Raw genomic sequence first — 71,497 nt, 5'->3', positions numbered from 1 at the left:
CCAATACAACGGTATTGTGCCACGTGGGTGGGTTCCCGTTGTGTCCGCCACCACGGCGTTAAGTTTAAGGCGTGGGCCCGCCACTTAACGGTTCTAGACATATTTCCAAGTATGCCTAGGATGGAGGAACACGTATCGTGCTGGTGTAAGGCTAGATTCTAAGTAGTGTAAAGGCTTCGTTATGACCTCTAGATCACATTCAACATGAAGAGTGTGGTGGAGTCTTGCAAACTCAAAACAAACTAGAGAGTTCATATCATGTGGGTAAAGCTGTACAAACTCTGCAGAGTTCTTTAAACTAATCGATTAGCCGTGCTCACGGTCATGAGCGCTTTGGTGATGTGTCATGAGTATAGGCTTTATGATTTAAAATGTGAACATGTGACTTGATTTGAAATTGATAAAACGTGTTGAGTTGTGTGAGTGTGATGATATATTATGACTTGTTGTTCAAGGATGACAACAAGAGATTGATTATGATGGAATTATGATAAACTTAATGTTAAAACTTAAAACTTGTTTTGTTAATTGAAGCATCAACTTCTTTACAAAAGAATTGCGAAACAAAACTTGCTTTATGCTGAAATTGAGCTACATATTGTCTTCCTTTGAATATATGCTTTACATGTAGTATGGTAGGATTGACTTGTGCTTGCCAGTACATTAACTTGTTTAATGTACTGACTCTTGCTGTTTGATATAACCTTTTGTTTGCAGGTTTAGTCTTAGTCTTTGAGTGATGCGGGTTCCGATTGCTTCTTCTAGGATGAGAACTTAATGGGGTATACCCTTAGTCGGTGTGCTTGTGTTTGGGTAGTCAAGCTTCCGCTGTTCTCTAATAAGTCTATTTGGGCGGTCGGCCTATGTAATTATTAAGTTGTTGTAAGTCTTAAGTTTCTTTCATCTTAGTTGTGTTTGCTATGTGTAACCATGCTTAAGATGAAAGTGTGAATCTAGTGCACATCCTGGGAACTAGATTCACATGAGTATGAGTTAGGAATATTTGAGAGGTTGTAGATCTTTAGCCATTTTTGTCAAGTCTCCTGAATGTGTAACACATCTGGTCGCCGCCTTCGAGTGGTTTGACGGGCACATCTCAGGCTGAAGTTGACTGGCAGGCTAAGGGCCCAGCAATGTCTCCAATATTCCTCTCTCGAGGTGTCGGATGTTTCATTATGCTTGTTTGATGACTTGAATTATTCACTTCATCTCTCAAATATAATGGAAGGTCTGGAGAGCCTACGACAGCCTGCCCTCCGTTTCGCGCGGTGACTGCCGGAGGCGCGTTCCCGCCGTCGTCCAGTGGCGTTGCCGCCACTGTACTGCCTCCAGCCGCCCCTGCCGCGCCGCTCAGGTGTGGGCCGGCCGCGCCGTCTCCTCCCTCGGCGTCGCCGCGTCGACCTCCACCCCGGCCTGCCCTCTGATTCGTCCGGAGACCGCGTCGTCAAGCATTGCGCCGGCCTCTCCATCCTCGTCGTCGCCGGCGTCCCTTCGGCCGCCCCTTCCTCCTCCCCGGCTCGTCGGCTCGCTGCGCCACCACCACCTCCGGCATCATAGCGGCAAGGTCGCCCTCGGCCTCGCCTCCCCTCCACCCGAACACCGCCGGTGTTCGTCGTCGTCGTCATCATTCGTCCTCGCCGGCTCGTCGTCTCGCGGCGCCGCCTCCGTCGTCGGATTCGCAGCGGCGCGTTCCCCGTCGTCCCCGTCTCCATGCAGCTGCCGCCGGCTGCCCTCGTCGTCTCCTCGCCGGCCCCGGTCGTCGTCGTCGTCGTCCTCTCGTCGTCCTCATCGTCGTGGCGTTCGTCCCTCCGTCAAGCCGATCGCGTTCGCCGCCCGCGTTTCGTCAAGTGTGCAGCAGCCCCATCGTCGTCTTCGTCCTCGGCTCCGCGTCGTCAAGCCTCGTGCCGGCCGCGTCTCGCCTTTGTCCAAGGATCGCCACCGAAGTCGTCCCCTCGCCGTTCGTCTCCGTCGTTCCCGGCCGCCTCCGCCGCGCCCGTTCGTCGTTGTCGTTCCCTCGCCTCGTCGTGTGGTGGTAAGGATCCGTCCTCTCGCTGCCCCGTCCTTGTCCTTTCGTTGTCGCCCCGTACCCGTTGTGCGGTTGTCGACCCCGGTACCCGTGTACCGGTGTCGGTAGTCGTTCACGTGTGCGGGAAGTGACCGTGTAGTGTCCGTGTTAGTGTGCCCGCTCGGTAGCCACGTGGTTTCCACGTGTGCAGCCCGCGTGGTGTCTAGTGGAGTCCGTTTGTCGGCTACTCGCCTCAGTTGACACACGGGGTCCGCTTCCGTCGACCCGTGGACCGTCTCTGTGTACTCGGTCTACCGCGGTCCTTTAGGTTGACATGTGGGGTCCGCATGTCAACAGCGCAGCCTTCCTGTCTTTTCCAGGCTAGCGCTTTCACATGTTTTATAGTTGCAAAGCCTAATTATAATAATCCGCAAATCTCCATATAACAGCATTAAACTTCGGATGATCATATCTTGGTCATACGAACTCTGAATCGACCCGTTCAAGTCTCCTAATGTTTATTATAACCTAAAGAACCGTGTGCTTTCTTTTTATGTATTGTTATTGCTTCTTTATAGGCTTGTAGCTTTGCTTGTGTGCTTCGCGTAGCTTCTGTCGTTCCGGAGGTTCCCGAAGCGTGGTTCGCGATCGTCGCCGAAGGTTCGGAAGGCCGTTCTCTTTGAGCAAGGCAAGTCACATTATTCTTGAGCATATTGAATCCCAGTTTATAAAATTATTTTGATTTAAATTAATGCATTACCGCTTTATTTAAATTCCCGCGTTATCACTGTTTTATTTAGCCATGCCTATTTACCTTCGTTATGACATTATTATTGCTATTGTTATTATTACCTTGTTCACCCTAGAATAAACAAAACCCCAGCTAGTGGATACTCTATTCATGGTTCCACTAGTATGAATTTAGGTAGATGCTTCGCTGATTAACTAGGCAACATTAGGTGGTTTTATAACTCTAGACTTTGGGAATATTCATGTCACTTGGACACTATGGAATGGTTGGATTATTGTGGAATTGGATGCACACCTCTCCCTCTATTCAAAACCCTCAAAATGGTTTTAGGCTGGGCTCGGGGTGCATGGTTTTGTTAGCAGCACCTCGGTCTTCGGGCCTCTGTTGCAAAGCACTACCGTACTTCCACATGTCAAGTGGGTAAGGCTTAGTTTGTGGCTCAGTCTGGTTATAAACAAAAGTACACGGATGGAGATGGACAAAGTCGGGGGTCGATGGACATCTCTAGGACAAATGAAGGCTACACGGGCTGCGGCCCGGTAGTCGAGATGTCATGGCACAGGGCTGGTGTCCTGCTGCTAGGGGCTCAATTCTGCCTGCCTGTCCGGGGGTTCCGGCCGTAGGTGGGTTGGGTCGGTACTCTTGTCTATGGCTAGGATGGGTTGGAAACTATGTCATGTCTTCCGTCCATATGCCGTGGTGGTATGTGGCACGTGGTTGCACGTGAGGAAGACGTGTCTTGTGGGTAAAGATGTACACCTCTGATCAGAGTAAAACCTATTCGAATAGCCGCGCCCTCGGTTATGGGCAAGCCTAGCAATGTACCCAAGTTAGTGTTTTAAATTCTTAAAACCTGCTTAATAACTAAAATGTGGAATGATTGGCCTGGGTTGGCTTGGGACGAGCTGGGACCCAGGGTCGGGTTGCCAGTTCGGTCTGAATCATCGTAGGCCTTGGGTTAAGGCAGGTTCGTGTGGGTTCACGGCCTTGATTAATAATACTGTGTAGCTCTAGGATCGTCTTTATAAAATGGCTTTGGGCAACTAAATGACTTTTAAATGCTGTTTACTGCAAAACTTAACCCCTATATTATTATCCCCTTGTACCCCCTTGCATTAATTATGCATTTCCGGTGTGACTTGCTGAGTACTGTGGTTGTACTCATTCTTGCTCAATCTTTCCCCCTTCAGTAACAGAAGCTTTGGAGAAGAAGTCTTAGGTGGAGTCCTGGCTTATACCCCAGTTGAGCGCCTGTGAAGATGGAGCCGTAGGCCCGCTAGTCCGCTGCTGTTTATTTTTGTTTGTCATGCCTGAAGTGCCTTTGTAATAATGTAAATATTATCGATATAATAAAGATGTGCCTTTTGTTTCATGTTTGTGTGGTGTACCCCGGCTTTTCCTGGGACGGGGATTAATACACTAGCGTTCGGGAAAAGGTAATTTTCTCGGTCGCGACACCAGCCATGGCTGAGCTACTCGAGAAAAGGTTGTTAACGGATAATTCCTCGCGAACGTCGTCGGCTTGATCACCCGACATGATTGCGAACGGACATCCGGATATGCTATAAGTTGGGTATGTGAGTCATGCTGGCCACATGAGATGCACATGTAATAAACCAACTCTAGCGCCTCCATTGGTGCTCGAGAGGTAATTCTACTCGCTCGCTGGTTCTCGAACAAGTACGTAGCAATCTCTCGCACCGCAAACTTCCATTGGTGTTCGAGAGATAATTCTACTCGCTCGCTGGTTCTCGAACCTGTAAACCGTAGCAATCTCTCGCACCGCAGCTTCCATTGGTGCTCGAGAGATAATTCTACTCATGGTTCTCAAACCAGTAGGACGTAGCGATCTCTCGTGCCTTAAATCCTGATGGTCGAGGTACAACTATGGTAATAGCGTAACGGTCCTCGCACCACGACTTCAGATGACTTCGGATAGTTGAGGGACAGCTACGACTAGTCTTCGACCGGTAGCATAACGGCCCTCGTACCAACTCCAAATGGTCGAGAGACACCTACTCACTGGTTCTCAACCAGTTAATCGTAGCGATCTCTCGTACATTTACTTCTAGTGGTCGAGTTAAGACTACTACCTGGTTATCGACCAGAGGTGTAGCGATTCTCCCACTATTTCCACTTTTAAGTGGTCGAGTTACGACTACTACCTGGTCCTCGACCAGCGGTGTAGCGATTCTCCCACTACCTTTGTTTCAAGTGGTCGAGTTGGGGCTACAACTGGTTTTTGACCAACGGTGTAGCGATTCTCCCATTACCTCTACTCGAACAAAGTTGATATCAGATACACAATATTGCTAAGTGTTTTACCTAGAGATCCCTTACCATGACGACACCTAGCATTGAAACCTATCCTCATGTCCCTTTACGCCGTCTTGACAAGGCCTCCGAGGAACCTAAGGGAACTTTGGCTGGGGGCGCCTAGAGCCGATAAGGCCTTGTCGGATCCTGTAGAGACAAAAGACCACGTAAGATCTGGTCGTGTAAGAGTTCTCGCCGTGCGTATTAACCAAGCCGTGTAATCGGAAATTGGATTTTCCAACTTCACGACTGGGGGCTAGAATTAGTGCTTGTTCAACCAAGGCAGGTCAAGGGTCCAAGAGCCTTCTCCTCCGAGAACGATTCTCCGACGACAAGGCTGGGGGCTAGGGAGAGTGTATGACTCAACAAACTGACTGATCGAAGTCGGTAAGAGAGAAGGCGCTCATATACAAAACATTGGTCTGTAAATTTAACTCATTTTCAGTTTTCCATACATACTATAACATGTCACCCTTTGAGCGTTCGCCCGGGGGCTATTTCTATTTGATATTCTTTTCTGAGTATTGATTTCAGGAAAATTCTATTCGACGTTGTGGAAGACTCCATGTCTCTATGGTTCTACACCAAGATCGACTAAGGCGAGTACGACAAATGTTGACAAGGCTCCGTCGCAGATTCTACGCCTTCTCGATCGCTCGAGAACAGTTGGTGGATCTCGGCAAGGAATACGGATTGAAGAGATGGTGTACCCGCCGAGATAAAATTTCTTGACTTCAATCCAAATTCTCGATTACAGCAAGACGGGAGACTTAGTCGAATGTTCTGTACTTTCTTGGTTGACGTTGGAGATGGACTGAGACAAACCCTTTAGGTGCCCGCACGAGGCTGATAAAGGAAGTCTAACGTTATCTCTGAACTCACCGAGAATGGTCACTTGAGCTCGATAACAGTTACTCCATGGTCAGTGGTCGAGAATATGAATTCGTTCATTTGCATTGAAGTCAGGGGCTACTATCAGGGTTATGGATACCACATACCTAATAGTAGTCGACTACATCTCGGCAGGACCCACCACATACCATGTCTAATACGGAAACTGACTTCAGATATGGAGGGAGTTCTGGATAAGGAAAGACAACCAGAGTTCTACATGGAAACGACAAGGATTACTCGGACTATATCCATATTGGTTTCCCTAGTTCTACTAGGACAAGGAGACACCTATGGGTATAAATACAAGGCCCCCTAGGAGGAGAGGGGACACGGAACAACAGAAGCCACAACATACAAGCCAACATACGCCAAGACAAGACGTTGGATATCAACTTCAGGGATAAGCATGGCTAGTCCCCTACGGTGTCTCCGGATACTGTCGGGAGAGACGAAAGCGCTATCTCTGATCTCGCCGGGCACGGATTCGAGGAGGAAGATTACCCTGTTGTCGACTACGAGTCAGACCTTCAGACCGCCATGTCGACAACAATTAGATAGGCTACCCCACATATTATACTGGTGTGATTATGGTGAATAAGAGTAATACCGGCTTCGGCCAACAGGATGTAGGGTTGTTACCTGACAATTCAGGGGCCCGAACCTATATAAAAATCCTCGTCCCCATCTCTTTTACCTCAGTCTCGCGTATATCCTAGTACCAACGATCCCCATACTATGCAAATACCGGAATCGCGACATCAAACGTCGACAATGGCGGAGGAGGCGCGTGTTGGCCGCCTGACCGGCGTGGGGCACGGAGGTGGGTGAGGGAGTCCAGAGGGCGCGGTCGCATCTATCGGGCACGAAGGAAGGCGCGAGCGGAGGGAGAGCTGCAGCGTAGTGGACCCGGGGCACGCTCGCGGCCGAGGAGCTCAACCTGGCGCGCAGCATAGGGATGCAAGCGGGCCGGGCAAGCGGGCTTTTTTTTTTGTCCCGCTTATCCTACTTCTAGTTCATTTTTTCTTCTAAATTTCGTACTACCATACGAAAAATATACTAGCAAGCGGGTTTTTATACGGGTAGCGGGACTACCCACTTGCATCTCTGCGCAGCAGGCGGTAGCCGGCGGCAGAGTTGCGCACCGGCCAACTCATGTAAGTAATTAAGAAAGAAAGACGAGATATTGTATTATTTCTGAATCTAATCCATTCAAATGGCCGTATGTGAGCCAAGAGGAAAGGAACATGGCTAGCAGTATGTTGGCTTCTTGTCTTGATGTCAGAATCGATGAACCATCGACTAAAGAAAACGATAAGAACATTTGACTTGCTGACTTATATATGTTAGGAAATATACAAGAAAGGATTTATGGGTGGCTAGGATCATCACCCCTAGTGCTGTCGACTTATCAGGTTCAGCTTCACCATGGTCGATGCTGATCAGTTGCTCACCATTCACTGTAAAAATGATCAATTGTCACCATTGGACCATTTTCTGTCCTTTTGTCCAGGACTATTCTCTGAACCGAGTGGTTCTGCATTTCACAACTGTTCCATCTCTTCCGAGTGAAATAATATTACCATTCTCAACTTGTGCACTAATGCACAAATTGCACACAACATATTGCTGCACTTGAATTGCAGGCCGAATTGCAGCAGCAGCCACAGCTTGCTCGTCGATCGAGAGATGTTGAGAACTGCAGTTAAACGTATTACTCCCTCCGTTTCACAATATAAGGCATTCTATCATTTCCCACATTCATATCTATCTATCTTCTATCTATCTATCTATCTATCTATCTATCTATCTATCTATCTATTATCTATCTATCTTCTATTATATACTAAAAGTCCATTAAACTTTCTACAAACGCTCCTAAATCGACATGTGGCATCCTATAAACGCTCTCGAGTCGCCACATGTCACTCTATTAAAATAGAGAAATCTGACCGTCGATTTTCCTTTAAATTGATGGACCCATTAATTTTGATCGTTAGATTTAAGTCCATTAAACTTTCTACAAACGCTCCTAAATCGACATGTGGCATCCTATAAACGCTCTCGAGTCGCCACATGTCACTCTATTAAAATAGAGAAATCTGACCGTCGATTTTCCTTTAAATTGATGGACCCATTAATTTTGATCGTTAGATTTATCTTAAAAGGAAATCAAAATCTCGATCCATCCGTCCAACGCAAGTATGATCCCTCCGTAGCGTACGTACTATCCACGTATCCATCTGACCTCCGTTTCCCCTTTGTGTGTGTACGCTTTTCTTTCACTTCTCATGCCGGCGGAGAAGAAAAAAAAACCATAACACGTACACTATTTGACAAAAAGAAAATATGTACGTACCCAGTCACATACGAATACTATATAGAAAAAAACACACACACGTACGTACCCCCGGAAAAAGAAAAAAACATAACATGTACCCTCTCCGCTTCACAATGTAAAACTTTCTAGCATTGCCTATATACATATAGATGTTAATAAATCTAAACACATATATGTCTAGATTCATTAACATCTAAATGAATGTGAGCAATGCTAGAAAGTCTTACAAGGTTATACGGAGGAAGTACACTATTAGACCTGCGTTTTGAAAATGAAAAAACCCAGTTATAAATAGCACCCTCAAAAATTACTCATTCCATACTGTAAAAAAAACTAATATATTAAAATGAGGTTAGTAAATTTATTATGTACTGTTTTTTCTTTATTTATATATTATTAGAAATTAAATATCAAATATATTATTTTTACATCGTGTCGTTGTCCTTTATCTCCTACTTTAAACTTCGTTAGATCAAGCTTATTGGGTGAGTTTATGTAGGCACTTGGAATAATGCAAGTCATTAGCACATGTTTAATTTTGTATTAAATATTAAAAAGCAAAAATAAATTTAGTTGATCTTTCTAAAAAAAAACTTTTATATAAAAAGTATTTGCAAAACATGCACCATATAATATATTGTTTAGCAATTTCAGGAAACATGTTTAGCAATTTCGGGAAACATGTTCAATATAAATAAGAGAGTAGCCAATCTGATAAGCACTTTAGAACACAATCTTAAATTTGTTACTTAGGGTACTAAACATATGTAGTATACAATATTCTTGGTTAATCATAACCTAAAATATCGAACATATGTCCTCACTTATCTCCATATATAATTCTATATACAAGCCATTGTCCACAAATCGCTAAATAATATTACTTACGAGATATCCATGCACAATGCACCAAACGATAGCTGATATCTAATGAGCACGTGTGTCATCCAACACCGAAGATAAAGGGTGATACTAAGTGCGCAACCATCAACAAATTATAGGTAAATAGAATATAAAAACAATATACTACAAACAATAGTGGACTACAAGTACATTACACCTATGAGTAATACTATTCCTACACTTCTACAAATACTCCTAAGATGCCACGTGATGCTCTAATAAATTAGAGAGAATCTATGAAAAATTATATAAAAAAGTAAAATATTTATCCATCAGTTTACAATTAAATCAATGATCCATTATTTTCAACCATTAAATTAGATATACTAAACTAATCCCTATGTGCTAAAAACCGTATAGTTCTGTGCATACGTACGTACACAACTCCTACGTAAGTATGTAGATAAGAGATATAAAAAGAAAAAAAAGAGTGTGTATATTATCCGTCCCATCTGGTAGTTTTCTCTTTCTTTCCAGCTCTAAGATTTTCCCAAATTGAGGGTATATAAATGTAGCAACTACTCCTACTGAGGTGGTAAAACAAGCCATGCCATATGCAACTGCCTTACGCCACCCTTTGCTCCACTCTCTTCCCATTGATTTTCTCGAAAGTATTCTTTTTACTAATAATTTAAAAGACAATCATATGAACTCATATAAATATGTGCAGAAGCACACTGGGAGTACACATGCGTACACCCTATCCCTACATTAGAAAAAATTTTGTCCAAAAAAAAGAAAAACAAACGTATGTACGAGAGACTACTGTCCCCCCCCCCCCAAAAAAAAAACATACACGTAACTACATTATATCTATTTTTTGTTGGTCTCATCCAAATAGTGTTAACAAATTAGCACAAATTCCAACGCATATTAAACCCTACTTACATGCATAGGTGAATTAGATGTATAATACAAGTAAAAAAAATATCAAAACCATATGTTAGCAAATGATCATCGTGAGAGCATATATTTTTTATGTGATCCTCGCCACTGAAGATATTAGATAGTCGAATGATCCATACTAATCTTTTTTAAACAATATGTCTTTACTACTAAAATTTAGTACCATTGATTAACATCATAAACACATTATGTCTACTCTATACATTAAATCAACTCAAGACACAAAAAAACCTTTTTTTTCATTACCTCCATCTTTTTTCACTCATTCCCTAAAGGGTGCCAAGCATGAATCTCAATTGGCTACGTTGTAGTAAACTATGCAGGAGTATGCATTATTCGGTTGAGGTGGTCCGATTTTACAGGTTACCATTGAAAATAGAGCTTAACTGGCCTACTTGAGGAGCACGACTATATCAATACGAGACCATGAATTAAGGCATTAAAGAAAAACCTTAACGGCTATAGTCGGCTTCACCCGATCGTTAGAGAGGCATTCTTATATAAGTTAAACGGTTTTATCCTATTAATTGGTAGAAGCAGTACTTTTAAATATTTATATATAGATTTGGACACATGTGAGACATAGGCACTTGGGTATGATGTGGAGATTTAACTTTTTCTGGCATTAATGGTGTATTGGGTTTACTTTTAGGTATAACTACAATTCTATCTATTAAAAAGATACTCATATTTCCAAGACAATAATAATAAGTAGGGGTGATAGGCGAATTTACATATAACCGGAACAAAGTGATTTTTTGTTTGGATATGATACACATTCTTATCATTTAGTACTATCAAAATCTATGATCTATTTCTTACAGTGAATATAGTGTGATAGGGCTTCTTTTAATATTCTTTTTATAGACAATAAATAAATTGCCCGCGCATATGCGCGGGCTTCCTTCCTAGTTGATGTTAATGAATCTAGACATATATATCTATCTAGATTCATTAAAACTAATATGAATATGAAAAATACTATAATGACTTACATTGTAAAACGGAGGAAGTAACAGATTGAATGTGAATATTTGCCTAACACGAATTTGGTCATGAGTTGAATTTGATCGAACATTCTCCCAAACAGATACAGGTTTGATGGATACTACGAATTAAACAGTAAACACAATAAACAGCAGTACAGCATCTCTTTCAATTCATGGTGTTGATGACATGATTATCTGAACTAGTGAACTCTACAGACCAAAGAACAAACAAGAACTCTACTTCTATCGACCAAAATCTCTTCCTACCAGTTTGGAGATTGAGATTCCTCTGCAAATTTCGGTGCGCCCTGCTGGATAAACAAGAACTGAACAGCGCCCCTGATCTGAACGAGGATAGGAGTCCAAGTCTCCAAGAACCAACGGGACACGAACCGCCTCCGGATACGGGCGCCGAGATTTGGGGTTTCCGGCAGGAGCTCCGGCGAGCGGCTGCTGGTTAGTTCTCAAGCAGGAGAGACACGCGTCATTGTTGCGTTCTTGCCCTCAAGTGGGCCCCACGAGTCAGGGAGACATTATATGTTTGCATTGCCGTTGATGCGACGACGGCAAGCGAACGAGCTCTCTGACGAGGTAAATCCCCGCCGAGCCCCACGTCGTCGGCGCCGGAGATAGGTGGCGGAGCGCGAAGCTGTTCGACGAGGCTCGGCCGGATCTTGGGGCGAACCTCTCGTTTTCCTCCCCTTTTCTCTTCTCATCGCTGGATGCGCTCTAGATGTGCTTTGCTTTGTAGATGAACACAGAACGATTCAGATGAAAATTGGAACTGAATAGCTCAAGTGTGTACAGGAATGAACACAAACCTCGATTCTAATTTCAGAGTTCATGAGAGGGTTGCAAATTTGGGGGAGTGAGCTCTACAGCATCAGTAGTGAGCAACTGAGCATCTCTGAACATAACGATCAAATGCCATCAGGTGAAATTCTGCCATGTATCTGAAACTGGAGGTAGGAATTACAACTTCTGACAAGCCTTACCACAATCCATACATACAAAAGCCCTATACACCTCCATCAGCAACTAACTAAATGTGCTTCTAATCACATTTGGCATTTGAACTTTACAAGTTCACCCAAATTGTGTGCACAGGAACCCAAATTAAGATAAACTGGATGCGATTCAGCATTGCTTTGCTTTGCTGCATTAGTCATTCAGGGGAAGAATAACTGAACTTATTAGATGGACTTAACAGTTATTGTTCATGAACCCGAAACAGTTCAGATGATAGTCCTGACACTATATAGAACTGAACTGAATAACTGAAGAGCACAAGAAATGAATGCAAAACTCAATTCTTATTTCAGAGTCCATGAGGGAGTTGAATATTTGCTCATTTGAATAAACATGTAAACTACTAGATTGCAGGGTTCACAGAGTCTTCAGTATTTTTCCCTCCTGATGGTGTCAACTGGCTAGGTAAATTCATTAATTAGGACTAAATGCAGAAATGGGCCACAGGCTGTCAGGACTCAGGAATGAGGAGAGACAGAGAGTGAGACCTGCAGGCTTACAGAGTTTCAGACCGCCACGTTCATCACAGGAACTGATGACAAGCATAGCAGCTAGCAACAAAACAATAGGGGAACAACAAACCGAAGCAACACATAAAGTTCACAGCCTATTGTGAACCGAAGCAAGTGACACATCAGACAATGATTGTTGTAAGTTGTAACCTGTCACTCACATACTCCCTCCGTTTCTAAAACAATGTAGTTTTAGCTATCAAAGATAGATTAAGTAGGAGGCTAAAAGAACATTGTATTCTATTAATGAGGAGAAAAAAAAGAGAAGGAGGGAGAAAAATATAAAGTAGTATTAAAGAGATCTAGTGAACCTCACTGTAAAAATAATCTTTGTGGGATAAACTTATAGGCTAAAACTTAAAACTATTTTCTTTTAGATACTGAGGGATATGCACATTTCTTTCATACTTGTTTTAGCATGGGGATGTCTTTATTGATTAGTGGGTATGTAACTGTACTTATATTTTGTCAATTCATTAGCTAGATCGGCCAAACCGACATAAAAATAGAACTTACCTTGATCTAGCCGTTATGATTTGATCTTGTAGCAAAATTGTATCGAGTTGTTCAGGACTTTGGGCATATATGAGCTCAGAGACTCGAATGTCTCGTTGCACACCTTATCTGGGGTGCCCTGCCTCTTGTCATGCCTGGCACTGAATTTCCTTTACCTACTTGTCTATCTCAATTTGCAACGTAACTCTCAGATCTGGTGGTCTGGTCAAGCTTAGTTTAGAATCAGATGTGTCCAACAGAGCAATAAGACTGGATGAGTCTACAGAAGTGTCTCCATAACTATTCCATCATTGAAAATGAAAATAATATGATAAAAGTACAAAAAAATCCCAATGATCCACTATGTAGCAGGAGAGCATCATTTCAACCAACATCTATACAAGATTATACCCTCCTCCTTTTTCCGGGCTTGGGACCGGCTATATCATTTAGATAAACTTAAGATGACATAGGCGGAGTTACATACACTCCTACAATAAAACAATTAAAAAGAAAAGAAACACACACATCTAAGAAAACATGACAATGTATTTTACAAGAGTTAAAGAAAATATAACCTTTTTTTTACATTTTCCCATTTTTTGATATATATTTTTTAATTTTCATGTTTTTTTATTTTTTTAATATTTCAAAGACCAGTAGCTAGGTAAAGATAAAAATACAGATTACAGGTGACCGCAGCCCGGCCAAATCCTTCAAGATTAACCTACAACACAAATAAGCGCACACAAATTAATCATGGATGTTCCCCGCAAAAAAAAAATTAATCATGGATGTATATACATAAGCAATTTGGTAATTAAATAACTTAATTAAGGAAAAGAAAATACAAGTGACGTTCGTTTTGCAACAATCTATTTTCTGCAATTGAACTTACCAAACATCAGACGTGCATTACAAAAAGTATAAGGAAAAGACACATACAAAGACATTTAGGTGGCTTTTGTTTTTCACCAAACAAAACTTAATTAGGAGCCCTACACTAGGAACAGATGTTGGGCACAACCCTTCCATCTTCAATATCCTGCTCACAGGCTGCAAGGAATCTCTGAATCTGTAACATTGGGCCTGACCTATTTTTTGTCAAATCTAAAAAACTACTCTATAGGCCTAATGTCTTGCGAAAATTCATGTGTATTTGTGTTTTTATAAGATAGTGAATGCTAAATGTGCACATTGATATGACAAGAACACACTTGCAGACTTGAAGGCTAAATGCGCGTGAGCTGGTCTTCATCATAGATAGCACATTTTTACATAATGGATTAAATAAAACCCGGCCTCTGCATCCCGAAGGATGTACACAGCCAATCATAGCTAGCACATTCAAGAGCTGAATTAAGGAGTACTTATCTCTTGGTCTAACGAAGTCCATTATGTTTGGTCGTGCACTTATGTAGCCTGTATACCAAATGCTAAACCATTTATGTTGGGCAAAATTTGCTACAGGACACTCAAAAATCGAGTAATTGGCTAAGGGACACTGTAAAACTTGGCATTGCCGATGGACACTACAAAAGTTGTGTAATTGGTTGTAGGACACCGAAGACATTATTTTATAATTTCCATGCCGAAAGAGGGAAGAAAATTTTCAAAATGACAGGAATGCCCCTCTCTTCTCGATGCAGCCGACATGTGGGCCCATGTACAGTGTCGTCGTCCTTGCATCACACGAGCAACTTTCCCACGGCCTCCGGCGCGGATGCCACTGCCTCTCTCATCCTCTAGTCGTCTCCCACGGTGAACTCGCGCGAGCGTCGGGATGGCGCCTGGCCGGACCATCTACGAGCGAGCTGGGCAGCCTCGCACCTGCACGGTTGCCGCCATGCAGCAGATTGCCGGCGTCCTTGAGGACCCATACCAGATCTGGGAACAGCTGCGATGAGCGTGTTCATGATGGGGCCCAGATCGCCGGCTATGAGGGCATCGATGAGACCTTCCTTGGTATCTTCGTTTACCCCATCCGCGGACAAGACGGCAGCCAAGGCATCGACGGCCATCCTGACCCACCCGCGCTTCTCCGTCCCGTCTTTGTCCCGTCTCTGGTCAAGTAAGGGACGAGCTCCGGCGGTGAGACCATGGCGGAGCGCCGCCGCTTTTTCTGCTGCACGCCGAGCCGTCCTGGCTCAGGTCGTCGCGCCGGCCGCGCGCCGTTCCTCTACTCTGGCGCGTGCGTGAGGAAGAAGAAGAAGGATAGGAGAGAGATATGGGCCCCACTTATGATTAGCAAATAGCAATCACCCTACTAATTAGAAAAAAATTGTGGACCCCCGTTTTTATAACAGGAATCAATCGTGTAAACAGTACCATTTCCCTGGATCAAGTAGTCTGGTACACACGAGTTTATAGCTGAAATACCATATGCACATACACGAGAGTCTAGTGCAAATTATTACATCATAAGCCCGCAGGCATAGTCTTAAATCATCGAACCGAGCGGTCCGGAGTACATCCCAAAAACAGAGGTAGATAAGGCAGCAGAGTTAAGGCAGCGGCACGCCATTGCCACAGGCAACGACCGTAACTAAGACCTATTGAGCACCATCGTCTTCATCACCCTCCTGGTAATAGGCACAGGGATCCTCCGAAGCTTCATCTCCGGCCTCTGATTAAGTTTATATTTGCAAGGGTGAGTACCAACCGTACTCAGCAAGCCATCACATCAACAATGCACATGATAGGGGTATTTCAAAGGATGGCTATGGTTCTTTTGCGCAAAGCAAGTTTTGTAATTCTTTTCACAAGCCTAAGACCTAGCATTGACTGAGCAAATTTTAGTACCAGTGTTCATATTTAAACAACGATGGTGCTGTCCACCATCCATTGTGATCCCAAGGATAGCTTCCCGCCATTGAGTTGTCATGGTTTTCTGAGGATGTCCACCTTCCCTCCTCTCAGGAAGTGGCTCCAACAGCATAAAAATCATCATGCAATATCCCATTCCACACAAGTTAAGAATTTAGAGTCTAGCTAAGTGTAATACATGTCCCGGTGCTCAATAACTGCGAGCACGGCTATTCGAATAGATTTGTTTTACTCACACTACAGTGGATGTACACTTTACCCGCACTCCGCGACTGCCCAACACATGAGCCTCGTCCCAACACATGAGACGTGTCACGGCAAAGCTTTTCGATAACCTGGCATCGGCAGTATCCGCTCTATGAACTTTTCATCCTCATGCACTCTAGGCGTACACAGTTTCTAGCAGCGAGAGGAGTTCTGGCGCACCCGGGAAGGGAAGACTCACGCACATGCATTAAGTTATAATTATGTCTAAATTATCATATGGCAGTCCTACCAATGGCGGTACCACTGTAGAGCCCCATCCTCAAACATCAAGAAACCACTATGCAAGGATACTGCCTCCGCTCAGCTATTTACTCCGCTAGGTCTATCCCCATACGAGAAGTGTGGTTGTACAGGGTCGTTTCATGCTTAACTTCATGGCTCGGTCCTTAATTGACCGGGGACGGTACTAGCCTTTCCCAGATATCACCCAATATTACCGTCCGCCCCAGTCTAAAACAAGTGTTTAATTTCATTCCTATTTTCATAATTCATGTCATCATATCATGGCAATGTGGCGCTCATGTCTCCACATGCCGCATCTCAATTAACTTCCCAAAGGTAATTGCCCAAGCATATAGCATTTAATAAAGTATGAGCATGCATAAATCTAGAGTAGCATTTCTAAGCAAGTGTCATAGTTGACTAGGGACTCATACGTATTTATGGTTACAAAGATTTAAAGATGAACAATAATCAAGGCATGGCATAGTTCACAAGTGGAATGTTCATCATCACATCCAATCTTATTTGTAAACAAAATAAATTTTGCAATCGGGATCAATATGCTCAAAGAATAGTGATGACTTGCCTTGCTCAAAGTCTTGCGGGTCTTGACCTTCGCTCGGATCCGCAACTCCCTCGGGCTCTACAAGTACGTGCGAAGAATTGATTTGAATTCCGAATTCAAATAAAATCCAATAAAGACCAAATCAAAAAGCGAGCACGAGAGTCGATTGTTATATCCACTATATTATTCGCGAAATAGAACTATTCCTCAACCTAAGACATTTTGTGTCTCCTAAGTAATTTTCCTAAGAATTCAACACCTTTATTTTAGTTCTTAAATAAATCTAAATTCCTACCGCAAATTGATTACTCATAGAGGCTACCAAAATATAATTAAATTTCGCAATTTTACGACTATAATTAATCCACGATTAAATTCTAATTATTTTAAATTTTCTAAACCTCTAAATTTTACTCAAATGCCTATTTATTTTCTTCCTCTTTCTTTCTTTTTCTTTCTTTTTCTTTTCCCTTTTTCCTTTTCTTTCTTTTCTCTTTTCTTTTCTTTCTTTTTTTTTACTCTCTTCTCTCCCTCCCGGCTCCTTTCTCCCTCTCTCTCTCTCGGCTCCTTGCCCACCCGGGCGGCGGCGGCGGTGGACGCGAGGTGGGGGGGCAGCGGCGGCGACGATGGCGACGGCGGCGCAAGTCGCGGCGCAGCGCGGCGGCTCGAAGGCGGCGGCGCGGCGGCACGACGACGGCGGCGCGTGGGGAAGGGGGAGAGGGAGAGGAGGAAAGATGAAGGGGATGTGTGTGGGGTGGAGAAGAGGAGGGGTCGGGCTTTATAGGGCGTGGAGCGGGGCGGGCAGCCTTATGGCGACGTGACAGGCGGCGCGCGGCGCGGCAGGCGGCGATGGCGACGGGCGGGCAGCGCGGCGTGACACGGGGCTCGGTGCGACGACGACGGCGATGCGACGACGATGCGGCGCGGCAGCAGCGCGGGGCGCGAGGCGGCGACGCGACGGGCGGGCGGCGCGCGGGCGCGGGGCACGAGGCGGCGACGCGACGGCGACAGGACGACGGCGCGGCGACGGGACGGGCGACAGCGGCGACGGCGGCGCGAGGCGCGAGGCGATGAGACGCACGCGCGGCGACGGAAGGGCGCCGGCGACGGCGCACGCGGCGGCACGGGGCGCAAGGCGGCGCGGCAGCGACGGCGACGGCGCGCGGCGGCACGGGGCGCAAGGCGACGACGCGACGGGCGACAGCGGCGACGTGATGGCGGCCAGGCGCGTGCGGCAGAGGAGGGGTTAGGGCTAGGGAACGCGATCGAACACTTACAGCGCAATGAATAGTGAATTTTTTTCTGTTTTTCCTATTTGGTTGTTTTTCCTATTCAAATCTTGTCCCAATATTTATAATTTTTGCACAAATCAAGTTTACACAATATTTGTGTTGCTCTAACCTAGATTATCATTACCCATATTTTATTTTTATATATAATTTATTGGAATTTAATTAGAGTTAATTCTTATTCCATCACATTTAAATTTAATTGATATAAATATGGTCGTGATAATGTTTTATTTATTTCTATCCTCACATAATCTTTATTTTAAATTATATCTTAATTATTTCTCTTGCCAATCTAATTTTAGGGTTTATTCCTAATTAACTATTCTTTATTCGTGATCTATGAACTCCGAAATTAAAATCCGATGAAATAGGTGAACAAAATCAGCATGATGCAATTTATTTAAAAAGTTTTTGAAGGTCCATATTTTTGGAACTTTGATTTTTGTTGGTCAAATTTTCAGGGTGTTACAAAAATTAGTCCATGACGCGTGGGGCCAGGTGGTTAAAAACCTATTATAAATTAGATTAAACATACACTGTCCATGACACATGGGACCCACCGGTGTTTAAAGAAGGAAAGAGAAGGGGCAATCCGGGCATTTAGAAAAATATCTCACCTGTTTTGACCCGGAAATAATAAAATAATGCGACGAGTGTCCTACAGCCAATTACACATTTTTTGTAGTGTCCATCAGCCATGTCACGTTTTCGCGGTGTCTCTCAGCCAATTACACGTTTTTTTGCGTGTCCAGTGGCAAATTTTGCCTTTATGTTGTCCCCAAATCCTTGAATGGATATATGCATATGTGATATTACTACTGGCATATAGTGAATATAGCAATGCCATCATAGCATTGTTTGGTGATATAACCCATACAATTTTCTTTTGGAGTAGCAGTAATCTCTATCTATGTCTGCAGAGCTAGGAACACTACTGCACATGATTATGTTGTAGTACATATAGGACAATACATTTATCTAGAATACACCGTATGTGCAGGATGCATGTTAATAAGATCATGAGAGGATAAAAGATATGGACAACTAACAAATTTGTCGATGTATATCCACCATTTTATGAAAATCTTGACCACGGTGAAATGGTTACGTGCAGCAGTAATGAAATAAATACTAAATCATATAAGTGATTAAACAATCAGTCAATGCACACAACATGAACAACTAAGGAGACTATCAAATGCTAGAATAGATGCATACAGCTGAAGAGCAGAGGAGCAGCATGAATGTACAACCCAAAGATTAGTATATTCCAGTGAAAAATCCCAAGCAATTAGTGTACATACCTTGCACCATCTAAATTAATTGGGTCTTAGAGCTACTCGTTGACCACCAGCTCATGCTCATCTCCATGGAGCTTGCAGTGTAGCTCCTGAAGCCCAGGGACCCACTGCTGAGAGATCTCGTGCATACCTTCATCCAGCCATAGCTGCTCCAAACCGCCCAACTCCTCAACATGCCTCAAATTCGGGCAACAATTTAAAAACAACTCTCTCACTTGGGGAAGGTTGGAGATCCTCTCTAGGTCTTCACATCTTTCAACTAAAAGTAAACCAGAGAGGAACGGGAGGTCCTCCACCGTCTTCAATCAACTTGTGTATCTTATAAGGAGCTCCTTCAAGTTGGTCTGTCCAAGCTGTGGTGGGAGAGCCCTCAGCTTGGGGCAGTCCCAAAGATCCAACCTCCTCAAACAAGGCATCAGCCACGATGACCTTGGAGACAGGGCTACTTTCCCCTTTTGCTTCGAAGCAACAGTTCCATCCTCTCCCCCTTCCTTGGCTGCTGCAACTGCTTCCTCCTCCTGCACCTCTTCTTCTTCTTGTTCAACAAAGGACCACTCCTCCCAGTTGGGCATATCCTTGATGATCAACATTTCGAGCTTGGGGAAAGCAACTGCCTCTGTGGATATGAGATTACCTTCCCTGCAGCCAACGAATTCGGGTCCAATCTTGGTGATTGCACTTGCTCCAATAATTTTCAAGTAGTTCAAGTTTGGTAGCTGTCCGATTGGTGGAAGGTGCACACAGGATTTGCAATTTGCGAGGATCATGGATTTCACTGAAGGCAAATGGGTAGTACCAAGCCAGGTGGGGAATCTACAACCAAAGAAATACCCAATAACAAGATCTCGTAAGTTGTGTGGAGGTGTTAGCATCTCGAAGATGTTCTCAACGTTGCTAGCATTTTCCTCTGAATATGCTTCATCTGTCTGTTCAGTGCACCATAGATTCAGAACTTTGAGATACTTTTTCTCTGTTAGCAGAAATGGGTCTACACCACTGTGAGGAGTACCTCTTTCCAAGTTTATCATAATAAGCCGTCTCAACTTTGAAAGATCAGCCAACTCTTCCAAATTCCATCCATCTTGCATTTTAGCATTGTCACTTCCACCACTGACAGGGAATCCTTCTAAATCATTGAGAAATTTTAGTCTTCCTATCCCTTTTGGGACCTGATTTATTGGTGTCTCAACTATATCAAGCCGTCTTAAATTATATAACTGAGTGATTGCAGTAGGCAAACTGTGCAAAGATTTACACCTATGCAAGTGTAACATTTGGAGATTTTTTAGAGCACCAATAGACTCTGGAAGACAAGATATGCAGGTTCTATCAAGATCAAGTAAATGTAGATGAATTAAATGTCCAATACAATCTGGTATTTTTTCCACAAGTAAGTCAGATAAATCCAAAACACGAAGATACATAAATCTCATAAAAATTGTGTTCTCAATTCCAACTGGATGTTGTTGGGTTCTAAAAGTTCTCAACTTAATCTCCTCCTTACCCATGCTAGGTATGACAACCATATCTTTCTCGGTGATAACTAAAATGCGTCGCAGTTTACACATGTTATTATCCACACATGATGTTGGATCTCCAATATAGCATTCTTCTCTTGATATATAACAAGCAAGTTGCCTTAAGAGATCATGCATTTTGCATTGGCTCTTATCAAAAGATGTGTTAACTGGTTGGAGGAGATTCCTACTTATTAGCTCATAGTAGTATTCTTCTGCTGTATCTTCAAGTAATTGATCTTTGTGCACTTCTACAAAGCCTTCGGCAACCCACATCCTAATAAGGTAATCACGATGAATGGTCCAGTCTTCAGGAAATACAATACAATAAAGAAAACATTGCTTTAAATGTTGTGGTAAATCATCATAGCTTAGATATAGAGCACCTCTTATTTCTTTAGGAAGTTTAGCCATGGACCAAACATTTTTATCTAAAATCCTTTTCCATTCGTTCTCTGTTTTATCTTTGCTTGCCAAAACTCTAGCAATAACCTTGATTGCAAGAGGTAGACCACCACATTTCTGAATAATCTTGATCCCTATGTCTCGCAGATTTTGCACTTCTTTTTCATCCTGAATGCTAATGCTCTTCCAGAGTAGCTCCCAACCATCAGCTGGTGACATTTGGTCAACACGATGCTGTTTCTCAACCCCAATTTCCCTAGCGACAATATCTTGCCGAGTAGTTATCAAAATTATTCCTGAGGTTGCAGCATGCAGTGGAGTTCGTAGTAGATTGGTCCATACATCATGCTGCCATACATCGTCCAACACAAGAAAATAACTCTTATCTTTAATAGCCAATTCAAGCTTGCTTTGGAGCTCGCCAACTGATTCTTCCTGTCTGTGCTGAACCTCCATGGTTCTAAGTAGTTGTCTCAAAACAGAGGACGGGGAGTAGTCCTGAGAAACACAAATCCAAGCATGTTTGTTGAAGCTTCCTTTTAATTTCTGATCATTGAATAATTTCTGAGCAAGTGTTGTCTTTCCGATTCCCCCTGTTCCAACAATAGCAAGCTTGTAAGCCTTCTTTTCCTTGTGTGCAAGCACGTGGCACACCAAATTTCTAGAAACTTTTAATATCTCTTTCCCCACAAGGTTGGGTTCAACAATGTGAGATGTTTTTCTCAGTTCTGATGTTGAACCTTTATCAGCTGGTTGTGCATTCTTAAGTGTTGCAAATATTTTATCCTTTTCTATTTCCGCTAATTTCCGGTTCAGACTTCTAATTTTATCACCAATCTCATGGCGAACCTGAATATTGGAAAAGCAAGAGAGAGGTGAAAGCCCACCGCATGCAGTTGTTTTTCTTGGTGAAGAAGAATGGCCATTTAATAGCTTGCTTCCTTCAAAACTAGCCAAATCGATAATGTCATCAGCATCATACATAGCATCTTTTAGCCAAGAAACCCAATTGTGTACTGCTGAGTCTTCCATTCCCCTTCGCTCAGCATCACTGAGAAAGCACTGTATTTGTTTCATTCTTTTCTGCAGTTTTTTGAGTTCTTCTTCTACACCTAAAATTAGTATTGCCTCCTCTGTAATGATGCCTTGCAACTTGTTTACGCATGATCCAATCAAAGAACCCAATATGGTTGCCATAGAGAAACTCGTTGATGGTGATGCACCAAAATTTCTAAGTAAATTACTTATGAGAATTACACGATCTGAAAATGGACAAAAGTTCAATCAGTTTCAGAGTATCTAGAATAATGGGGTTACATTTCGGTAAGGTTTTTAATAAGTTGTTTTGCCATGAGTTTTGAGCAAGTTAGCATACTGAAGCTAAAGAACTGGAATAATGGGGTTACATTTCGGGTAAGCTTCTTGGGTTAAAGGTAAATGAGGAGAAAGAAGTAACCGGAAACAAGTTGAGGGGTTTTACTCAAGTATATTGCATGCAAATCTTACCTTATGGAGTGATAATTCAGCATGAAAAGACATAAGTCACATAACAAGGATCAATAGTATAGTAGCATTCATCTTGCACAAGCTAGAAGTTTGCTCTGACCCATCTACTTTAGATACTCGACAGACTCAGATTAGTGAAGATCAAAAGAAACTCAGTGGATACGCCAACTGTAGAAAGGATTTCAGAACATTATGAGCCAGTCATCAAGAGAGAACCACTGATTGTGCTGCTACAACTGCAAAAAGGGGAGATGAAAATAAGAGGTGAAGTGTATGCTCATTATACCGATGTAAAACTTGAATGATTCAGAAGGTTAACTAGAAGGATCAATGGGATAATACCAAAAATACAGGTGAATGTGTTGACATCCACCGACGGGAGAGTGTCTGCTACAAGGAGATATCAGTATATATGTGTTTATTCAGATGAAGCAGATTTTCCTTCCTAGCAGACCTCGTCTCAAGCGATCACAGGGCAGACAGAAATAGACACGACTGATCCTGATGAAACACCGTGCCTGCAATCAAAACGAGCATTTACAGATTATCTTAAGGAAACAAAGGAAGTAAATTCAGCTATATGTCTTGAGCTTACCCACAGCTGGTAGAAATGCAGTACAAGAATGCCACACACACAACAGTGGAACAAAGCAACAGTACTGCAGGAGGGAGTGGTAAGACCTTGCATATATATATTGCATAGCTAGCTGAACATTCAGACTAGACAAGTGCTGAACCACTCTTTTCTTTTATCTTTCCCACGTTAATACCGCTGACCCAATTTTGAGTTATTGTCCACTTGTCTATGCTCCACAACCCAACGTTTTGTGCTTGTCCACTTGTCTAGTCGATGTGATTAGTTCACAGTTTATTTCCATGTGATTGATCTACAGTTTACTTCTATGTGATTACTTTACTGTTGGCTTCAAGATTCCATGATGTGGAACTAGTCAACTAGCTGCGCCCTTGAATTAGAAAAAAAAACAGATAGAGAAGGAAGGCCACACATGCTTCAGTTTTGTTTCCTCTGTCATAGGATCATGGCATCTCATACTCTTGTTGACAAAGTAAACATAGACCAATTCATGGCATAACGCAAATCTCTACTGCCTTTGCATGCCACGTACTCCCTCCATCTGTGACCGCAGCTGGGGTTGCAGCACACGAAGATAAGCGTCATGCCTTCCTCACCCCTCGCTGTGGTTTAAAGCTTTTAAAGCTTTCACCTTTCAGAGTTTAGTAGTTTCTATGTAATTCTGAACTATGAAGAAACTGGTGGTTTGTCTCTGACCGATAATCCTGACCTGGAAGAAGACATCCTTCCAGGTCAAGCAATGTGGTGAACTCCCCGGCGATGTGGTGCACCATGTTGCGGTACACACAGTATCTGTCAGCTACCTCCTGTGATTCAGGAGCTTGCAAAAGTTCAGTCAAGCAATGCAGAGATTGCCATCCAAAGCTGTTAGTATTTTCTAGCTCAAGAATGAACAAGAATCAACATATTACGGGCACTCTCATGATAAAATCTAGATACTGTACGTTTGTGGTATGTATGACACAATGGTTCATAATGATGTTGTTCCTTTTACAGAAAAAGGCAAAAACACAGTTGGAACCGAAAGTCTGAAGGTTGAGTTTTCTCTTGACTGTACTGTAACACTTGTGGTACATTAGTGAAGTGCAGAAGTAATCGGTTCAATTCTAGGTCAGCTCATGGAAGTTTGTCACCTCAAAGTCTTACAGAATTTTAGAGATTAGCCCCTTCTAAATGTCTATAAATAATACGGAGTAGAATATGTGAAGTTGGATGAGGGCTTTCTAAGAACCTGATGTTGTTACTGCACTCACACTCAGCAACAACAAAATTCTTCTATTATCACTTATTACATAGAAAACTAAGAAAGGTAAATATATATGACTATATAAGATTCTAATCAGCTTACCATTCACGGCAAAACTTCATGGTACTCATGGCTGATGCCTATCTGGTTCTTGCAGATCTTCCTCTCCACGTTGAACCCTACTAAGCTGCAGGCAACTGAGATGCTTCTAGTACTTCTCAAGAAGGAGATTAAAGGTGACAAAGAGCAAATCTTTGTTATCTCAAAGAGTCTAGAGAATGGGATCACACCCGACCATCCAGACCCCAATCAGTTCACTCTGCTTTGCATCTGCAGTGTGAAGGAGCCGGGCAATAGAGACAAGGACAGAGCATTCTTGGAGAATTTGGATCTTGCTAGTCATGTCGCATTCTAATTCTAGAATTTATGGCTGATGAACATATCACGAAGTCTTCAAAAACTCTTGGAGTCTGTGCCATTGTAACTATTTCTCATAGAATATTATACATAATTACTGGAGTAATTGCTTAGATGAGTACTTGTTTTCATGACTTCTTTCTATTTGACCAAAATTTATTTCCTCCAGTTTGATAGTCCTTCTGCAAGTTTGTGTTGTTGATAACTATGCCTTAGAATACCTCTGATCTGAAACCATCTGGTTTGATTGAAGTGTTGAACTCAATATTGCACAGAACATTTACTCCTAGAAAGCATTTTACTCCTAGAAAGCATCCAATTGGATTGTGACATCAACAGGAGCACTGATCTAACATTGTCCCAAACAGATATGTGTTGATATCAAAAGAATTCAGGTGTTGCTTTCCCGGGATAATTTTTGGTAACACAATAGTATCTGAAGTTTACTCAGCAGTACAGCATCTCTAATTTGGTATCATGCGCAACTTGTCTGATCTGTGAGACAGAGAGAAGAAGATGAAAGAGCCAAAGCACATTATGGAAAGGGAAGACTCGAAGAACCTACGTGATGCAAATCTTCGCCGGAGAGGAGCTCCGTGGCCAGTCGGCGGAGCTCCGGCGAGCGGCTGCCATGGCGGCGGATTCTCTCATCCAGGAGACTATCGCTCTTGCGGTCGGGCCGATTAATGGGCGTACGCCGGAAGCGACGTAGGCCCATGTTATATGGTCCAGCAAGGGATTCCATTTAATTTGTGGGCCTGGACGATACTATGGGGGAAAAAGTACACCAAAGGTCCCTCAATTTGTCATCGAGATACAAAATCATCCTCCAACCACAAAACCAAATAGCGGGCATCCCTCAACTAACAAAACCGTTCACTTTACATCCTTCGGTGGTTTTGACCCTGGTTTTGTCCGACATGGCGGCTGAGTTAGCGTAGGACCCGCGTGGATCCCACATGTCAGTGTGGCCACGTCAGCCTTCTCTCTCTTTTCCCCTCTTCTCTCCCTTCCTCATCTCTCTCTCTCTCTCTCACTTCTCTGCTCTGCGTTCTGCGAGGCGGGAGAGGAGGAGGGCGTCAGCGGTGATGGCGTCGCGCGAGACGGACGGGTGCGTGGGGGAGGGAGGGGACGAGACCCACGAAGCGGCGACGGGGGAGGGGCGTCACGCGGTCGGTGGGGGGAGGGGTTGCGCGCGAGCGGCGGGGCAGCCGCTGCTTGTGCCGCTCCAGTGTGGGTGCCCCTCCCACTCGCCCAATGCATACGCGCCTATGCAGTACCAGATCAACGCCGGCGACACCTTCTGGATTGTCTCCACCACCAAGCTGCAGAGCCTGATGCAGTACCAGGCCGTCGAGCGGGTGAACCCCACGCTGGTACCCACCAACCTTGACATCGGCCAGATCGACATGTTCCCCTCCGTTCCCCGCTGCGTGTTCCCCTCTGTTTTGTCGCCGCAGCGTGGTCGTCTCCGATTGCTGCCGCTGCCTGGTCGCGGGACGGCGTTGGCGGCAACACCAGACCTACCCAATAAACTCTTTTTTATTTTCACCATCAATTCACTAACAATGGCCAAGCTAGCCCGAGCAAAACAAAAAAAAAGTCATGTACAGACACAGACCAAATCCTTCCTTGGAACTAGATGACGATGAGGAGAGAGATCACGACGGCGGCGGCACGGGTGCCACGGACGGGAGTGCCTGCGTGAGCGCCGCCATGGCGCCTTCGCCTTGCTCGGCAGTGGCGGCTGCGAGCGCGCGGTAGGCGGCGGGGGTGTGGCGAGGCGCACGCACACGCGCGCGTGCGGGAGGCGAGGCGAGGATGGCACCGGCTCCACCGCGACCGCCCTCGCGCCTAGCTCCTCCCCCGCCGCCGCCGCTCAGTTCTTTCCGGTCGGCCGCCGGCCACGCCGTGCCCAGCCGCCCGCGCCCCGCCTCTCCGTCCCGCGCACGCCCGTCGCCCGTGGAAGGGGGATTGGAAAGGGCAGTAGAGAGAGGAAGGAATAAGATGCTGACATGTGGGACCCACGTGGGTCCCATGCTGAGTCAGTTGCCACATAGGATAAAACCGGAGTCAAAAACACCAAAGGACCTATTGTGACCGGTTTTGATTAGTTAAGGGACGTGGGGGACAATTTTGTAACTCGATGACAAGTTGAGGGACCTTCGGTGTACTTTTTCCATACTACGGGGACATGCGGCCCGTCAGCACAGCTGCACAGGGCAGGAGCAAAACGAGGCCCAAAGTGTATGGCCCATCAAAGAGTGTATGAGCGCTTCGATGAGTCAGTGAGTGAGTTTCAGTACAGGGGAAGAATAATTTCTAGTCCAGTTGTTAATTACTCGGAACAGTTGAGATGAAACTAGAGCACTGAACTGCAATAACTGAACACAAAACTCGATTCTGATTTCAGAGTCCATATAAGAGGGTTGATGATTTGGGGGTGAACTCTAAAGCATAGGAGAGTTAATTGCAACTCAATCTGCTGTTAATTGCAGTTGGCATTTGAAATTTTCCATTTACAATTTTAGCCAGATTTGTGTGTACAGTAACCATTTTGTGGCAAGAACTCGAGTTCTGAATCCTGTACAGGAGATGTAGCACATAAGCCATTGCTAGTAGAGCAGATTACAATGCGAAAAATTAGGAAAACAGCTTACATGGAATATTAGGAAGGTTGAAGTATCCAAAAGGGGCACTTTTTAGCATCCCATCAAAACTACAGTTAATTCAACAATATGACGGGACAACAAGGGGAAAAGCTAGGGTATTTGTCATAATATCTCTCCTGATTCCTGAACCAATCCTGATGACAGAGTAACAAGCTGTTCTGTTCAGCGTTTAAATGGAAAAGGATGGACTCAATAAAAAACGATGTTGGATAATGGAAGGAATGATTTTCTTTTCTGTTCATCAAGATATACATGGATTTTGTGGTCATAAAGCATCATCTGGTGGAGGAAAGAGGGCCTTGCACACAATCATTGCTGATGTAAAATTCAGTTAAGGTGGGCTGTAACCATCAGGGAGACTAAATGTACCGAGATAGTCCAAGAGGGATTGCGTAATTCTACAAAAGTGGAGACACAAGATATGAGGGTGTGGCATCCTTTCTCATTCATCCATTGCATTCTCAAGTGTACAATCCTCCTCTCTACTCCTCTATTTATAGCCATTCCCTCTTCCACCTTCCATATTTAGTGATGGGCCTAATTAGTGGGTAACCGAGCCGGGCCTTCATGGGCCGGCGGTTTCCTAACAATACACACAGTCAGTATGGTACTCCTACCATCTACCCATTGATCCATTCATTCATTCCTGCTCAATAGAAGTTTGATGTTCTGATAATGAGCTGCATGGAAGTTGCAGAACCTGTTGGTGTAATATGCAACTTTATCAGGGAACTGCTTGTAATTTTGTTGAATAAGATATGTATGTGTGGGGGTGCTGGCCATGGGTGATATATATGCATGTGAAGATGAATTTCGTTCAGATCATTGCTGTGAGAAACACTGTTGATTTTCGTTTAGGATGCTGTGGATTTGGCGATTGGGATTTGTCTAGTGTTTACCTGAACGCCCTGAATTCGATTGTAAGATCTTCCTATTCTTACCATAGGTAGCGCTGCCGAGCGTCTCGCTTTCGACGACCTTAATCGTCTTGCTCCACTTCCAGTGTCCCTTGATCTTCGCCTCGGGGAAGAAGAACCCTGCGTGACACAACGACTTGAACTCGCCCATTCCTACCCGGATCAGCATTGCTTGTTTGCATTGCTGCTGGACCATTTCCTGTCCAACTCTGTTTGTTGAGAACTCCGCTTTCCTGCCAGGCTTAATGTGATCGAACATTCAGTGGCAATTTCAGTCCAGTTCAGTATCCGCTTTAAGGTATCTTTCAAAAAAAAATAAAAATAAAGTAGCCCCCTCCAGGTGCAGTTTGTTATTCTGTTCCATGTTTACCTTTTTCCAGTCAAGAAACTTGCATGGAGGTGAAGTGATTATGTAAAGATTCACTAGAGCAATGTACTTCAGTAATTACTGACCATCGCTGGAAATCATTCTTGTCAGGACATCAAGCACGCCTCTCTGTTTTTCTGGTTTTTGCCAATTCCATTTTTCATGAATTTAAATTCATCATTTTTATTTGTTGATCATGTGCTTCATAATTATGTTCTGAACCTAAATAGCGTGATATGTGATAACAGATGTTTTCTGCACCAGTTTTGATCATGAAAAATACTAAAGCCTCCAACAAACAGACTTGTGCATTTGTGGTCTCCAAAATATCAACTCTTGTGATCATTGATCTGGCACTGATAACTGAAGGATGTAGGACAGACCGACAGAGGAGAATGAACTGATGCATGTGTTCATCCAAATTGCTTTTACTGGAAAACTGGACTGTAATGAGGTCAAACTAAAATAGTCTAGAATCAGATTTGTTGAACAATTAAACAGAGTGGATGACTCTCCATAACTATTCTGATCCATTACTGAAGATGAAATTAGCTTGATAAAAGTGCAGAAACTTCCAAGAAAATATCAAATGATGTATTTAGCAGCAGAGCATCATTTCAATATAGAAGTATACAAGATTATATCCCCTCCTCCTTTTTCCGGGCTTGGGACCGGCTATGTCATTTAGTTACGCCTTAAGATGACATAGGCGGAGTTACCTACACACCTACAATAAAAAAAGTTTTAAAAGAAAACAAACGCAAGCAAATATAACAAATTATATGAAGATGTATTTTACAATAGCTAAAGAAAATGCTTTTTTTTTCAATTTTTGACATTTCCCCTTTTTTTGATGCTTTTGTTTTTTTTTTGTTTTAAATTTTCATGTTTTGTGATTTTTTTTTCATTTTATTCTCTGAGGAATGACTGCACTCCAACTCTTCAAGATTAACAACCTACAAAACAAATAAGCACACAAAAATTAATCACGGATGTATATATACTTTATACATCAGACATCAGTTTTAATAACTTAATTAAGGAAATAAATATAAGTGCTATCAGTTTCGCAACAATCATATTTCGTGGAATTAACTTACCAAACATCAGGCATGCATTACAAAAAGTATAAGGAAAAGACACATATACAGATAGGCATGTCGGTAATATCCTCCGCTTATTTTAACTGATAGAATATGAAAAAAAATATTAATCAATTTGAACCAATGCAAAGACATTTAGGTGGATACTTTTGGCACTAAACAAACCTTAATTAGGAGCCCTACAGTAGAAACAGATGTTGGGCACAACCCTTTCATGTTTAATATCCTGCTAACAGGTCGCAAGGAATCTGTAACATTGGGCCTAACCTATTTTTTGTCGTAAAAAAAAATTATTCTATAGGTCTAATGTCTTGCAAAAATTCATGTGTATATGTGTTTTTACAAGATAGTAAATGCTATCTTTTGCACACATGCATGATCTGATATAGAACACACTTGTGAAATTGAAGGCTAAATGCATGTAAGCTGGTCTGCATCATAGCTGGTACATTCAAGAGTCAAATTAAGGGTTACTTATCTCTTGGCCTAACGAAGCCCAATATGTTTAGTCCCTCACTTTTGCAGCCTATGAACCAAATGCTAAACCATTTATGTTGGGACAAATCATTGGATGGATATATCCATCTATGATATTCCTATTGACATATAGTGAATAGCAATGCCATCATAGCATGTTTTTGGCGATATAACCCATACAGTTTTGTTTTGGAGTAGCAGTAGTCTCTATCTCTGTCTTCAAATCTTTGTACACTACTGCATATGATCATGTTGTAGTACCTATAGGACGATACACTTATTTAACATACCATACAGGATGTTAATAAGACCATGAGTGGATAAAAGATATGGTCAACTAATTAATTTGTTGATCTATATCTACCATTTTATGAAAATCTTGACCACGGTGAAATGGTTACATGCAGCACTAATGAAAAAGAGCATTGCTCCGGTCATTCTTTTTGTACCGCAAGGTACTAAAATCCCATCCATTAATGATGGCATATCGAATGGTCACGATTACATGGTACCTCAGGGTACCAGCTTGATCGTGGGGTAGCAAGCACGAGTGAGCCATAGTGGAAGGGTATAATCGTATTTTCGCGTTTGGAAGGATGTTTGGATCGGTGGTTTGTTTGGGGAAGTGCCGCAGAGTAGCAAAACCCTAGGCTTCCTCCCGACGGCGGCGCGTGGCGGACAATACGACGGCGGCGGCGGCGGCATTCGTTGGTCTCGATGCTGGCGTCTTCCCCTTGTCCCATCGTTTTCCCCTTCGCGGCGGCGCCTCATCCATTCCTCTCAACGCTGCGACTCCTGCGACCATGCTGCGGATGGGGTCCTGGAGATCCACTGCAGCCACGGCCCTTGCAGCGGCGCCGAGACGACTCCTGTGACCGCGATGATGACACCTACGGCTGCAGCGATGACACCTGCGGCAGCGACAACTCCTGTGGCGCTGGCGAGGACAACTGCAGCGGCCACGATTCTGGGACGATTGCGGATGCCATCGCCCTTGCTGCGTCTGCCTGCGGCGGTGCGGCCGATGGGGTCGACCTTCACCTCGACTTTTTTCTCATGTGCCCTGCGGCAGCGCTAGATGCAGAAGGAGAAGGGAAAGCGAGAGATATCGAGACACACACGCTATTTGGACCACACGTGATACCCATCGTACCCCTCAGCAATCAACGGCCGGATGGAGACTGGTACCTCACAGTACCAGTACCGCGTGCTACAAAAGGAAGGCCGGGAGAAAAACTCAATGAAAAAAGAACTAAATCATATAAATTATTAAACAATCACAATTCACACAACATGAACAACTAAGGAGACTATCAAATGCTAGAGTAGTTGCATACAGCTGAAGAGCAGAGAAGAAGCATGGATGTACAACCCAATGATTAGTTTATTCCAGTGAAAAATCCCAACCAATTAGTGTACATACCTTGTGCCATCTAATTAATTGGCTCTTAAAACCACTCGTTGACCTCCAACTTATGCTCATCTCCATGGAGCTGGCGATGTTGCTCCTCAAGCCCTGGGACCCACAGTGAAGAGATCTTCTGCATATTCTTTGACAGCCATAGCTGCTCCAAACCACCCAACATCTCAACATGCCTCAAATTCGGGCAATGATTTACAAGTAGCTCTCTCACTTGGGGAAGGTTGGAGATTATCTCCAGGCCTTGACAACTTTGAACAAAAAGTATACCAGAGAGGAATGGGAGGTGTTCCACCATCTTCAAGCATCTTGCTCTTCTTATATCGAGCTCCTTCAAGTTGGTGGCCTGCTGTCCAAGCTGTGGTGGGAGAGCCCTCAGCTTGGGGCACTCCACAAGTTGCAACTGCTTCAAACAAGGCAGCAGCCACGACGACCTTGGAGTTGGAGACGGGGCTTCCTCCCCCTTTTGCTTCGAAGCAGCAGTTCCATCCTTTCCCCCTTCCTGGGCTGCTGCAGCTGCTTTCTCCTCCTGCAACTCTTCTTCTTTGACAAAGGACCACTCCTCCCAGTTGGGCATATCCTTGATAGCCAATAATTCAAGCCTAGGGAAAGCAACTGTCTCTGTGGATATGAGATTACCCTCCCAGCAGCCAACAAATTCGGGTCCAATCTTGGTGATTGCACTTGCTCCATCAATTCTAAGGTATTTCAAGTTGGTAGCTGTCCAATTGGTGGAAGATGCACACAAGATTTGCAATCTTTGAGTTTCAAATATGTCAGTGAAGATAAAAGGGATGTACTAAGCCAGGTGGGGAACCTTCGCCCAAAGAATAATACAATCATAAGATCTTCTAAATTGCGTGGAGGACTTAGCTGCTCAAAGATCATCTCGACATTGCTAATGCCTTCCTCTGAGCATGCTTCATCAGTCGGTTCAGTGCAGCATAGATGTAGACTTTTAAGATGCTTTTTGTCAGTTAGCAACAATGCATCTGTACTGCTCCTAGGAGTTGCTCTTTCCAATTTGTTCAAGTCAAGCCGGCGTAACTGTGAAAGATGAGCTAACTCCTGCAAGTTCCATCCGTCTTGCATTTTAGTATTGTCACTTCCACCTCCAACAGGAAATCCTTCTAAATCATTGAGGAATTCAAGTCTTCCTATCCCTCTTGGAACCTGATTTATTGGTGAATCATCAAGACCAAGCCGCCTTAAATTGCATAACCGAGTGATCATGCTGGGCAAACTGTACAAAGATTCACACCGCTGTAAGTGTAACATCTGGAGGTTTTTTAGAGCACCAATAGATTTTGGAAGACAGGATATGTTGGTTCCACTAAGATCAAGTAAACGTAGATGAATTAAATATCCAACACAATCTGGTATTTCTTCCACAAGTAAGTCAGTCAAGTCCAAAACACGAAGATACGTGAATCTCATGAAAAATGTTTTCTCAATTCCCAGTGGATTTGGTTGGGTTCTAAAAGTTCTCAACTTAATCTCCTCCTTACCCATGCTAGGTATGACTACCATATCTTTCTCGGTGATAGCTAAAATGCGGCGCAATTTACACATGTTATTATCCACCAATGATGTTGGATCTCCAATATAACATTCTTCTCTTGATAGATGGCAAGCAAGTTGCCTTAAGAGATCATGCATTTTGCATTTGCTCTGATCAAAAGATGTGTCAACCGGTTGGAGGAGATTCCTACTTATTAGCTCATAGTAGTATTCTTCTGCTGTATCTTCTAGTAGTTGATCTTTGTGCACTTCTACAAAGCCTTCGGCAACCCACAACCTGATAAGGTAATCACGGTGAATGGTCCAGTCTTCAGGATATACAATACAATAAAGAAAACATTGCTTTAAATGCTGTGGTAAATCATCGTAGCTTAGATATAGAGCACCTCTTATTTCCTTAGGAAGTTTATACATGGACCAAACGTAATTAGCTAAAATCTTTTTCCATTCGTTCTCTGCTTTATCTTTGCTTGCCAAAACTCTAGCAATAACCTTGATTGCAAGAGGTAGCCCACCACATTTCTGAACAATCTCAATCCCTATGTCTCGCAGATTTTGCACTTCTTTCTCGTCCTCAATGTTAATGCTCTTCCAGAGTAGCTCCCAACCAACAGCCGGTGACATTTGGTCGATATGATGTGGTTCCTCAACCCCAATTTCTCTAGCGACAGTATCTTGCCTAGTAGTTATCAAAACTATTCCCGAGGTTGCAGCATACAGTGGAGTTCGTAGTAGATTGGTCCACACATCAGACTGCCATACATCATCCAACACAAGAAAATAACTCTTATCTTTAATAGCCGATTCAAGCTTGCTTTGTAGCTCGCCAACTGATTCTTCTTGTTTGCATTGAGCGTCGATGGTTCTAAGTAGTTGTCCCAAAACAGAGGCTGGGGAGTAGTCCTGAGAAACACAGATCCATGCATGTTTGTCGAAGCTTTGTTTTAATTTCTCATCATTGAATACTTTCTGAGCAAGTGTTGTCTTTCCGATTCCCCCTGTTCCAATAATAGCAAGCTTGTAAGTCTTCTTTTCCTTGTGTGTAAGAACCTGGCTCACCAATTTTCTAGAAGCATGTAATATCTCTTTCCCCACAAGGTTGGATTCAGCAATTTGAGAACTTTTTCTCAATTCTGATGTTGAATCTTTATGAGATGACTGTGTATTCTCAAGTGTTACAAATATTTTATCCTTTGCTATTTCTTCTAGTTTTCTGTTCAGGCTTCTAATTTTATTACCAATCTCATGGTGAACCCGAATGTTGGAAAAGCAAGAGAGAAGTGAAAGCCCATTACATGCAATTGTTTTTCTCGGTGAACAAGAATGGCCATTTAATAGCTTGCTTCCTTCAAAGCTAACCAAATCGATAATGTCATCAGCATCATACATAGCATCTTTTAGACGAGAAATCCAATTGTGTATTGATGAGTCTTCCATGCCCCTTCGCTCCACATCACTTATAAAGCATCGTATTTGTTCCATTTTTTCCTGCAGTTCTCTAAGATCTTCTTTTACACCTAAAATTAGTATTGCCTCCTCGGTAATGATCTCTTGCAACTTCTTAGCACATGATCCAATCAAAGAATCCAGTATGGTTGCCATAGAGAAACTCGTCGAGGGTGATGCTCCAATATATCCAAGTTTTTTTTTTTGGCGTAAGCAATATATCCAATTAAATCATGCAAGAGTAATACCGTCTGAAAATGGACAAAAGTTGAATTGGTTTCAGAGTATCTTTGTAGCTAGCAAGTTATTTTGCAATCTGTTTTGAGCAAGTATATACTGATTACTGAAGCTGAAGAACTGAAATCATTAAGGGGTTTACCTTTCGGTGGCTTCTTTGTATCAACAGGCAAACGAGAAAGAAGTAACCGGCTCAAATTGCGGTGTTAATTTTGCTCAAGTTGACAAAGCTAACTTGCTTGGTATGAAAGCCGAGCTGAGGCTGAAGTGAATCGGATCGACAGGAACGGCAGTGGAGCAGGCGGGTGTCTTCTGGAATGCAAGATGATGACCGAGCGAGCCAACGTTTCGATTGGCTAGCTCCTAACGTGACAAGCAGAAAATTGTTCAAACCCTATGTTGTGAGAGAAAACTCAGCTGAGCCTGAGAGCAAGGCCTTTGATGCGTGCAGCCGAGGCATCGCCGGTCACAAGGAAGACAACGAGCAAGTTCCCATTATGAGATTATGTCTCGTGGACTAGATGGGCTGGCTCTCTTATGCAGTGTTCAAATAGTACAATGGCTCTTTTATCCGTCTCACCATTTATGTCCCACTGTGCATGAGGAGTTTGTTTTCCAGTGTGCAAATTGCACGGAACAAGACAAGCCATCTTAGATAAAGATGTTTGAACAAGTTTGCAAATTGTGCAAATGGCAGTCTGATGTATGAACAAGATGTTTCAGCTGCATATATAAATTTCTCCATCGTGCTACTAAAAAGATTCCCATGTCAGGAAAGATATTTGGACTGAAATTCATTCAGAGTACTCCACCCTAGTAAATAGAGAAAGAAAGACCTCCTAATACCGAAGGTATCGAGAAATACCAAATTTTACATTAGAAAATATGGTACTTCTTCCGTTTCATATTATAAGACTTTCTAGTATTGCCCATATTCATATATATATATTAATGAATCAATATATATATATATGTGTGTGTCTAGAATGTGAGCAATGTTAGAACGTTTTATAATATGAAACGGAGGGAGTACCTCCTAGTATCTCTTAAGGATTGGGGTGCAGCTCATCTTCAAAATCTTAATTCTGCCCTAGTAAGTAGAGAAAAAAAGGCCAAGAATATTTCAACTCATGTAAGTAAGAAAGAAAGACGAGATATAGTGTTATTTCTGAATCTAATCCATTCAAATGGCCGTATGTGAGCCAAGAGGAAAGTAACATGGCTAGCAGTATGTTGGCTTCTTGTCTTGATGTCAGAATCGATGAACCATCGACTAAAGAAAACGATAAGAACATTTGACTTGCTGACTTATATATGTTAGGAAACATACAAGAAAGGATTTATGGGTGGCTAGGATCATCACCCCTAGTGCTGTCGACTTATCAGGTTCAGCTTCACCATGGTTGATGCTGATCAGTTGCTCACCATTCACTGTAAAAATGATCAATGCTCACCATTGGACCATTTTCTGTCCTTTTGTCCAGGACTATTCTCCTCTGAACCGAGTGGTTCTGCGTTTCGCAACTGTTCCATCTCTTCCGAGTGAAATAATATTACCATTCTCAACTTGTGCACTAATGCACAAATTGCACACAACATATTGCTGCACTTGAATTGCAGGCCGAATTGCAGCAGCAGCCCTGCTTCCTCGTCAAGAGATGTTGAGAACTGCAGTTAAACGTATTAACAGATTGAACATGAATATTTGCCTAACACGAATTTGGTCCTGAGTTGAATTTGATTCCAACTGTAGCATTGATCGAACATTCTCCCAAACAGATACAGGTTTGATGGATGCTATGAATTAAACAGTGAACACAATAAACAGCAGTGCAGCATCTCTTTCAATTCATGGTGTTGATGATATGATTATCTGAACTAGTGAACTCTGCAGACCAACGAACAAACAAGAGCTCAACTTCTATCGACCAAACTCTCTTCCTACCAGTTTGGAGATTGAGATTCCTCTGTAAATTTCGCTGCGCCCCGCTGGATAAACAAGAACTGAACAGCCTCCCTGATCTGAACGAGGATAGGAGCCCAAGAACCAACGGGACACGAACCGCCTCTGGATACGGGCGCCGAGATTTGGGGTTTCCGGAGGGAGCTCCGGCGAGCGGCTGCCGGTTAGTTCTCAAGCAGGAGAGACACGCGTCGTTCTTGCGTTCTTGCCCTCAAGTGGCCCCACGAGTCAGGGAGACATTATATGTTTATATTGCCGTTGATGCGACGACGGCAAGCGAGCGAGCGCTCCGACGAGGTAAATCGCCGCCGAGTCCCACGTCGCCGGCGCCGGAGAACCTCGAGCACAACCGAGGTACAGGACCCCTCGTTTTCCTCCCCCTTTTTCTTCTCATCGCTGGATGCGCTATAGCTGTGCTTTGCTTTGTGCTGCGTTGATCAGTCACGATAAGAATAATTTGTCCGTTGTAGATGAACACAGAATGATTCAGATGAAAATTCAAACTGAATAGCTCAATTGTGTACATGAATGAACACAAACCTCGATTCTAATTTCAGAGTCCATGAGAAGGTTGCAGATTTGGGGGAGTGAGCTCTACAGCATCAGTAGTGAGCATCTTTGAACATAATGATCAAATGCCATCAAATGAAATGTCAAAACCGAATATCTCAAACCCTATCGTTGCTAGTAGAACACATTACACTATGCAAAATAAGGAAATCAGCTTACACGGAACATTAGGAAGATGCAAGTATCCAAGAAGACACTGGTTTGCATCCCCGTCCAGAAAATACGAAGGCAATAAAACCATGGTTAATTTAACAATGTAATGGGATAACAAGGTGAAAAGCTAGTGCACTGTCATAATAACATTTTCCTGAACCAATCCTAAAGACATACAAGCTGTTATTTTCAGTGTTCAAAAGGAAAAAGGATGAATTCAATGAAATAAACAAAAGTTGGATTTACTTCTCTTCCTCAAGTTATACATGGGTTCCATCCCACATAAGCAGCAGCTGGTGGAGAAAGAGCCTTGGACACAATCATTGCCGATGCAAATTTCAGTCAAAGATGTGTTGTATCCATCTATTAACACAGGTATTGATTGTCAATACGAGGTATCATCACTGAGATTTCCTCAAGTACTGAAACATTGTCAGTACAAAGGAATGACTAGGAAGGTTATCCACCATTTCCTCTCCTCTCGATCACAATTCACAAAGCACAATCAGTTTCTATCATGATGGGAGGATAAATATATTTTTGCCTCAGTGATCTTCATTGATTTCCTTGTCCTGCAGGCTTGTCATTAAGGACTGACAGGAGAATGATTGGTGCTTGGGTTTAGCCCAATTGCTTCTGGTGAAAGAAGGGGTTGAAATGAGCTCAAACTAAACTGGTTTCCAACTCAGGTTCGTCCAACAGAGAAACAGAGTGTATGTGCCTCTGAAAGTGTTTTCATAATTATTCCATCACAAAAAAAATGCAGTAGCCTGACAAAGGTGCAGTTTCAAGAAAACTTTCAAAGACCTGGTAGCAGTAGACTATTCCGTCATTGAAAATAAGACTGGATGAGTCTCTAGAAGTGTCTCCATAACTATTCCATCATTGAAAATGAAATTAATCTGATAAAAGTACGGAAAAATCCCAATGATCTACTATATAGTAGGAGAGCGTCATTTCAACCAACATCTATACAAGATTATCCCCTCCTCCTTTTTCCGGGCTTGGGACCGGCTATGTCATTCAGATAAACCTAAGATGACATAGGCGGAGTTACCTACACACCTACAATAAAAAAAATAAAAAGAAAAGAAACGCACACATCTAAGAAAACATGACGATGTATTTTACAAGAGCTAAAGAAAATATAACCTTTTTTTTGACATTTTCCCATTTTTTGATATTTTTGTTTTTTTAATTTTTTTAATATATTTCAAAGACCAGTAGCTAGGTAAAGACAAAAGTACAGATTACAGGTGACTGCAGCCCAAATTCTTCAAGATTAACCTACAACACAAATAAGCGCACAAAAATTAATCATGGATGTATATTCATAAGCAATTTGGTAATTAAATAACTTAATTAAGGAAAAGAAAATACAAGTGACATCCGTTTTGCAACAATCTATTTTCTACAATTGAACTTACCAAACATCATACGTGAATTACAAAAAGTATAAGGAAAAGACACATAGGGACTATACATAGGCATGTCGCTCGGCAATATCCTCTGCTTATAACAGATGTAATACGAACAAAAATATTAATCAATTTGAACCAATACAAAGACATTTAGGTGGCTTTTGTTTTTTCACCAAACAAACCTTAATTAGGAGCCCTACACTAGGAACAGATGTTGGGCACAACCCTTCCATCTTCAATATCCTGCTCACAGGCTGCAAGGAATCTGTAACATTGGGCCTGACCTATTTTTTGTGAAATCTAAAAAAACTACTCTATTGCCTAATGTCTTGCGAAAATTCATGTGTATTTGTGTTTTTATAAGATACTGAGTACTAAATGTGCACATTGATATGACATAGAACACACTTGCAGACTTGAAGGCTAAATGCACGTGATCTGGTCTTCGTCATAGATAGCGCATTTTTAAATAATGGATTAAATAAAACCCGGCCTCTACATCCCGAAGGATGTACACGGCCAATCATAGCTAGCACATTCAAGAGCTGAATTAAGGATTACTTATCTCTTGGCCTAGCGAAGTCCATTATGTTTAGTCGTGCACTTATGCAGCCTGTGTACCAAATGCTAAACCATTTATGTTGTCCCCAAGTCCTTGGATGGATATATGCATTTGTGATATTACTACTATCATATAGTGAATATAGCAATGCCATCATAGCATTGTTTGGTGATATAACCCATACAATTTTCTTTTGGAGTAGAAGTAATCTCTATCTTTGTCTGCAGAGCTAGGAACACTATTGCACATGATTATGTTGTAGTACATATAGGACAATTCATTTATCTAGAATACACCGTATGTACAGGACGCATGTTAATAAGATCACGAGAGGATTAAAGAAATGGACAACTAATGAATTTGTCAATGTATATCCACCATTTTATGAAAATCTTGACCATGATGAAATGCTTACATGCAGCATAAATGAAAATAAAACTAAATCATATAAATCATTAAACAATCAGTCAATGCACACGACATGAACAACTAAGGAGACTATCAAATGCTAGAATAGCTGCATATATACAGCTGAAGAGCAGAGGGGCAGCATGAATGTACAACCCAATGATTAGTTTATTCCAGTGAAATGTCCCAAGCAATTAGTGTACATACCTTGCGCCATCTAAATTAATTGGGTCTCACAGCCACTCGATGACCTCCAGCTCATGCTCATCTCCATGGAGTTGGCGGTGTTGCTCCTGAAGCCTTGGGACCCACAGCTGAGAGATCTCCTGCATACCTTCATCCAGCAATAGCTGCTCCAAACCACCCAACTCCTCGACATGCCTCAAATTGGGGCAGACATTTAGAAACAGCTCTCTCACTTGGGGAAGGTTGGAGACCCTCTCCAGGCCTTCACAGCCACCAATTGAAAGGGCACCAGAGAGGAACGGGAGGTCTTCCACCGTCTTCAAGCATTCTGCTTCTCTTATAAGGAGGTCCTTCAAGTTGGTGGCCTGCTGTCCAAGCTGTGGTGGGAGAGCCCTCAGCTTGGGGCAGCCCACGAGATCCAACTTCGTCAAACAAGGCAGCAGCCACGACGACCTTGGAGTTGGAGACGGGGCTTCCTCCCCCTTTTGCTTCGAAGCAGCAATTCCATCCTCTCCCCCTTCCTTGGCTGCTGCAGCTGCTTCCTCCTCCTGCACTTCTTCTTCTTCAACAAAGGACCACTCCTCCCAGTTGGGCATATCCTCAATGACCAACCATTCGAGCTTGGGGAAAGCAACTGCCTCTGTGGATCTGAGATTACCCTCCCAGCAGCCAACAAATTCGGGTCCAATCTTGGTGATTGCACTTGCTCCATTAATTTTTAGGTATTTCAAGTTTGGTAGCTGTCCGATTGGGGGAAGATGCACACAAGATTTGCAATCTATGAGGAGCACGTATTTCACTGAAGACAAATGGTTAGTACCAAGCCAGGTGGGGAACCTTCGCCCAAAGAAATTCACAATAGCAAGAACTTCTAAGTTGTGTGGAGGTGCTAGCTTCTCAAAGATCTTCTCAACATTGCTAATGCCTTCCTCTGAATATGCTTCATCTGTCTGTTCAGTGCAGTGTAGATTCAGAACTTTGAGATGCTTTTTCTCTGTTAGTAGAAATGGGTCTCTACTGCTGCAAGGAGTAGCTCTTTCCAATTTTATCATACCAAGCTGCCTCAACTGTGAAAGATGAGCCAACTCTTCCAAATTCCATCCATCTTGTATTTTGGTATTGTCATTTCCACCACCGATAGGAAATCCTTCTAAATCATTGAGAAATTTCAGTCTTCCTATCCCTTTTGGAACCAGGTTTATTGGAGTACCAGCAAGACCAAGCCGCCTCAAATTGCATAGTTGAGTTGTTGCCAAAGGAAGTCTGCGCAAAGATTCACACCCCTGCAAATTCAATATTTGAAGGCTTTGAAGGGAGCCAATGGCCTCTGGGAGAGAACATATATTTGTCTTGTCAAGATCGAGCAACCGCAGATAAATCAAATTTCCAATCGCACCTGGGATGTCATGTACAAGTGAGTCAGACAAATCCAAAATGCGAAGACATACAAGTCTCTCGAAAAGTGAATTATCAATTCTTGCTGACTTCCCAGATAAGTTTGTAAAACACCTCACTTTATATTGATCCTTGTCCATGCTAGGTAACACCACTATGTCCTTCTCAGTGACAACTGAAATACGCCGTACTTTGCACATAGTATTAGTCCCTAGTGACTCTGGGTCTCCAACAAAACATTCTTCTCTTGACAAATAAGAAGCAAGTTGCCTTAAGAGATCATGCATCTTGCAGCTGCTGTGGTCAAAATATAAACCATCTGGTTGGAGCAAGTTCCGATGGATCAGCTCATAATAATATCTCTCTGCTGTATCTTCTAGTAATTGTCCTTTTTCCTCATCTATAAAGCCTTCAGCAACCCACATCCTAGTAAGATCGTCACGCAAAATGCTTGCATCTTCAGGGAAAAGTGCACAATAAAGAAAACATTGCTTCAGTTGGTGCGGCAGCACTTCATAACTCAGATATAAAGCACCACTTAATTCACGAGGAAGTTTGCTCATGGACCAGGCATTTTTCCCCAATATCCGTCTCCATTCATTCTCTGTTTGTTCTTGGCTTGCTAAAACTGTAGCAATAACTCTGATTGCAAGAGGAAGGCCACCACATTTGCGAACAATCTCAATACCTATGTCCTTGAGATTTTGCACTTGTTTCTCTTGGTTGATGTTCATGCTCCTCCAAAGCAGCTCCCATCCTACATCAGCTGACATCAAATCAACCCTATGAGTGTGGTCCACCCCAATTACTCTAGCAATAGTGTCATCTCGAGTAGTTATTAGAATTACTCCTGTGGCGGCTGCATGAAGTGGAGTGCTTAGTAAATCTGTCCATGCTTCAGAGTTCCACACATCATCCAACACCAGAAAAAAACTTTTATTTGCAATGTGTGATTTAATCTTTCTTTGGAGCTCTGGAACTGATTCATCTTGCTCATATCGAATTCCCATATTACGAAGAACTTGTCTCAAAAGAGAATCCCTAGAATACTCCTTGGAAACACAAGCCCATGCATGATGGTCAAATCTCCCTTCTAATTTTTTATCATTGAATATTTTCTGAGCTAGTGTTGTCTTACCAACTCCTCCTGTTCCAACAATAGCAAGCTTGTAAACATTCTTTTTCTTGTGTGCAAGCACCAAATCCACCACTTCTCTGCAAGCACGTATGACCTCCTTGCCCACAAGGTTGGGTTCAACTAGGCTGGAGCTTTCTATTGGTGTCCATGCTGAACCACTTCCATTATGATGTCTGCGGTTGAGTTTTAAAAATACCTCATCCTTTGAAATGTTATCGATCTTTTTGTTCAGGCTTCTAATTTTTACAGCAACTTCATGACGTATACGAATATTAGAAAAGCAGCACGAAAGTGAAAGGCCACTGCAAGCAGTTGCTTTCCTTGACGATGACATAGGATAGTCAGGCAGTAGGACACTTCCTTTAAATCTAGCCAAATCAATAATATCATCAACATCATACATAACATCTCTTAGCTGGTCAAGCCATTTTTCAACTACTGAATCTTCCATCCTCCTTGCCTCAGCATCCTGAAGAGAAGATCTTATGACGTTTGTTCTTCGTTGCAGTTCTTCAAGCTCATCTTTTACCCCTAAAATGAGTATTGTCTTGTCTGTAATGATCGCTTGCAACTTATTGATGCATGATCCAACCAATGTGTCTACTATTGTTGCCATCCGACAAACTCAAAAGGGGTAATCCACCATATATAATTGATCAATGTAAAAAATGCAGCCTGACATGTAACCAAACTTGTGTTAACATAGTTTAAAAGTTAGATAAGGCTGACAAAATATGAATGCAAGATGAAGTTCAGTAAATATATTATCCATCTATTCTTTGTATAAGAGTTTCCACTTAATTCGATATGGGATTGTTGCTGCTTGGAGCTTGCCAGTGAAGGCTAGCTGCACAGCTTTCAGTTACTACCAGTACTACTAGTAGGTACTTGTAGGCAATGACTTATAGCTTGCCCTGTGATGTTTTTCAGTTACTGGAGTATGAACACTGACAACTCAAACTTTATGAGTGTGCATAAATGCATTCGATGACATGCACGGACCATCATAGCTAGAGACCGAACTGAATTATTTGTCTTACTGTCTGACTGAGGCTGTGTTTAGATCCAAAGTTTGGATCCAAACTTCAGTCCTTTTTCATCACATCAACATGTCATACACACACAACTTTTCAGTCACATCATCTCCAATTTCAACCAAAATCCAAACTTTGCACTGAACTAAACACAGCCTGACTCATAAAGTAGAGTATATTTGTAAGAGAGGAGCACATATCTAGCTAGTATGTTATTTTGCATGTGTTTTGCCACAAGACCATACTGGATCACTGAATCTGAAAAAATGAAATAATGAGGTTACCTTTTTCTATAGCTTCTTGGGTAAACGGGCAACCAGAAAGAAATATCTGGCAACAAAGTTGAGGGGTTTTACTCAAGTACAGAAGGCGAACTTGCTCAGCATGAAAGGAAAGACCGGAGTGATCCTAGATCAATGGGAACAGCAGCGGCATGGGGCGCGTCTGCTGCATCGCAAGACGACATTTCCATCAGACCCAACAACCAAGCAAGCACATGCTATGTTGCGAGGAATTGAAAGAAAGACTCACCCCAGAGCGAGGCCTTTGGTGCGTGCAGCCATGGCAAGCCGGCAAATCGATCGCCTATTGCGAGGAAGATGACGAGCAAGTTCCCCGGTGATTGCGTGGATCATCCAGATGGGCTGGCTCTTATGCAGTGACAAAGAGTGGAAGACAAGAGATATTGCTGTTAGGTGGTATGTCCATTTAGCTTTTCTGTATGTGTCCCAGTGTGGATGTGAAAAGAACAGATTCCAGTGTCCACTTAGTCTGAAACGATAAGAACATCTTGACTTGCTGACTTGTATTGGGCAAAATGCAAGAAAGGATTTACGGATGGCTGGGCTGATCACCACTAACAGTAACGCTGTCAACTTATCTGGTTCAGCTTCACCAAGATCAATTGCTCACCATTCATTGTCTAGAAAAATGATCGATTCTCACCATTGGGTTGTTTTCTGGCCTTCTGTCCATCACCGTATTCTCCTCTGAACTGACTGGTTTGAACGTTATTTTCACGGTTGTTCTATCTTTTCGGAATGAAATAATATTACCTTTTTTCAACTTGTGCACTCATGCACAATTGCACACAACATATTGCTGCACTTGTAGTCCTCTCCTCTGCCAGCGGAATTGCAGTCCAGCCGCAGCTTTCTAGCCAAGAGATGTTCAGAACTGCAATTATATGCTTCAACAGATTGAACATGAATATTTGCCTACATCTACATGAATTTGGTCTTGAGTTTACCCTTTCTTGAGTTAAATATGCAAGAACATCAAAGAGCAACCAACAATGTCGAAACTAATAACCGAATGAGAAGATTCAGATATTCATTATTGTCCATTGATTTAAGATCACCACCTTCCTCCTTGGGTGCTACTATTTCCAGGTTTTGTTGGATCAACAGTGCCTTTGTTATATAACATCATGCATATATATTGTGCGATTCTGACCGGCTGATTAGTGATTAGTAGCATTTGTTTGTAGCGATGTTATTCTTTCATTTGTTGGCTCAACCAGATCCATGGGTACTTTTATGTTGAAAACATCTACATAGACGATGCTTATGAGCAATCCAGAAAACAAAAGGTCTATTTTGCATTCGGGGAAGTCATAGTCAAGTAGCGTAGCACTGTGCCCGTAAAAAATCAGTCCATGCACAATTCACAGGTTTCGAAATCTTAGATAGCTATGAACACACATTAAGCATGTCAAAAATCAAATCCATGGGCACCTAGGTTAAAAACTTTTTAAGAAAATATTTTTTATAAAAAAAATACTTTCTCATGCGTGCAGATGCAGTAATACTAATAGAATCCGTAAGTAAAAGTCCGAACTTTCAGATGCAGACAAGCAGTGAGTAGCAGTGACTGAAACTTGCATGTATTATTCATGTTGTGTGTTCAGGCAGAGTTGGGGATGCTCGATCGTGCGCGCCCGCACATGGCGGTCCGGCCGGCCTCGCAGCGAACATGGCGGTGTGGTGGGCAGGGGTTCGCCGTCTCAGACGAGGAAAGCGACGGCGGCGGGCGGCCGGCGACGGCGAGGGCTTGGCGAGCGGCCGCCCTGGGGAGATCGTGGGCTGCTACGGCCGGATGCAACGTGCGGCCCATATTGTATGGCCCATCAAGGGGATTCTCTGTGGAATAAGTTCACTTTGGTTCCCTCTATTTGTCGCCTAGTCTGATTTTCATCCCTTAATTGCAAAAGTGGGTACGACAGGTCCCCCAACTTACGAAACCGTTTAAATAAGGTCCCTCGGTAGTATTTGACCTCGGTTTTGGCTGAGGTGGCGCCTACGTGGCTAATTTGACTCGGTCTTCATCTGACGTGGCATTGACGTTGCGCTTACGTGGCAATTCGATCCAAAAATTAATAAAACCTATGGGACCCACATGTCAGTTTCACACACACAATAATAAAAAAAAATGGTGGGGCCCACGTGGACCCCACCTATCATCCTCACTACCCCTTCTCTCTATCCCCTTTCTCTCTATCCTCTCTCTCCTTCTTCTCTCTATCCCTCCCTCCCTCTCTCCCTTGAGAATGGCGAGCGGCAGCGAGCGGCGCAGAGGGGCGGCGATGGAGCTGAGAGGCGGCATGCAGCACATGCAGCATGGCGGCGGCGTCTGGGACAATGCGCGGTTGGTCGGCGGAGGCGGCGTGTCACGCCCCGAACTAGTACCGACTGGAACTAGCCCGTGACGCTCCAAATTAACCTGTTGATCGATACCAGTCCCAGGAAACAGTGCTGGTATCACAAGGAGACAGAATATCACAGCAACAGCGGTCTCTTTATTATAGAGTAGAGATACGGTCATGTTGGACTACGGACAGACCCCGAGCTCACAACTGCATTACAAAAGGGAAACGGAAGCAGGACTTGGACCAAACAACACAGGCGCGACTTGGGAACTAGGCCGAAACCCTAAAACTCATTGTAGCCGGCTTGCTCCTGAAAGAACTTCTCATCAGCAGGATCCGCTTCATCTTCTTCAGCAACTGGGGGGGGAATTATTTATATAGAGCAAGGGTGAGTACGGGAGTACTCAGCAAGCCAAGGGAAAATAGGTGTTTAATGCAGGCTTCAAGGAGAGGCTGTTGTTTTTGCAATTGATTTTATTTGAACTCTTTTCTAAGAACGACTAAGTGAGTGCTTCTCAAACTACACGGATAAGACAGTGCGTCTCGTCCGGTCGGAGTATGTGCGATGTATCAGTCTTTAGAATTGAAACAAGGTTGGCACCCGGCCGACAGCTTTTCAACGGCCACTCGGGCCAACAACTTTTCAAACGGCCACCCGGGCCAACAACTTTTCCAAACGGCCACCCGGGCCTAGCTGATCCCTTCAGCTACAGATTTTTCAAACATCGAACCCCTTTTTCACAACAGCAATTTCACAAGCAGTAGTCAAACAAAACTACGCTAGGAATCACCTCACATCCGCCCATGACCGTGGGCACGGCTGTTCGAATAGTTTGATAACCTCTGCAGAGGGGGTACACTTTACCCACACGACATTACTAACCCGGATCACCCAGCCCGTGGGGATCAGCCACGTCGGGAGACCTCCAAGCTTTCATGACAAGGCATTTCCAAAGCCGACACAGGTTTACCATATGCCGACGAGAGGGGTCCCAGACCAACAACAGGTTAGGTCCCAGACCATACTGTGCCAGGAAGCCCAGGGGTCCTCCCCGACACCACCCCGGCGAATCCACATGTCTCTCGGCATCAAGGCTCCCCTGATAAGCTAGTTACTCAGCCAGGGGTGTCCCATTCCACCTATGTGGTCGTACTTGTCTTATGTTCGGATGAAATTCCAAGGAAACGATCCTTAAGTGCAAGAGCGGGAAAACCGTACACCCGGTACGTTCCCCGGTTCGCGGTTTTGGAAATTCATTTAGTTCGCAAGCACCGACCCAGGTGTCGGGTTTTCCAAGTCTTTTGTAAAACTCCAGTTTTACCCAAATTGTTACTCAGATTTTAAGTTTGAAGGCGACCGTCGATACTCGCACAGAGTGCACGAATATCGAGGCGCAACTGGATGGTTACAAGGGGACATGGTATAGCAATTAACAATGGAAGGATCAAATGCAACAAGTTAGGTAGGTCCGCCGATCTGCCTTGCAGACGGGACAACAGATTAAGTGCGATCCTATCAATGCATAATATTTTGCAAGCAATATAATTGAATTTCAAATATAGGCTCAAGATGTTCAAAGGTGGCTTGCCTTGCTCGAGATCTGGAGCTTGATCCTCGAAATCCTCGCGCTGCGGGTCTTCGGGCTCCGAAACTACACGCGAAACGGGACAACTCAGCAAACGGCGAAAATAAAGCCCTATTAATGACCTCTAAGCGTGCCATTAGATAGATCTCGAGATTTGAGGAATTTTGGAAGTTGAACGGAGTCAAACGGATTTACGGTTGGGAAGATATTGAATTTCTAAGATTATTGGATTTTTGGTCTAAAGGAAAAGGATTTAATTAAATCCTTTTTGAAAAAGAAAAGAAAAGAAAAGAAAAGAGGGATGGAAAATAGACTTCCCTCGGGCGGCTAGGGCGTGGCCCGAGAGAAAGGGCGGCTCGGCCGGGCTTAACGGGCCGGCCGGCCCAAGAAGGCGGCCCAGAGCGGCCCAAGACGCGCGCGCGCGGGAGGGAGGAGAGAGAGAGCCGGTGGACCGGGCTCACCACGCCCGGTCCCGGGTGGGACCCGCTTGTCAGCGGCTCGGCTCACCGTGCGGAGGGAGCACGCGGCGCGGCGCTAGGGTGGGGGAGGGACGCGGTGCACGCGCGCGGTTCACGGTGGATGCGGATGCGGCGGGCCCACGCGCAGCCTCACGGCTCGCGGTGGAACGCGCGCACGAGGAGGGGCTGACCGGGGTCGGCTCGACCCGGTCTTGGCTGAGCTGGCGCCTACGTGGCTGCCACGCGAGCCGGCGGGAGGTAGACGACGACGCCGGCCGGAACGGACGGCGGACGACAGCGGCGAGCGGCGGAGCGAACCACGGCGATACAGGCGAAAGCGAGCACACCGGATGGTTGAACAGGACAAGGGGAGACGAGCCAACGGCTCGGATTCGCCGGAGGATGCCCGACGGCGGCGAATTGCGGCGGCGGCATCCGGCGGCGGAAAAAGGGGGAAACGGCGACGAGGTCACGAGGGGCCGATTCCCGGCGGCGAGAGCATCTACGCGGCCACGGGAATCCGATGCTAGCGTCGAATTGGGCGGAGCTACGCCGAGCGAGGCCGGCGACGAGCGGCGCTTCCGAGCTCGGGCGGCGACGGCGGCGAGCACCCGGCGAGAGGCGGCAACGGCCGGGGCGGCGCCGGCTAGCTACGGGGAGGCTACTCGTGCTACTACCGAAAACTAAGAGGGAGAGGTGGAGCGAGGAGGAAGAACGGAGGGAGCACTACCGCGATGAGGAGGGGCGCTGTGACGAGAGGCCGACGGCGCGGGAGTAATCTCTCCGGCCTCGGGCCGGGGAAGAGGAAGAAGAGGGCGCGCCCGGAGTCCCCTTCCGCGTCCTTGCTCGTGCCGGCTCCTCCGACACGCGCAACGACGAACGGCGATGGCGAACAGAGCACGGGGGCGGCGGCAATGGCGCGGAGGCGATGGAAGGAGAAGAGAGGGAGGGCGCCCGGGGCTTTAAGGGCGGCAATGTCGGTTTGGAAACCGACTTTGGGCGGTCAAGGCGCGAGCTGGCGCTCGGCGCTCGCGTCCAAATCGGCGACAGGGCGGAGGGAGGAGGATGACGCCAGCGGTGACGGAAAAAGGGGAAAAGAGGGAGAGAAAAAGGGGCTTGCCTCCTTGCCGCTTTTGGAAAAGGAGGAGGGGAGCGGGGGCGTCGCGGCAGAGGGAGGAGGGGCTCTGCCTCCGTCCCTTGGTGGCTTGCGCGCGGAGGCGGGGCCGAGGCGATGACGACGGCGATGACGGCGGGACGGTTTGGAGCGGCGCGACGACACGGGCGACAGGCGCGGGCTGGCGCGGCAGAGGGTGACGGCGGCGGCGACCGGGCGGTCGGCCACCACGACACGCGCGCGCGGGAAGCAACGGGCGGCGCGGCGGTTTGAGAGGCGCGGCTCGGGCACGCGCGCTGGCTAGCGGGGCCGGGCGGCTGCGCGGTAGGGCAGTGGGGGCCAGGCGGCACAGACGGCGCAGGCGCGGCAAGGGCGGCGACCGCGCGGGCGCGCGCACGCGAACACGGCGCGCGGGAAGTGGCAGCGAGGGAGCGGAGAGGGAGGACTCGGCTCGGCGCGGGCGGCTCACGCGCACGCGCGCGGGCAGAGCGGAGGGGGGAGGGAGCGCTCGGTGCGGCTCTCGCGCACGCGCGCGCGGCGCGCGGGCGGAGCGGTGGGGGGAGGGGGGGGAAGATAGAGAGAGAGAGCGGACGCCGGGAGGGAGGGGGAGATGGGCCGAGAGGGATTCGGCCCATCGACCCTGGGGGAGGCAAAATAGACTTTTGCGGAGGGATTTGATTTGGAAGGATTTGGATTCGGAATTGGACTCGACGATAGATCGGGGATTTGAGATCTTGAGATGGCACGGACACTAGACAACAAGCAAAGAAACATATTTCGCAATTAGGGTTTTTAAGAGATAATTTTCCCGCTAGGCGCCACGACGGAACGGGCGCTACACGGCGGCGGCCCCTTCATCGTCGCCAACAAGGGGCTCGAGGTCGACGCCCCACACGCTCGTGCAGAGGTTGTGCACGCAGCGTTCGTGCGGTCCCACGAACACACCGGGCGCCGCGTGCAGGTACTTGCCCTTGAGCCACTTCAGCTTGTAGTACACCTTGGCTTGGTCAATGTGCAGGGAGAGGGAGCCCCTGATGGAGTCGAAGAGCGCGCCCATGTCGGGAGGCGTGGGACATGGACGAGCGCGCGCGGAAGGTGGCGGCGCCGGCGAGGAGCACGACCTCGTCGGCATTGCCCCAGAGCTTCTAAATGGCACCCCCGTGCTGCCCCACGGCAGCGGGCGCGGTCACCTCGGTGGGGTCCGTGAACCGCGCTGCCTGCTCCAATGTAACATCCTCAAATTTTAATCTAAAATTTGACTGCATCATGCTGGCTTTTGACTTGAATTAATCTTAATTTAGCAAAATCAAAATCCTTTTTAAAATTTCCTTTTTAATCTTCATTTTTGGTTCAAGTATTACCCCTTTAAAATTCCTTTAAACCTACCCTATACCATCGTACCCAAAAATATTCTAATTACTCCCCTACCCTAAACTCTAGTGAGTTTAGCAAATTTCTTTCAAAATTTAAAATCTAGAAACCTTCTTTAAATTACCCTTATATTTGTTAGACTTAGTTATATTACAAAACCCTAGCAAAAACCCTTCAAAAACCCCTAGAGAAATTCTTTTCTCCTTAGGCAAATTTGTCAAATTTCTGAATTTCACTGTTCATTGCACATGAGCTGCTCGATGAAATGCCTAGCCCGGCCCTAGCAGCCCAGCATCCACCCAAATATTTGCAAAGTCTAGAATTGATCCTTGGGGGACCACACCCATCCAAAACTGTGGCCTCTCTTTGCCTTTCCACCCCCTGCCATGCTGCCTTGGTGCCCTGCGCGTCGTGCCGCCGCAGCCGCCGCGCGTAGGCTCCACGACCGCCCGCGCGTGCCCGGCCACCTTGGCGCGCCATCCATCTGTCCAGTGCGCCTCAACCAACCGTCGTCGCACAAATCTTGTCAAGACAAATCCGGGACGGCCACCGCCACAGCTCGCCGCCGTCTGCCGCCATGCGCGCCCACCCGATGTCGACGTCGAAGCTGACTTCGCCTCTACCGGGGATGAAACCCTCCAAATTCGCCGCCGCTCATTTAAACACAAAAGGTGTAACTAACTTTCCCTCTCTCAACTCGAACCGAACGCCGCCGAGCCGGATATTTTACCCCTTGCCGCCGCCGCGCGTCGAGCCCGGGAGGACGCCAGCTCACCGCCGCTCGTCTTCACCCCCAGTTAAACCCAACCGTCGTCGGTAAATATCTGAACATGATCTCCCGCCACTCAATTTGCTCTTCCCTTCCCTCTCACAGCCTTTGCCATCCCTGCCACCCCTTAACTCCAAGCTCATCCATGGCGGCATTGGTTTAGGGAAAATGAAGAGTTTGCTTTAGGGATTACTTTCAATTTGTCAACATTGATGTGCTTAAGGGCTTTAATAGAAAAATCAACCTCAGAAGAATTATTTCCCAAAGAGACCTCAATACGGTTTAAAGACGAACAAAAACTAAGTTGAGAAGCGGAACAAGAACTTGTAAAAGGCTCATTAGGTGTACCTTGAGGGGAAGCCAACAAGGCCGGCCTTGCCCCATAAGGGGCAAATTGATCATCCAGATTGATGGCTGCTTTCCTCTTCATCGCTTTCAACAGAGAGTCATCATCGGCCGAAGCGATGCCGAGGGCTGTCTCGGAGTTGGAACGATCACTGCGGCGTATTGGTGTCATGTTCGGCGCAAGCCCGACAGCCACTGCTTCATTGCTGCCGGTCACTGGATAGTGCGAACCAGCGTGTCCCGAAGACTTAAGAAGCATTGCCGCGGTCATCTCCTTTTCAGGCTGCGCCGACAAAACCATATCACCATCCGCTACCGTCACCACTTGCTCGCCAGCCACCTGCTCGCTACCCGATATCTTCTTGTCGACCAAAGTCGGCTTTGTCAGCCCGACAGTCGCCCATCCTGTGGCTTGTGCGTGCTCCCAAACAGGGGACTGGGAGGAGAATGAATTGGTGCATGTGTTCAATTGCTTTTACTTGAAAACTGGATTGTAATGAGGTTGAGCTAAAATAGTTTAGAATCAAATTTGTCCAATAGAGCAGGCGAGCAGCAGAGTGGATGTGCCTCTAATAATTGAATAGACAAGAATGCAGCAAATTTCAAGAAAATTTTCAATGATCCACCTAGCAGCACAGCATCGTTTCACTAGACAAGTATATATACAAGATTATCCCCTCCTCCTTTTCCGGGCTTGGGACCGGCTATGTCATTAAACACCTCAAGTGACATAGGCGGAGTTACCTACACACCTACAAGAAGAAGAAGAAGAAGAAGAAACACACAAATCATTGACCTCTCAGAGCCACTCGTTGACCTCCAGCTCATGCTCATCTCCATGGAGCTGGCGGTGTTGCTCCGGAAGCCCAGGGATCCACAGCTGAGAGATCTCCTGCATACCTTTTTCCAGCAATAGCCACTCCAAACCACCCAACTCCTCGACATGCCTCAAATTCAGGCATTCATTTACAAACAGCTCTCTCACTTGGGGAAGGTTGGAGATCCTCTCCAGGCCTTCACATCCTTCAACTTGAAGGAAACCAGAGAGGAATGGGAGGTCCTCCACCGTCTTCAAGCAACTTGTGCATCTTATAAAGAACTCCTTCAAGTTGGTGGCCTGCTGTCCAAGCTGTGGTGGGAGAGCCCTCAGCTTGGGGCAGCCCACAAGTTGCAACCTCGTCAAACAAGGCAGCAGCCATGACGACCTTGGAGTTGGAGACGGGGCTTCCTCCCCCTTTTGCTTCGAAGCAGCAGTTCCATCCTCTCCCCCTTCCTTGGCTGCTGCAGCTGCTTCCTCCTCCTGCACTTCTTCTTCTTCAACAAAGGACCACTTGTCAGACTCGTAAGAAGAATGGAGGAAATTTCAGAAAGTTCAGAGTTTCGGTTAACTGAAGATGCAAAGGAGGGAGAAAACGTTTCATCCTGGGTAATGAAGATCTAAGAGATGAGACAAAGCCACGTGTTCGAGAGAGGGATCCGACGGTGTTAACGTCATGAGAAGCCGCTGTAGCTATCAAAGCTTGTCGTTTTGCTCTTTACATTCACTGTAATAATTTTAGCTGCTGTAAACTTACTTAAGCTGGCTTTTGCTGTGGGAAGAAGATAAGAAGAATCACAATTTCTATTTGTCTTAGGAGTAGCTAACTTAGAACCCTAGGAGATAGTCTTGCGGCGGCCACCCAAATCCTACCAAAATTCACAAATCGCTACTCTGTTTCTCCATTTCTGGTTCAGGGTTCTGACAGAGGTATCAGAGCACGAGCGAATCCTTGGCTCTTGGATCTCTCTGGTGAAGGTTGGTGGAAGGCGGCGGCGAGATCCACCGTAAAATTCCTGAGCTAGGAGGGATTCAATCCGGAGGCGAGTGGTGCTTCAGATCGGACAGCAAGGGTTGGGTTGCCACTTTCGTGGTGTGCACCTGTAAAATCTCCGGCGCTTCTGATTTGAGGTTGGCGGCTGTAGATCCGACTGCAGGGGTAATAGGGGAGGAATCTTGAATTCTGAACCTAACCTGCAGGGGCGAAATGGTGACCAAGATGCGCTCAAACGATGAGATTGTGGGACTGGAGGAGATGAACGAGTTTCGCTCAGATGTGGCATCTCTGAAGAAGGAAGTAGTAGAGCTTAAGGGCTTGAGGTCAGAGGTGAAGGAGATCAAGGGCCTTCTGCTGGAGTTGTGCAAACAGAAGGGGAACGAGGGACAGGAGAATCCTGTGGGAGATGCTGCAGCAAAAGAGAAGAGCACGGGAGAAGCAGGACCCAGTCGATCTGTGCAGGTAACCACGCCTAGTTTGGGAGTTCAGTTCTCTATTGAGCCAAATACTATGAGCCTATCTGCACCTATGGGTCAAGAAGCTAGACCACAGGGGGGAGTCAGTAGTGTTCAGACAGATTTGGGGCAGGTGACTACTGTATTATCAAAACCTCCACCATTCATACCATTTGCCCCATTTCCAAACCAGAGGGTACCTTTCTTAAACTCAGCTCCTTTTCAAACTCAAACAACAGTTGGGGGAAGAGTGCCCAATTCAAATTTTCAAACACAAGGGACAGCCACTAGCTCAGGCACTGGGCAACAAGGGGTTCACATATTAGATCATAGCAGACCTGGTGGTATGGTTTATCAAGGAGAAAATCAACATTATGCTGAAGCTGTAATCAAGGGACCTCGGTTGGAAATACCACTGTTCACAGGAGAAGATCCCATTGACTGGTTGAAGCAATGTGAGAAATTCTACGAGATTACTGGGACACCATATGATCAATGGGTCAATCTGGCAATTGCACATCTGCAGGGAAGAGCAATGAAGTGGTTTAGAGGAGTAGGTATTCCTTGGCAGTTGATTCCTTGGCCACAATGGTGTCACATGGTGAGCACTCGTTTTTCGGCTGCAAATGAGCATGAGGCAGTGGAACTATTCCAGAATGTTAAGCAGTATGGTTCAACTGTGGAACAATATATAGATAAATTTGAGGAGTATGTGGATCTAGTCAGGAGGGACCATCCTTACTTACAGGAACAGTATCTGAATAGCTGCTTCATCGGTGGGCTTAGAGAGGATATCAAGCATGATGTGTGTGGGCAAAAACCACAAGGTCTGTTGGAGTCCTATTGGTATGCAAAGAACTATGAGAAGGCAGCTAATGCAAGGAAGGTGGCACTGAATTTCAGCAGAAACAGAAATCAGAACACCAATTTCAACAATCTTGGCAGGAACGCAAATAATAGACCACAAAGGGGTGATGGTGAGAAGAAAGAAGACAGAAAATGCTGGTTTTGTAAGGAACCATGGTTTCCTAGACACCAATGCAAGGTGAAGCAAGCTATCAATGCTTTACTGGTAGAGAATGAACCTTGTACTGAAGAGGAGGAGGATGAATCAAAAGAGAAGGAACAAGAGGAGCTGGCCACTGACCAAATAGAGGCACCTAAGCAGGAGGGAGCACATGAGGAGTTAATGAGTGTGTCATTTAGTGCAGCTTCTGGCACAACTCGGCCTGATACTTTTTCAGTCCTAATCATGATCAATGGGAAACAAGCAGTTGGTCTAATTGATAGTGGGAGTACTGGGACTTTCATGACCCATGAGTTTGCAGTTAAGTGCAAGTGTCCTATAGCAACCTCGACTATTAAGAAGGTGATAGTAGCAGGAGGAGGAGAATTGAAATCTAATCTTGTAGTCCCAGAAGTGGCATATAAAATTCAAGGGGTGAAATTTGTTAATGCTTTCAGCCTGATCACCTTGAAGGGATATGATGTAATCTTGGGGGCAGACTAGATTTTTCGGCATAGTCCAATTACTTTGGATCTCAAACAGAGGGAACTGTCTATCACCAAGGAAGGTAAGCTAGTTGAATTTCAGGATTTCACTAAACCTGGGAAACATTTCTTAATTGATGGTCATAAAATGGAGAAGCTGATAAAAAAGGGAGCTGTGGGGTGTGTGTTACAAGTGAATGCGATGACTGAAGAAGAGAGGAAGGAGGAGGCTGCAGTGCCAGCAGATGTTCAGGAAGTTTTATCACAATTCCCAGGAGTGATGAAGGAGCCAAAAGGCTTACCTCCAAGAAGAGCTTGTGACCATGTGATAAACTTGAAACCTGGGTCAGAACCTCCCAACCAGAGACCCTATAGAGTGCCACATTACCAAAAGGAGGCCATGGAGAACATAATATCAGATCTGATCCAGTCTAAGGAGATTAGGTTCAGTGACAGCCCTTATGCCTGTCCAGCTATAATGGTTAGAAAAAGGGATGGATCTTGGAGAATGTGTGTAGACTACCGACAGCTGAATGCCCAGACAGTGAAGAACAAGTTTCCTATGCCAATTATAGAGGACTTGTTGGATGAGTTACATGGGGCTAGAATATTTTCTAAGCTGGACTTAAGGTCGGGATATCATCAGATTAGAATGGCTGAGGAAGATATTCCTAAAACTGCCTTCAAAACACACATGGGTCACTATGAGTACCAAGTAATGCCTTTTGGGTTAACTAATGCACCTGCCACTTTTCAGTCACTAATGAACCAAGCTCTAGCACCCTTTTTAAGAAAGTTTGTTCTTGTGTTTTTTTATGACATCTTGATTTATAGCAAAACAAGGGAGGAACATATCAAGCATATCAAGGCAGTATTGCAAGTCCTGGAGAAGAACCAGTTGGTGGTACGGCTTAAGAAGTGTGCTTTTGGTCTGAGCAGTGTGGCTTACTTGGGACATGTGATATCTTCTGATGGAGTGGCAACAGATCCTAGCAAGATCAGTGATATCATGAATCGGAAGGAACCTAAAAATGTGACTGAAGTTAGGGAATTCTTGGGGATGACTGGGTATTATAGAAGATTTATAAAAGGGTATGGGTTAATCTGCAGACCCCTTCACGACATGTTGAAGAAAGGAGGTTTCAATTGGGGGTTAGCTCAATCTGAAGCATTTACAGAGCTAAAAGGGAAGCTGTGTACTAGTCCAGTGTTAGCCTTACCAAACTTTGAGCAGCCGTTTGTGATTGAAGCAGATGCTTGCGAAGTTGGTATTGGAGCAGTTTTGATGCAGGCAGGAAGGCCAATTGCTTATTATAGCAAGGCTCTAGGGCCAAAAGCAGCAGCTCAGTCAATTTATGAGAAAGAGGCTATGGCTATACTAGAGGCTTTAAAGAGATGGAGGCATTATGTTTTGGGTGGAGAATTAGTCATCAAAACAGATCAGCAGAGTCTTAAGTACATGATGAACCAAAGACTGGTGGAAGGGATACAACACAAGTTATTGCTTAAACTGATGGAATATAATTACACTATTGAGTACAAGGCTGGTAGGGAGAACTTAGTAGCAGATGCCCTATCTAGGAGCCCGAAAAACAAGGAAGAAGTGACTGAACTTTGTGCAGCTATTGCTGTGGTGGTGCCTGAGTGGATACTGGATATTAAAAGAAGTTATGAAGAGGATGTTCAAGCTCATAAGTTGCTGAGTTTAATTGGCACAGCAGGGGATCCAGAAGGGGAGTATAAGTTTGAGGCTGGAATTATGAAATATAAAGGAAGAATATATGTGGGGGAAACAGGAGAAATCAGAGGGCAGTTAATACAAGCTTATCATAGTTCGACTTTTGGGGGGCACTGTGGAATTAGAGCCACATACCAAAGGATTAAGAAGCTGTTTTATTGGCCAGGATTGAAGAAGGGAGTGGAAAATCACATAAGAAATTGTCCAGTATGTCAGGTTACTAAATCTGAACATGTGCATATACCAGGTCTTTTAAACCCTCTAGAGGTACCAGACATGGCTTGGACACATATATCCATGGACTTTGTAGAAGGGTTACCAAAGTCCAAGGGGAAGGATGTGATTTTGGTAGTGGTGGATAGGTTAACCAAATATGCACATTTCATAGCTTTATCCCACCCATACACAGTGGAGGAAGTGGTGCAGGTGTTTATGGATAATATTCACAAACTGCATGGGATGCCGATAGCTATTGTGACAGATAGGGACAGAGTTTTTACTAGCACATTCTTTCAAGAAGTGTTCAAATCTCAAAAGGTCCAATTGAGGTTTAGCACAGCTTACCATCCCCAGACAGATGGGCAAACTGAGAGGGTGAACCAGTGTTTAGAATCTTACTTAAGGTGCATGACATTTCAAGAACCACAAAATTGGTGCTCTTGGATAGCTTTAGCAGAATGGTGGTATAACACAACATATCACACAGCAATACAAATGACTCCATTCAAGGCCCTTTATGGATACAGTCCACCTCAAATCAGTGAATTTTCTGTCCCATGTGATGTATCTCAAGAAGCAAGGGTAACCCTGGAAGAGAAAGAGACTATAGTTCAGAAACTCAAAGCAAGCATGGAAGATGCACAAAGAAGGATGAAGTATTATGCTGATAGGAATCGAACAGAGAGAAAGCTGGAGGTGGGAGATATGGTATATCTGAAACTACAACCCTATAGACAAAATGCTTTTGGGATCAGAGGATCATTAAAGTTAAGAGGCAAATACTATGGGCCATTCAAGGTGCTAGAGAAGGTAGGTGCTGTAGCTTATAGATTGCAGTTACCTGAAGAAGCTGCTATACATCCGGTCTTCCATGTGAGCCAACTTAAAAAGCACCTGGGTACTCATGCTGTACCAATGCCAAATTTACCGGCAGTGGGACCAGATGGTCAAATCAAAACAGAGCCAGTAGCAGTGCTGCAAAGGAGAATGATTCCAAGGAACAATGTTGCTGTCACTCAATGGCTAATTCTGTGGAGCAATTTAACTCCGGCTGAAGCAACCTGGGAGGATGCTTCTTATATTCAGAAAGTGTTTCCAAATTTTCAACCTTGAGGACAAGGTTGGGCTTAAGGGGGGAGTAATGTCAGACTCGTAAGAAGAATGGAGGAAATTTTAGAAAGTTCAGAGTTTCGGTTAACTGAAGATGCAAAGGAGGGAGAAAACGTTTCATCCTGGGTAATGAAGATCTAAGAGATGAGACAAAGCCACGTGTTCGAGAGAGGGATCCGACGGTGTTAACGTCATGAGAAGCCGCTGTAGCTATCAAAGCTTGTCGTTTTGCTCTTTACATTCACTGTAATAATTTTAGCTGCTGTAAACTTACTTAAGCTGGCTTTTGCTGTGGGAAGAAGATAAGAAGAATCACAATTTCTATTTGTCTTAGGAGTAGCTAACTTAGAACCCTAGGAGATAGTCTTGCGGCGGCCACCCAAATCCTACCAAAATTCACAAATCGCTACTCTGTTTCTCCATTTCTGGTTCAGGGTTCTGACACCACTCCTCCCAGTTGGGCATATCCTCAATGACCAACGCTTCAAGCTTGGGGAAAGCAACTGCCTCTGTGGATCTGAGATTACCCTCCCAGCAGCCAACAAATTCGGGTCCAATCTTGGTGATTGCACTTGCTCCATTAATTTTTAGGTATTTCAAGTTTGGTAGCTGTCCGATTGGGGGAAGATGCACACAAGATTTGCAATCTATGAGGACAACGTATTTCACAGAAGGCAAGTGGTTAGTACCAAGCCAGGTGGGGAATCTACAACCAAAGAAATTCCCAATAACAAGATCTTCTAAGTTGTGTGGAGGTGCTAGCTTCTCAAAGATCTTCTCAACATTGCTAATGCCTTCCTCTGAATATGCTTCATCTGTCTGTTCAGTGCAGTGTAGATTCAGAACTTTGAGATGCTTTTTCTCTGTTAGTAGAAATGGGTCTCTACTGCTGCAAGGAGTAGCTCTCTCCAATTTTATCATATCAAGACACCTCAACTGTGAAAGATGAGCCAACTCTTCCAAATTCCAGCCATCTTGCATTTTTGTATTGTCACTTCCACCACCGATAGGAAATCCTTCTAAATCATTGAGAAATTTCAATCTTCCTATCCCTTTTGGGACTTGGTTTATTGGTGTATCAGCAAGACCAAGCCGCCTCAAATTGTACAGTTGAGTTGTTGCCAAAGGAAGGAAGTGCAGATATTTACACCTCTTCAAGTTCAATATGAGAAGGTTTTGAAGGGAACCAATGGACTCTGGGAGACAAGATATGTTGGTTCCATCAAGATCAAACATACGTAAATGGATTAAATTTCCAATATAATCTGGTATTGTTTGCACAAGTGAGTCACTTAGATCCAAAACACGAAGATGAGTTAATCTCATGAAAAATGTGTTATCAACTCCCTGTAGCTGATGATCAGTTGTAAAAGTTCTCAACTTAATTTCCTCCTTACCAGTGAAAGGTATGACCACCGTGTCTTTCTCTCCGACAACTAACATGCGTCGTAGTTTACATATAGTATTGTCTACTAATGGTTTTAGATCTCCAATATGACATTCTTCCCTTGATAGATAACAAGCAAGTTGCCTTAAGAGATCATGCATTTTGCATCTGCTCTGATCAAAATATGTGTAAACTGGTTGCAGGAGATTCCTAATTATTAGTTCATAGTAGTATTCTTCTGCTGTATCTTCTAGTAATTGATCTTTGTGCACTTCTACAAAGCCTTCAGCAACCCACATCATGATAAGCTCATCACGTTTCAAGGTCCAGTCTTCAGGAAATACAATACAATAAAGAAAACATTGCTTCAAATGCAGTGGTAAATCATCATAACTTAGATATAGTGCACCACTTATTTCCTTAGGGAGTTTAGCCATGGACCAAACGTTTTTAGCTAAAATCCTTTTCCATTTGTTCTCTGTTTTATCTTTGCTTGCCAATACTCGAGCAGTAACCTTGATTGCAAGAGGTAGCCCACCACATTTCTGAACAATCTCAATCCCTATGTCTCGCAGATTTTGCACTTCTTTCTCGTCCTGAATGTTCATGCTCTTCCAAAGTAGCTCCCAACCAACAGCTGGTGACATTAGGTCAACACGATGTGCTTCCTCAACCCCTATTTCCCTAGCGACAATATCTTGCCGAGTAGTTATCAAAATTATTCATGAGCTCACACCTGACATTATCAAAGAAAAAAAATGCACTCAGATCTGTATAACATCAATAGGTTCTATAGCTTAAACAGCAGTACATACAACATCTCTCATCAATAGGTATTGACATGCTCGTCAAGTGTTGGTTTCCCGGGATATAAAGCACCATTTAATTCATCAGGAAGTTTGCTCATGGACCAGGCATTTTTCCCCAATATCTGTCTCCACTCATTCTCTGTTTGATCTTGCAGGCTTGCTAAGACTTTGGCAATAGCCCTGATTGCAAGAGGTAGGCCACCACATTTGCGGACAATCTCGATACCTGTGTCCCGTAGATTTTTCACTTGTTTCTCTTCTTTGATGTTCATGCTCCTCCAAAGTAACTCCCATCCTACATCGGCTGACATCAAATCAACCCTATGAGTGTGGTCCACCCCAATTACTCTAGCAATAGTGTCATCTCGAGTAGTTATTAGAATTACTCCTGTGGCGGCTGCATGAAGTGGAGTGCTTAGTAAATCTGTCCATGCTTCAGAGTTCCACACATCATCCGACACCAGAAAAAAACTTTTATTTGCAATGTGTGATTTAATCTTTCTTTGGAGCTCTGGAACTGATTCATCTTGCTCATATCGAATTCCCATATTACGAAGAACTTGTCTCAAAAGAGAATCCCTAGAATACTCCTTGGAAACACAAGCCCATGCATGATGGTCAAATCTCCCTTCTAATTTTTTATCATTGAATATTTTCTGAGCTAGTGTTGTCTTACCAACTCCTCCTGTTCCAACAATAGCAAGCTTGTAAACATTCTTTTTCTTGTGTGCAAGCACCAAATCCACCACTTCTCTGCAAGCACGTATGACCTCCTTGCCCACAAGGTTGGGTTCAACTAGGCTGGAGCTTTCTATTGGTGTCCATGCTGAACCACTTCCATTATGATGTCTGCGGTTGAGTTTTAAAAATACCTCATCCTTTGAAATGTTATCGATCTTTTTGTTCAGGCTTCTAATTTTTACAGCAACTTCATGACGTATACGAATATTAGAAAAGCAGGACGAAAGTGAAAGGCCACTGCAAGCAGTTGCTTTCCTTGACGATGACATAGGATAGTCAGGCAGTAGGACACTTCCTTTAAATCTAGCCAAATCAATAATATCATCAACATCATACATAACATCTCTTAGCTGGTCAAGCCATTTTTCAACTACTGAATCTTCCATCCTCCTTGCCTCAGCATCCTGAAGAGAAGATCTTATGACGTTTGTTCTTCGTTGCAGTTCTTCAAGCTCATCTTTTACCCCTAAAATGAGTATTGTCTTGTCTGTAATGATCGCTTGCAACTTATTGATGCATGATCCAACCAATGTGTCTACTATTGTTGCCATCCGACAAACTCAAAAGGGGTAATCCACCATATATAATTGATCAATGTAAAAAATGCAGCCTGACATGTAACCAAACTTGTGTTAACATAGTTTAAAAGTTAGATAAGGCTGACAAAATATGAATGCAAGATGAAGTTCAGTAAATATATTATCCATCTATTCTTTGTATAAGAGTTTCCACTTAATTCGGTGTACCGTGCATGTTGAGTCTAATGGCTAGCAAAATTGACATTTATGGTTATGTAACCACAGCCCAAGCATCCAAACAGGGTCTATATTATTTAGGTAGCTTCACACATGAAAACCTAAAAGTTGCATGGCGGATACACCTCCCTACCTACTACTCTACTAGCTGCATCCCAAAAAAAGATCACAGAATGATGCATTCGAAACTTGAAGTACACATGCAAATCTTTTTTCGTTTTCGCCGGGATGCAAATCTTACCTTACAGAGCGATCATTCAGCACAAAAATAACATATGGTACATAACAAGGATCAGTAGTATAGTAGCAACCATCTTGCACAGGTTAACAGGTTGCTCGGTCCCATCTTGTGCTTAAGATCTCAATAAACTGAGATTAATCAAGACCAAAGGAATCTGATTGAATAAGCCAGAGTATAGAATAGATTTCAGAACATTATGAGCCAGTCATCAAGAGAGAACCGCAGACTGCACTGCTACAACTGCAAAAAGGGGACAGAAGAAAAGTGAAGTGTGTATTATATATGTACAACTGAAATGATTCAGAAGGTTAACTAGAAGAATCAACGGGAGAGTACCAGAAATACTGGTTGATGTGTTGACATTCACCGATCAAGGAGTGCTTCAAGAAGAGCAGTATATATGGGATTACTCAGATGAAGCAGATTTTTCCTTCCTAGTAGATCTCATCTCAATCAATCAGAAAGCAGACAGAAATGGACGCAACTGATCCTGTTGAAAATCCGTGCCCTGCAGTCAAGATGAGCATTTACGGATTAACTTAAGGAAATAAAGGAAGTAAATTCAGCTATATGTATTGAGCTTACCCACAGCCGGTAGAAATGCAGTGTAAGAATGCGACACAGTGGAACAAAGCAACAGTACTGCAGGAGGCTAGGGAGTGATTTAGGCAAGGTGGTAAGGCCTTACATATATTGTATAGCTGAACATTCAGACTAGCTAGACAACTGCTGAACCACTCTTCTTTTCTTTTATCTTTCCCATGTTACTATCACTGACCAAATTTTAAGTAATTGTCCACTTGTCTATGCTGCACAACCCAACATTTTGTGTATATTCATGAACCGTATAGTTAGCTATGGCTACTCCTTTTCTTATTCATATCCCCAATCATCACTAAATGGTAATTGATTTCCTGCACACTAGCGCTGAAGCAATTGTTCTAGTAACACCATGGAAACGCAATGGTCTTTGTCAAAACGTTAGGTTTGTTAGAATGCAAATGGTGAGGCTCCTGAGAGAGTACTTAATTCCTACTAATAGACCTTACAGATTAGTAGGGAACTTTGCGTTTTCCTTTTCGTACTTCTATTAGCTACACTCACATATTCTAGGGCACTGATCAACAGCTGCAATAGTATATTGCAACGATTAGCTGGCGCCTGGGCTCTGGCGATGTGATTAGTTTACAGTTTATTTCGATGTGATTAATTTAGAGTTTGCTTCCAAGATTCCATGATGTGAAACCAGCTGCGTGCTTTATTGCCTTTACAAAGGGGTGAGCATACACATGCTTGAGTTTTGTTTCCTCCGTCACGGGCTCAATGGCATCTCATACTCATTGTTTGTCGTCTTATCCCTCGATTTGACTAGTAAACATATACCAATTCATGGCATAATGCAAAGCTCTATTGCCTTTACATGCAGCATAATAGTAGCATTAATTACAATTAATTTACATGTCACTCCCTCCATCTGTGATTGCAGCTGGGGTTGCAGCACACGAAGATAAGTGTCATGCCTTCCTTTCCCCTCGCTGTGCCTGCATGCAACAACAAAATCATTTTCAGCATTCAGATTTCAGTAGTTTCTATGTAATTCTGAACTCTGAACAAACTGCTTGGTTTGGCTCTGATCGACAATCCTGACCTGGAAGAAGGCAGCTTCCCCGTGGCTGCATGAAGCGCACTGGACGTACGTGGTGATGTGATTATAATTAGTTTACGTGAATATTATAGTCCATGGTGTTAAAGCAGGCGCGCACTTTGATTAGAAAAGAAAAAGAAAGACGTGCACATGATTAAGTTTTGTTTCCTCCATCATGGAATCATACTACTGCACATGCTAGTGGAGGACATGCTTTCAGATTGATGACCATGTCAAAGAAGGAACATACCTGCTCTGAAACCATAGAGTTCACTCTGTATGTGTTCAGATACAGTGACTGATACTCATCCAGCTACAGAAGCAGAACATAGAGAACAAAGCATCCAATTGGTGACTTCAACAGGACCATTGATTCACAACAAAGAATGAAAGAAGAGGATGCTACGAACAGAACACAATCCCAGTTTCATGAGCTCACACCTGACATTATCAAAGAAAAAAAATGCACTCAGATCTGTATAACATCAATAGGTTCTATAGCTTAAACAGCAGTACATACAACATCTCTCATCAATAGGTATTGACATGCTCGTCAAGTGTTGGTTTCCCGAGATAATTTTTGGTAACACAACAGTATCTGAAGCTTACTCAGCAGTACAGCATCTCTCATTTGCACTTGTCTGATCTGTGAGACAGAGAGAGGAAGATGAAAGAGCCAAAGCACATTATGGAAAGGGAAGACTCGAAGAACCTACGTGATGCAAATCTTCGCCGGAGAGGAGCTCCGTGGCCAGTCGGCGGAGCTCCGGCGAGCGGCTGCCATGGCGGCGGATTCTATCATCCAGGAGACTATCGCTCTTGCGGTCGGGCCGACTAATGGGCGTAGGCCAGCAAGCGATTCCATTTAATTTGTGGGCCGGGACGATACTACGCGGACATGCGGCCCGTCAGCGCAGGGCAGGAGCAATGTGAGGCCCAAAGTGTACGGGCCGTCTCTGGGGCGATACTTGGACTTTGGACCCTTTCACAGCCCAACGTGCTGCAAGTGAACATGGGCGGGATGCAACGTGGAGCCCATATTTTATGGGCCATCAAGGGGTTTGCGGATGACGTGTGGGCCCTAATTAATGGGCCGGGATATCTAAGGGCGCCTGAGCATTGGAGGATCATTTTCGAATAAGCCCTCGGATTATCTCGTATTGTCGTTGGAAAAGGGCGCGTTGGTCGCCGACGGCGACGGCGGCGCTCCGACGAGTGGCGAAGTTGATGGTGGAGAAGGGAGCTACCATTGCTGCGGGCGAGTTCTCCGATGAGTCAGTGAGTGAGGTACATCGTGGAGCGCCTGGTACGGCCATCCAACCCCCCACCTCGGCGATGGCGTCGGGGAGCGGAGGCGGAGGCGGAGCTGGAGGGTGGGCCGCAGGGAGCGACAGAGATCCGACGGAGGAGAAGTTGGAGCGCTCCATGGGCCCCCTTCGCCGCCACGGCGCCCGGGGTCGACGCCGCGGCCTCTTCCTCCTCCTCGAGTTCAACCCAGGTACGTGACGCCTCCCTCCCTTCCTCTCTTCTCGTCGCTAGATAGATGAATTTCGCCACAGCTTTGATTGCTTTGCGATGCATTTGTGATTCAGTTCAGGGGAAGGATAATTTCTACTCCAGTTGTTAATTACTCGGAACAGTTGAGATGAAACTAGATCACTGAACTGAAATAACTGAACACAAAACTCAGATTCTGATTTCGGAGTCCATATAAGAGGGTTGATGATTTGGGAGCGAACTCTAAAGCATAGTGAGTTTTCACCTCCATCAGCAACTCAATCTGCTGTTAATCGCAGTTGGCATTTGAAATTTTAGCCATTTTTGTGTGTACAGAAACCATTTTGCGGCAAGAACTTGAGTTCTGAATCCTGTACAGGAGATGCAGCAGATAAGCCATTGCTAGTAGAGCAGATTACAATGGGAGAAATTAGGAAAACAGCTTACATGGAACATTAGGAAGGTTGAAGTATCCAAAAGGGGCACTGATCAGCATCCCCCTGCATAACACATGAATGCATCAAAACTACAGTTAATTCAACAATACGGAATAACAAGGGGAAAACCTGGGGGTATTGGTCATAATATCTCTCCTGATGACAGAGTAACAAGCTGTTCTGTTCAGTGTTTAAATGGAGAAGGATGGACTCGATAAAAAACGATGTTGGATAATGGAGGGAATGCTTTTATTTTCGGTTCATCGAGATATACATGTATTTTGTGGTCCTTAAGCATCATCTGGTGGAGGAAAAAGGGCCTTGCACGCAATCATTGCTGATGTGAAATTCAGTTAAGGTAGGCTGTAAACATCAGGGAGACTAAATTTGCTGAATATACACACAGTCAGTCTGGTACTCCTACCATCTACCCGTTGATCCATTCATTCATTCCTGCTCAGTAGAAGGTCGATGTGCTGATAATGAGCTGCATGGAAGTTGCAGAACCTAATAGAGGATTACCAGAACAAACTAGAAGTACAGTTTTTTAGTTCTTATACTGCCATATCTTTGGGATTATTGTCATATCTGTAATATCCGATATTACAAAGTACTAGATCCTTTCATCCTCAAGACCGAGAACTGGTAAAGCAAAAAATATATATCTATGTACACAATAGCACGCCAAAAAATGGGCGCAATCCGAATCCAGAGTATATAAAATCACATACCTTGCATCAAACAACTGAAGCGTCCAAATAATTTTGGGCATCCATACATTATTACTATGTCCAATTGTAGACTTCAAGATCCTCTCCATGATGTTGCCGGCACTGCTGTTGAAGCCCAGGCACCCACAATGTAGAGACCTCATGCATATCCTCATAAAGCCACAACTGCTCCAAAGTGCTCAAATCCTCAACAAGTCTCAAGTTTGGACAATCTTGCACGCGCAGCTCTCGCACTTGAGGAAGGTTAGAGACTTTCTCCAGGGCTTGACATGTCGCAATCAAAAGCATCTCAGAGAGGAGGGGGAAGTTCTCCACCACCTTCAGGCTGCTTGCCCATCTTAGCTCTATCTCCTTCAGACTGTTAATCTGTGCAAGCTGCTGTGGAAGAGCTTTCAGCTTTGGGCAGCCAGAAAGTTCCAGCCTCCTCAACCGTGACAGTATCTGCATCCTTGGAGGTAATGCTTTCTCTTTTGGTATTGCAGAATCTCCATCATCAACCCTTTCCTTAGCAGTTGACGTTGCTTCATCAATAAAGAACCACTCTTCCCAGTTGGGCATATCTCTAATGAGCAACTCTTCAAGCTTGGGGAAAGCAACTGTTCGTCCAAGATTACTCGCCCTGTGGCCAGCAAATTCGGGTCCAATAATGGTAACTGCAGCTGCTCCCTCAATTTTTAGATATTTCAAGTTGGGTAGCTGCCCAACTGGTGGAAGGTGCATACAGAATTTGCAGTTGAAGAGATGCAAGGATTTTACATAAGCCAAATGGGTAGAATCTATCCAGAAGGGATACTGGCGACCGAAGAATTTAACAATAGCAAGATCTTCCAGGTTGCACGGCGGAATTAGCTGCTCAAAGATCTTCTCAATATTGCTGAAATCTTTTTCTGTGTATGGTTCATCTGTACGTTCAGTACACCATAGATACAAAAATTTCAGAAACCCTTTGTCTGTTAACAATGGGTAAGTAGTGCGGTAAGCTGCTCTTTCCAATTTAATCATATGAAGCCGCCTTAGCTGGTAAAGATAAGCCAACTCTTCCAAGTTCCATCCATCTTGCATTTTAGTATTACTACTGCCACCATAGACTGGAAACCCTTCTACATCATTGAGAAATTCCAATTTGCCAATCCCTTTTGGAACTTGATATATCGGTGAATAATTGAGGCCAAGGCGCCTTAAATTGCACAGTTGGGTGATCGCTGAAGGAAGACTGTGCAAAGCAACACTCCTCTCCAAGTTCAATATTTGAAGATTTTTCAGGTTGCCAATGGACTCTGGAAGACAAGATACATTGGTACCATCAAGATCAAGCAAACGTAGATGGATCAAATTCCCGATGCAACCTGGGATGCTTGGTACAAATGAATCAGTCAAATCTAAAACACGAAGATAAGGAAATCTCTTGAAAAATGAATTATCAACTCTGAGTGTTTTCTCATAAGAAGTTTTCCATGTCCTTACTTTATATTGCACCTCGTCCATGCTAGGTAACATTACCATGTTCTTATCTGTGACGACTGAAACACGTCGAAGTTTAGACACAGTGTTACCTACCAATGATTCTGGGTTTCCAACAAAACATTCTTCCCTTGACAAATAACAAGCAAGCTGCCTTAAAAGATCATGCATTTTGCAGCTGCTGTGGTCATAATATAAACCATCTGGTTGAAGAAGGTTCCGGTGGATCAGCTCATAGTAATACTCGTCTGCTGTTTCTTCTAGTAGTTGACCTCCATGGTCCTCTATAAAGCCTTCAGCGATCCACATCCTTGTAAGATCATCATGGTAAATGTTTGCATCTTCAGGATATACACTACAATAAAGAAAGCATTGCTTCAAATGACGTGGTAACTCATCGTAACTCAGATATAAAGCACCTCTCAAATCATTTGGAAGGTTGTTCATGAACCAAGCATTTTTGCTCAATATTTTTTTCCATTCGTTCTCTGTTTGTTCTTTACTCGCTAACACTCTAGCAATAACCTTGATTGCAAGAGGAAGGCAACCACATTTGCGAACAATCTCAATCCCAACATCCTGCAGAGTTTGCAATTCTATGCTTTCACTGATATTCATGCTCTTGCAAAGTAGCTCCCATCCTACGTCGGTTGACATCAAATCAACTCGATAAGTATGGTCCACTCCGATTTCTAAGGCAACAATATTATTTCTAGTTGTTATGAGAATTGCTCCCATTTCTGCAGCATGCAACGGAATTCTTAATAAATTTGTCCATGCGTCAGATTGCCACATGTCATCCAACACAAGGAAAAAACTTGTCTCCTTAATTGCTATTTCAAGCTTGCTCTGGAGCTCTCCAATTGATTCATCTTGATCATGATGAACTTCCATAATTCGAAGAAGTTCTCTCAAAAGAGAAGCTTTAGAGTACACTTTGGAAACACAAACCCAGGCCTTTTTGTTGAAACTTCCTTTTATTTTTCTATCATTGTATATTTTCTGAGCTAATGTTGTCTTACCAACTCCCCCAGTCCCAACAATTGCAAGCTTATAAAGTTTTCTTCCCTTATGTTCAAGCACTAAATCTACCATTTTTCTGCAGGCATGTATGATCTCCTTGCCAACAATGTTGGGCTCAAGTAGGTGGGAACTTTTTCTCACTCTCAATACTGAACTGCTTCCAGTAGGAACCGTACTCTTGAGTGTCAAAAATACTCTGTCCTTCGAAATGTTTTCTATCTTCCTGTTGAGACTTCTAATCTTCACAGCAACCTCATGACGTGCTTGAACATTAGAAAAGCAAGTGGAAATTGACAGGCCAGTGCAAGCAATTGACTTCCTTGATGACGATGAAGGATGATCAGTTAGTAGAATGCTCCCCTTAAATCTAGCCAAGTCAATAATATCATCAACATCATAATATCATATAGAACTTCTCTTAGCTGACCAAGCCAATTGTCAACTGCTGACTCTTCCATCCTCCTTGCCTCAGCATCACAGCCATCACTAATACAACAATGTATGAGTTCAGTCTTCCGCTGCAACTCTGCGAGCTCTTCTTGTATCCCTAGAATAAGTATCACCTCTTCAGTAATAATCTCTTTCAACTTATTGGCACATGATCCAACCAAAGAATCTAATATGGTTGCCATAGGAAAAATCAGCAAGGGAGATCCACTTTTAACGTTTCAGAAAGTGACAGCATTGTAGGTTGGCAAGGAATGCACGATATCTGTTAGCATGATCTGAAAAATATATAATGTTCACTAAAACTTTTGTATTGATAAAATAGACATCCATGGGTATAACTACTGAATTGACATTTATATTAATACAATAATTAGCTTATCATACTTAAACTAAAGTTCTAGGGACAAATCATGCACAGTATGAGGTACATAACCAACACTAAAAACTATTACTACATTCTTATCATGTGAGGTATTCATAGAAGTATGTTTTTTTTTCTGTTTAGTGTAGTGTATCTACTCTTAAAATGGGACTACAACTAAAGAATGGTGCATCTTTTACAATTACATAATTGTATATAGGACTGGTGAGAATAAGACTAACTAATTAACAGCAAACAATACTAACAACTGTAAAACAATACTAATTAACATACTAAAATGAACGGAGGAAGGCAATTATTTCATAAAATCATATTCGATACTAACCACTGTAAATTTCATATAGTGCAGTGATCCCTCTACCCCTATTCGGTTGGTGTGCAAAGTTCCTATTCATCTTGGATGATGATATCATGGTGACTTGGCGAGGGCATCGTGTGGATGATAAGATCAGGGTCACTTGTCGAGGGCACTGGTGTCTATATCTGGACTGGCGAGGAACTCAAATTTTTCATTCATTTTACATGTGAGAAATT

General features: G+C 44.1%; 5 protein-coding genes, 2 long non-coding RNA genes and 1 pseudogene across 11 annotated transcripts; 1 reads left to right on the top strand and 7 right to left on the bottom strand.

Moving 5' to 3' along the window:
• Positions 1–19,751: 19,751 nt before the first annotated feature.
• On the bottom strand, positions 19,752–23,850 carry LOC4351108 (putative disease resistance protein RGA3). Its single transcript, XM_066305605.1, has one exon. The coding sequence runs from the start codon at positions 22,728–22,730 to the stop codon at positions 19,917–19,919; it is 2,814 nt and encodes a 937-aa protein (XP_066161702.1). The 5' UTR covers positions 22,731–23,850; the 3' UTR covers positions 19,752–19,916.
• Positions 23,851–32,070: 8,220 nt separating this feature from the next.
• LOC107278769 (putative disease resistance protein RGA4) lies at positions 32,071–36,012 on the bottom strand (annotated as a pseudogene).
• Positions 36,013–38,211: 2,199 nt separating this feature from the next.
• On the bottom strand, positions 38,212–44,717 carry LOC9268156 (putative disease resistance protein RGA4). The gene is made up of 3 exons (XM_015762041.3): positions 44,572–44,717; positions 40,742–43,928; positions 38,212–39,430 (listed from the first exon to the last, which is right to left on the bottom strand). Exon 2 carries the CDS (start codon positions 43,867–43,869, stop codon positions 40,768–40,770), a length of 3,102 nt encoding a protein of 1,033 aa, XP_015617527.2. The 5' UTR covers positions 43,870–43,928; positions 44,572–44,717; the 3' UTR covers positions 38,212–39,430; positions 40,742–40,767.
• LOC136353936 (uncharacterized) lies at positions 41,091–45,166 on the top strand. 4 transcript variants are annotated; one of them, XR_010737492.1, is made up of 4 exons: positions 41,091–41,532; positions 41,679–41,836; positions 41,917–42,134; positions 44,584–45,166. It is a non-coding gene; the product is annotated as an uncharacterized lncRNA (long non-coding RNA). The 4 variants fall into 4 exon arrangements; XR_010737490.1 differs by having other exon boundaries at positions 41,091–41,548; XR_010737491.1 differs by having other exon boundaries at positions 41,091–41,606.
• An 8,210-nt stretch (positions 45,167–53,376) lies between these two features.
• On the bottom strand, positions 53,377–54,300 carry LOC112937013 (uncharacterized). The gene is made up of 3 exons (XM_026021721.2): positions 54,288–54,300; positions 54,117–54,166; positions 53,377–53,916 (listed from the first exon to the last, which is right to left on the bottom strand). Exons 1-3 carry the CDS (start codon positions 54,298–54,300, stop codon positions 53,377–53,379), a joined length of 603 nt encoding a protein of 200 aa, XP_025877506.1.
• A 5,264-nt stretch (positions 54,301–59,564) lies between these two features.
• Positions 59,565–63,999, bottom strand: LOC9271264 (putative disease resistance RPP13-like protein 1). Of its 2 annotated transcripts, none has more exons than XM_066305781.1 (4): positions 63,923–63,999; positions 63,674–63,845; positions 63,338–63,577; positions 59,565–62,951 (listed from the first exon to the last, which is right to left on the bottom strand). In XM_066305781.1, the coding sequence occupies exon 4, from the start codon at positions 61,436–61,438 to the stop codon at positions 59,801–59,803; it is 1,638 nt and encodes a 545-aa protein (XP_066161878.1). In that variant the 5' UTR covers positions 61,439–62,951; positions 63,338–63,577; positions 63,674–63,845; positions 63,923–63,999; the 3' UTR covers positions 59,565–59,800. The 2 variants fall into 2 exon arrangements, with proteins under 2 accessions (XP_066161878.1, XP_015617687.1); XM_015762201.3 differs by having other exon boundaries at positions 59,612–62,951.
• A 578-nt stretch (positions 64,000–64,577) lies between these two features.
• LOC136354121 (uncharacterized) lies at positions 64,578–65,374 on the bottom strand. Its single transcript, XR_010737884.1, has 3 exons — positions 65,233–65,374; positions 64,986–65,024; positions 64,578–64,878 (listed from the first exon to the last, which is right to left on the bottom strand). It is a non-coding gene; the product is annotated as an uncharacterized lncRNA (long non-coding RNA).
• Positions 65,375–66,598: 1,224 nt separating this feature from the next.
• On the bottom strand, positions 66,599–70,907 carry LOC4351105 (putative disease resistance protein RGA3). The gene is given in 4 exon segments (XM_026021436.2): positions 66,599–66,850; positions 66,927–66,979; positions 67,648–70,532; positions 70,535–70,907. Coding segments are annotated over 2 exon segments (3,060 nt in total). The 5' UTR covers positions 70,764–70,907; the 3' UTR covers positions 66,599–66,850; positions 66,927–66,979; positions 67,648–67,701.
• Between the last annotated feature and the right edge of the window lie 590 nt (positions 70,908–71,497).

Source organism: Oryza sativa, chromosome 11 (assembly GCF_034140825.1).
Source record: "Oryza sativa Japonica Group chromosome 11, ASM3414082v1".
Classification (NCBI taxonomy): domain Eukaryota; kingdom Viridiplantae; phylum Streptophyta; class Magnoliopsida; order Poales; family Poaceae; genus Oryza; species Oryza sativa.
The sequence above is the reverse complement of the archived record's forward strand: the minus strand, read 5'-3'. Positions and strand labels throughout refer to the sequence as shown.

Coding starts and splice junctions, on each gene's coding strand:
- LOC9271264 (XM_066305781.1), bottom strand. CDS start 61,438: ATGTCACCAGCTGTTGGTTGGGAGCTACTTTGGAAGAGCATGAACATT.
- LOC112937013 (XM_026021721.2), bottom strand. Junction 53,917..54,116: donor CTAAAATTATTACAGTGAAT/GTAAAGAGCAAA, acceptor TCTTCTTACGAG/TCTGACAAGTGGTCCTTTGT.
- LOC9268156 (XM_015762041.3), bottom strand. CDS start 43,869: ATGGCAACAATAGTAGACACATTGGTTGGATCATGCATCAATAAGTTG.
- LOC4351108 (XM_066305605.1), bottom strand. CDS start 22,730: ATGGCAACCATATTGGGTTCTTTGATTGGATCATGCGTAAACAAGTTG.